This window comes from Adiantum capillus-veneris, chromosome 21 (assembly GCF_014529385.1).
Source record: "Adiantum capillus-veneris isolate H3 chromosome 21, ASM1452938v2, whole genome shotgun sequence".
Lineage (NCBI taxonomy): Eukaryota > Viridiplantae > Streptophyta > Polypodiopsida > Polypodiales > Pteridaceae > Adiantum > Adiantum capillus-veneris.
The window spans coordinates 123,342,065-123,414,153 of NC_140951.1; the positions used below are offsets into that span (position 1 = coordinate 123,342,065).

The window sequence follows — 72,089 nt, forward strand, 5'->3', positions numbered from 1 at the left end:
ACATTTCATTTACACAACGTAAAGCACACTCATACAAACAACAATACAACTTTAAGAGAGGCCTTTTTTGAAAGCATTACTGTACATTGGGGTCAGATATATAATACATAGCTATGGAAGCAACAGAATGTAATGGTACTCTTTTACATGTCGTGCCTGAAGACATCTAAATGTTGGGCCTTTCCTTTCAATCTGCACCTTTCTTTTACGACCCTCAAGCATGAGCACTAATAACATCAAGCTCATAATCACATTGGCACAATCAGGAAGAAAAGTAGCATTGTTAAGCACTCTTGTTGTGAGATGATGACAAACAAAACTTGTTATTTACCGTCCGTGAAAGAACAAGCATGCGGCTTGCGAGGGACTTATTTGTCTCATTATAGGGGCGCCAACTTGTTAGGAGGACTGCTTATGATGTGTTAGTAAGTTGTTTTCTTTTAGACCATATCTAGTGCTTTGAAACGTTTTCAGTTGCACCTATTCGGCTAGGGTCAACCTTTGTGCTGGTGGAAAGCTAGATTTATGGAGTTGCACCTAAGCCTAGGCTGATTACAGTGGGTCCTACAAAAATTGCATAATCTAGTTGTCAATTGGACATGTGCGCATGTCTTGTGACAGACATCTTAATAGCGGTTACTTTCTTGACCAGGTACAAAAAGTTGGGAGGAAGCATGTTTGCTTGCACTGCTTAGAGAAAGGCAGTGTCTCAGGGCTGCAACAAGACGAGACATTGCAATGGCCAAAAAAGAGACATTTTGCCTTGAAACCCGAACACGGCTGAAATAGAGAATTTATAGCACGCCTCGAAAGGCCAAGTTGAGAAGCTAGCATTTCCATGCAGATGATTTGGGAGCGCCGGCAACAAATCTTTTGCATCGTTTTTGCAGAACTTGCAGTCTACCAACATTTTTTGCGTCCAAATCAGTCCAAGAATTTGTAGGCCAGATCAACCCTAGTTTTTCTATTCCACGCCAACAAGTTAGCCCTAATGTTAGTCTGTACATCGGGTCAACCTCAATGTTTTCAAGTTTCAACCCTTTCAATCACTCAAGACTGGCTTAGATCTCCCTTTACGATCTCTTTTTTGTAGTCATGTACTTCAACAGCCCACTAAGCCTCTGTTTGACCATTCCCTCGCTCGTGCTCTCATCACTATCCATCGTCGACATTGTCGAGATTTGCAATTCAATATTTCATTTCTTTAACATCGGGAGTGCAGATCAGCCCTAGATCTACCTCCTGGTGTCCAAAAGAATCCAAAGGTACATCGGAGTCAGTAGAGTCTCAATTCAAGGTATTGCATGTATGTACATTCCATTCACATTGTCTGAAACAAATACTATGTTGGCAATGGTGCGAGAGGCCCTTGAGAGGGTTGGTTCAAACCCTATCGGGTCTCTCTCTCTCTCTCTCTCTCTCTCTCTCTCTCTCGTTCCTTGTCTCCAAGGAAAGAAAGAGGAATCGTTGTTCATGTTAAAAGGAATCATTAATGCAAGAAATGAAGCATACATCTGTGGAAGTGCTAAATCTAGATCTTCATTATTTCAATTCCATTGCAGTTGACACCAATGCTTGATATATCTTAAATCCACTTGAAGAGATCCACAACAAGAAAACGCCCATAGAGAGAATTTGCTTACAGATCCAATTGCATAACATAGATCCATCACAATGAGCATCCATACAAAACCACATTGAGAAGACAAAAGAACGGTTCTTCAAGAAAAAAACTTGATCTCTTTCAAGGCTATGACTATCATATTCATGAGGCACTTGACTCCAATGTACATTGTTTTATGTTATGTCTTCACTGATTTGGTCTGGAAAAAGCTTGTCACATCGAAAGGACCGACTATGGAGTCAGATCCAAAAGACACTCAGAGCCCCTTACTGAAAAGCTATCCACAGAAGAAAGACAAAAGCAGGAGAGGAACAGTTGCCGATGTATTTTAACATCGTATCACAATGTACGCCTGTCAACGCCTAGTGGATCTAGAAGACGACTTGAAATTGTTGATAGATCTCTACTATTTTTTTTGTCTGTCATATCTTTGTTCTTCCAAATCGAGAGACCGAGGTTTGTTGTTGATTTATAGCAAGGAAGCAAATGAAGGCTTGGCTGCGTTTTTGTAAGATGAAGGCATCTCGAGTGTAACAACGCATATTGAGTGCCTTCATAGATTTTCAACTAGCATGACAAGACTTTTATGTGGCGCAGAAGACCAATTCTACAGCAGCCTTAACAAAATTTAGTCTTTTCCATTATCGAAAACCAGGTTAGATCTACTTTCACAATCTCTTCTTTGTGGCTTCGTAATTTGGCAGTCCACCAAGCCTCTCTTCGACCACTCCCACGCTAGCATCAAGTGTTTTTGTTACCGTCCACCGTCAATATTGTTAAGATTTGTGTTTTCAGCCCTTCATTTCTCTAACATCGGGAGTACATATCAACCCCAGATCTACCCCTTAGCATCCAAAAGAATCTAAACACGCATCAAAACAACCTCAAAATTGTCTTGTCTTCAGAAGTCACCGTGGTGACATTCACTATAAGTCTGCTTGAGGTATTGCGTGTATGTACATTCAACTCACACAGTGTAAAGCACACTCATACTAACAACATTACAACTTTAAGGGGGGCCTTTTTTGAAGGCTTTACTGCAGCATTGTGGTCAGCTATGTTTCACATAGCTATGGAGGCAACATAACCTAATGGTACTCTTTTCCTTGCCGACATGCAAGGTGCCTAAAGACATCTAGTTGTGGGCCTTTGCTACCCCTCTTTATGCCCCCTCGAGCATGAGCGCTAATAACATCAAGCTCATATTCACCTTTGCACAATCAAGAAGAAAACTAGCGTTGTTAAGATCATCTTCTCAATCTTCTTGTGAGATGACGAGAAACAAAACTTGCTATTTGCCCTCCTTGAAAGCACAAGCGTGCAACTTGCGAGGGACTTATTTGTCCCAATATAGAGGTGCAAGCGTGTTAGGAGGATTGCTTACAATGTGTTAGTAAGTTGTTTTCTTTCAGACCATTTCTAGTTAAATAGTGTTTTTCCAACGTTTTCAGCTGCACCTATTCGTTTAGGCTCAGCCTTCGAGATGGGTCAAAAGCTAGATTTCTAAAGCTGCACCTAAGCCTGGGTTGATTACACTGGATCCAATGAGTACTGCACCTCTTTCATGTCTAGCTCTCAATCAAACACGTGCGCATGTTTTGTGAGAAGAATTTCAAAACAAACCAGGATAATCATGGAGAAGTTGCTGCCAATGATCAAGGGAGTGAGAGTCCCCTACGAAGTTATAGATCATTTGGTTTTTTTTACAAAGATCATGCTTGCAATTGCCGAAGCACTCCATATACTTATTGAAGATGAAAAACGAGACAATTTTACTCAATTCTTTCTCGAGCATTCATCGTCTTGTTCTGTTGGTTTTGCATTTAGCTAGAGTCTGGTAAAACTGTTGTACGAGTCACTTCTCGACAGTTTCTCACACACACGAAACCTTCAACAGGTAGAAATAGCTACAGATGGGCAAGAAAGAGTCTACCTACCTCACAGCGGCCTAAGAAATAGAACCCTATCATTCCTATGACGACAAACTTGATCAATTCAACGACCATTTGTCGAAAGGAAACAACAGTTCATACATCTTCACATAGTCTAACCAACAACAGTAGAATTTCCCACCAAGCCAAGCCAACAAACAAACGAACAAACAACAATTACAAAGACAACGCAAGGCGTCAACAATGCATTGGTGGCTTCACTTCCCTCTCTTTTACTTGCACAGTGCACAGTGCACAGAACCCCACCCCTAATTCTGACTAGAAAATCAAAAAAGATCTCAACAAGTTGCATCATACAATCTCAAGCTTAACCCACCAACAGAGGTCCACCCACACACCGAGACAACAAGCAGGTGGATGACCAGATTCAAGAAAAGAAACAGATTCTCCCATGAAAGACTCAAGGCAGACGAGCTTCACCAAAATAGCCTATAAGATAAATGAGCATCCCTCCCGCTCCATCTATACTCATAAAATGCATATGGGCTTCTCCCAAGAATAAGGAAGCACAATCCCTGAAAGCTTGCATCTCATGCAATGAGCACATGAAATGGATCCGAACAGCCAGCCAGATTTGTGCAGGAGCATGGAGTGGTGCATTGTACACCTTCTAAGGCAGCAGGCTTGCTGTCCCTAGCAGTTGGAATCCAGCTCCTGCAATCGCAGGCAGCCATTGGATCCCTCCCGTCGTGCTCATACTGGCAGAAAAATCAAAACACGAAAGCTTCCATACAAAACTCTGCATAGAACCACTTAGGACTTACATGAAATGAAACCCCAAGCAAAACTCTGCATGGAAACACTACTGACCACCAGCAGAAAGAAACTCGAGACATGAACACATGACACATATAAGAAAGAAGTTGACGACGAGCCTGTTGGTAGCCAGTGTCAATTTCCTACCATGAACCAGAACATTTATATACAAATGGAACCAAAGAGTAAAGACAAACTTTACACAAAGAAATAACATTCCAAAATCTGTTAATTTGCTTGCAGATGGCTTTGACCTCTCCACGCTGCTCTCTGTCTGTTGTTCTCGTCTGTCCGCCCTTGCCAACACTCTTCGCCTAACTGCTTGTCGATTTTGCTCATCACATCTTGCTTTATCTATTGAGGCCGCCTCCACTTGCTCTGACAACCGACTCCTCTATCTCATCCTCAGCGTGCTGCTCACTGGCCTTATTTTCCTTGTGGTCATTGGCGCCCCCCCCTTGTATGCAGCACGTCCCTTTACTTTTAATAACGTAGCTCACCTAAGGTGGTGGCTCATTGTATGGGCCTCGATTGGGAAAACCTCCTTAGGCTTCTCAAGTAACAAGGTTGAAGGAACGATACAACCAAGAGAACGACCAGACTAAGCCGCTTTTGCAAAAAAATTCCATAATTCATGCAAACAATACCCCCACAATTCCAAAATATCCTCCTTTAGAATCAACTCCAATTATATTGCCAAAAAACAATCCTTGTATTTAGAGCCGAGTCCCTATACCCACTGAAGTATTAAGAAAATTTAGTTGAGAGAGAGTTTGCACCATTGGTCACTCGAATCATAGGCATGCATCCAAAAATGGCATACCCCTTCAAAAACTAACTTTGGCTCTGGCGCATACTGATTATATTTACAAAGTCCTCATACATTCCAAACCTGCAAAAAAGACCATCACACATCCAAAACTTCTTTGTCCGAAGCATCCATGTGAGTCGCCCAAAGCTGACAAACACTCTGGTGTTCAAGCTATTCCCAAATGGGAAGCATGATATACTTGATGACCCAATTAAGCAATCTGCAGCTTCCAAGCTTTAATAACTTTTTAAGTGCATTGAATTTGATTCTGAGCATCCTCAGGAAGTACATCCAGAGCAAAGTTGCCCAATCGCCCTACTCTAAATAGATTAAGGAGTTTTTTGCCAACAAACTCCCAGCCTTTATCACCTAGCTCTATGGAAATCTTCAAAGCTCTCCGCAACTCATGCATTTGTATATCTACAAGAGCCTCCATATCCTTCTCGTCTTCAAGATCGCCATCAAAATTTGACAATGTGTTTAAGAGAGCTTCACGTACCAGTAGCACAACGTGATCCTGAAGGTTTAGACACAAGTTAAAAAATAACCTTTCTGTATTTTGGAACAAGTGAGAGAGGCTTTTTTTTTTTTTTGTTGGGGGGGGGGGGGAGAGAGAGAGTGAGGAAGAAGAAGAGAAGATTTAAAAATCCCAAGAGATTTCAAAGGTCTATCCGACGAGTCTAGAACTCAAGACCTGATACTCAAGAGGGAACACGCACGCACGACACACACACAAACAAACAGGTGTAAGAGCTGTATTCCTCTGCAACGTATAAATAAAGAACTGCACCTTATTGTGATCAGAGACTCTCTCTGGCTTTGGGTTATTTGCCCTTTTCTCTGCAAGGTATGCTTGCTTTTTAAGCTCCAACAGTGTTTTGGGTTTCGCTTTCTCCACCTGCTCTTTCTTCTCTTTCTCTTCTCTTTCTCTGGCTCGTGCTGCTTCTATGCTTTTCTGCCACTTGAAAGGTGCTTTGCGGCTGTTTAAAAATGCCAGCAGATAACGGCCAAGTCTCTCTTCCCCAACCACTGAATCCTTAATCGCCCCTAAAATGACAAAAAAGTCAACACCTTTGCTCTCCATTACTATTAGAGCACTCACATAGGCCATGCAAAAGAGTACCTGTTAAAGCCAGTTTTAGGCCCATATCCAGGTCACGTATATTAGGAACCAACACCCCCGGTGTATCAAGCACAAAAATGCTAGGTTTGCTGTGAATCTACCAAACAAATCTTCGATAAGCATGTCAACTGCTTCAAAGAAGTGGCAATAAATACAAATTAGGAATTTTCAGCATACCTTAAATCCTTGCAAGTTTAATGTGACACCAGGTAACGATCCTACAGCTGCCTTCTTCAATTTTTCATATTCTGAATCAAAAAGAACACATCATATCTGGCTCAAATAAAATATCATGCTTCGTTTATCAGACTAGCAAAAAACCGGCAAAGTGGAAAGCTACTCCTCACAGAGAGCTATGATACAGAACAACACAGGATCAAAGTTGACAAAAACAAGTAGTGGAAACATCAACTCCTTCCACCAAGTAAGGTGATCGTTATAGTCAGATGAAACTAAAAATTTCAGTTAAGAGAAAAGATGGTGTGCTAACGGAAAGTGACAATTGGCACCCTCCCCCAAGAATCTTATGACCTTTACACACTCCAACCTACATGATTTTTGTCGTGCTGTCCCTAAAAGGTCCTCGTGTTTCATCAAATATAAATGGTAGGAATCAAGAAGAGTTAGAGTTGTCTAATTTTCTAAAAGGATTCCAAGATGTGTTCATCGATGATATCCCTATGGACTTACCTCCAAAACGAGGGCATGATGACCATCGAATTGAGCTTCTAAGGGGAGATGTAACAAACTGCTGACGTGTCCAAGCCCTGAAGAAGGGAGCCAACTTGCAGATGTCGGTCGAGGGGCCTCAACCCTAAGAAGAACAAGTAACACAAGAAGAAGTCCTACCAACTTATGGGGACCCCGTTCGATGGGGCCCCAAGTGAAAGGATTAAAATAAAGCAGGACCTGCACACACACACACACACACACAAAAACTGATGACGTGGTAAAATTCCGAAAATTGCGCTGACATGATAACGTAGCAAGTTGTACGGATTTCCACGTTTTGCGCTGGCTGATGACGTGGCAGGCTGTACAGATTTCCGTTATTTACGCTGGCAGCTTTTTGGCTTTGCTTTTGAGCCCGATGCTTTTAAGTTTGAAGGCTTTTTATTGTAAACTGCTTTTAGGCCAAGGGCCTTTAAATATGAGGTTAGGGCTCATTCTCTGGCATGCTTCTTGGAGAAGGTGCAGAGTCTGGAGTACCGGCTTGTACTGTGTTGATGCAATATAAAGAAATGCCGAAAGGGGCGCCAAGGTTTGGGGCCAATACTCTCTGGGATGGAATTCCGCCAACTCCGTGTTGCGTGTCCTCTCTCTCTCTCTCTCTCTCTCTCTCTCTCTCTCTCTCTCTCTCTCTCTCTCTCTCTCTCTCTCTCTCTCTCTCAGTTCAGTTGTTATTAAAGTGCTAAAAGTCTAATCAGTCTATTCTTTTCTATTGGCACGTGGTGCCCGTCTTGTGACAGCACTCTCTCACTAAAGGAACGGCAGGCTCTCCCTTCCGTAAGTAAAAGAAACCCTTGAGCACAGTTCGGAGCACTCATCTTGAGCAAAGTTCAACATTCACTTCCGTTGCACCTTACATTATCATTGTCACGTCAAGGATCACATAAAAAGAACATGTCCTAAGATGACTCTAACGAATCTAAAGAACCCACAGAACCCACATCCTCTATTAATGCCATAAATGAGAACACTAAGTTTCTCATTATCCTCCCATTGATGAGTCTCTCATTAAGTGTTACGGTCATGTGAAGGGTCAACATTTTGTCATATTGTTTGCTCCAGGCAGTATGCATGATGTGATTAGTGACTCTCTTGTCGAAAGAGCCCGCTTGGAGGTTAGCAAGACATCTCCTTTCAAGGTGTCGGGCTTCGCTCCCGGTATGCTCTCTCATTACACAACAGTGCCTTGATGTGTTGTTCATTGTTCAACAAGCGTCCTTCCGCAGAAAATTTGTAGTCTCCCCTCTTTCAGGATGTGATATGCTTTTAGGCATTCGATGGTTTCGTGAGCATAACCCTCTCATTGATTGGGCGGAAAAAACTTTCACCTTCAATGCTAGAAGTGACTCTCCCATTGTCATTCGTGGGAAGGAAGTTGTTCATTCTTCATCTCTCATTTCTAATGTGCAGGCGAAGATTGAAAAGAATCAAGAGAAGGAGACTCTCTCAGTCTCTTCTCCAAAGCACGACACACATGATTTGCATGATACTGTTGGATTAAAGGCCTAAATAACCCCTTTTTGTACATTTTTATGCTTTGTCCAAGTCCATATTGAACCTGGACACATTTTTTAAAGTCACTTATAATAAAAGTGGGAAAACCCAAAACTCACTTATTAAGTTTTCCCCAAAAACGTGAGCTCCCTCTCTCCCTACTTCGATCCCTAGCGCTTCCTCTCTGCTGCACTCCGCCTCCTGCTTCTTGCCCCAATCCTGCACTACATCGCGACGCGCACCTACCGATACCTTCTGCTTCGCGCTTTCAACTGGTATCAGAGCCCTAGGGTTTCAAAACAACCCTGCGCAGTCTACTGGACAGCGAATTAAAATTGCTCTCCCGCGATCATTTCGATTTCATCGCGAAGCCCCTTGCTTCCGGAGTCGAAAAGGTCACCAAAACTGCCAAAACAGGTTGTTTTTAGGTCAAAACAGGTGATTTACAGGTTATAACAAGTCAAAACAGCAATACGCAAGTGTACCAAAGTTGTGGGATCACATGTATTGATGTTTGTCACGACAAACTCAGTGAAAAGCTGAGTACAAGCGCTTGAAATTACACTTTTCAGCTGAAATTTCAGATTTGGACAGTTTCATGTAAAGAAATTGTGGTCTATCGTATGCAAAGTCTTGTGGTTGCTCCTATTTGCTGAAATTTTCAGCCTATTACATCTCTCTTGTATACACACCTGTGGTTGAATTAAAATGTCTTCTTCCTCTTCCACATCTGACACTAAAAATTTGATGGAAATCAAACGGTTCGATGGTCAAGGCTTCAACCTGAACGCATGCAAGGTATCCTTTTCTTAAAGGATTGTGAAGATGCATTGGAAGAGAATAAGACACCAGGTTTGTCTCACGAAGAGTGGGTCAGGTTGAATAAGAAGGCTATGGCCTACATCAAAATGGCTATCAATGATGACATTTTGACAGACATCACGCGTTTGGACTCTGCTTATGCAATATGGCAAAAGCTAAAGTCCAATTATGAAAACACGACGCCTGTGAACTAGGTGCATTTGATGCGAAAGTTGGTGAATATGTAGCTTGGTGACTCGAAGTCAGCTTCTGAGCATTTGAGTGCTTTTACAGGTGTATTGAGTCAGTTGCAGGACAGTGAGCTTCAGCAATTCGATGATAAGCTGAAAGCTATTTTCTTGCTTATGACATTGCCAGATACTTGGGAAACCTTGGTTGTCTCCTTAAGCAACAGTCCCACCTCACGTATGACAGTATGAGAGGGTCTATTCTCAAATGAAGAGATTAGACGCAAGTCTAGTGGGGAAGGTGGCAGTTCTACCTACAATATAAGAGGTAGAAATCAAAAGCCTGATACAGGTAATAGGACTCAAAATAGAAGTAAGAGCAAAACAAAGGATAAGGATGTCACTTGTTATCAATGTGGCAGATAGGGTCACAAGAAACCCGATTGCAGGTATTTCAAGAAAGAGCAAGAAAGGAAGAAGGAAACACAAGATAAGAAGAAGAAAGATGAGAAGAAAGGGGAAAAATCAGCAGGTGATTCCTCCAGGGATGCTGAGAATGCAAATGTATCCTCTAGTGTGTTCATTGAGGAGTTGTCAGACGTTGAGGAAATCTTGGTTGTGACTTCATGCCCCTCAGATTTGGTGATAGCTAATGCAGAAGACATGCTTATCTTGAAGAAAGATGTCATTGATGCATTGTTCGGTGCTAATGATGGCCTATCCCAGTCATGAATAGTGTATTATTGTGCTTCATTTCATGTGACTCCATCTTTAAAGTGTTTTGCTGCATATGCTGCAAGCAATTATGGCAAGGTGTAGGTGATAATTTTGCTTGCAATATTGAGGGAATGGGTACTATGCATTTGGCTCTTAACAATGGTCAAAAGCTTGTGTTGAATGATGTCAGGTTTGTACCAGGCATTAAGAAAAGTTTGCTATCTGTTGGCCAATTAGATGCACATGGTTATACTACCATCTTTGCTGGGGGTTCATGGAAGTTGCTTAAGAGCTCTATGCTTGTTGCAAAATGGTCTAAAAGAGGTACATTGTACTATCTTTGATACAAAGCTTTGCTAGGCAAGTTTCTTGTTGTTGCTGAAGTTGCTTCACACACGGAATTGTGGCATAAGAGACTTGGCCATATGAGCCAAAAGGGTATTAATGTGCTTTCCTCTCTTAAGAGGGTTGATGTAAAAGGCAAAAACTTGGATTTTTGTAACGATTGTCTTTATGGAAAGCAAAAGAAATCTTCTTATTACTCTGGTGTCTCTCACAAAGCTAATCCTCTTGATCTTATTCACTCCGATGTATGCACTATGCCTGTTAAGTCTTTTGGTGGTGCATTGTATTTTGTTAAATTCATTAATGACTATATTAGGAAAGGATGGGTACATTTGTTGAAAAGTAAGAGTGAGACTTTTAATGCTTTTAAGAAGGTTCATGCTATTGTCACTACGCAAAAGAGTACTAAGCTTAAATGTCTTAGATCTGATAACGGAAGAGAGTATGTATCTGCTAAATATCAGCGTTTTTGTGATGAAAATGGGAGTCAAAGAGAGTTGACAACCCCTTATAATCCGTCTTCTAATGGTGTGGCTAAGAGGTAAAATCGTACTTTATGCGAGAGAGCGCGTTGCATGTTGTCCACCGCTAGCTAATCTTTCCCAAGAGTTTTGGGGGGAGGCATTGAAAACTGCAGTTCATATTTGCAATCGCTCTCCTAATAATACGTTGAAAAATGACATTCCAGAGGAGGTTTGATCTGGCAAACCTGCCTCTTATGATCATTTGAGAGTATTTGGCTGCGAAGCTTTTGTTCATGTACGGAATGACTTGAGAACAAAGCTTGATATGAAGTCCATTAAAGGAGTCTTCCTAGGTTATGGGGAAGAAAGTGAAATGGGCTATAGAGCGTGGTTACCACAGTTTAGAAAGGTAATACGTAGCCAAGATGTAGTGTTCAATGAGGCAAAATTGCTTAAGAATGCTACAAAATCTGATGCTGACAAAAAAACAGTCAGATTTCAACCTTCCGTGCCACCCATTGATGTTGAAAAAGAGCCTCATGATGCACTACCGCAAGCTGAAATTGATAATCATCCGGTTAACCTTTAGCCAGAAGAGGTAGGACATGATTTTGATGCTCCTAATGAGGATGGACAGCCACCTAAAAATGATTTTCAGCAGCATGATAGAGCTGAAAATGAGTTGCCTTAAGATGTAGAACTGTTGCCTGAGAATTGTAGATCATTGGGTACGCAGGTCAACTCGTTTGAGAAGGAAACCGCAGAGATTTAACCCCTCTTTGGATCATGTAATGTTGACAGATGAGGGTGAACCTCTTACATATAAAGAGGCCAAATCATGTGAGTCAAGCAGTAAGTGGGAGCTTGCGATGCAAGAGGAAATGAAATCCTTGTATGCAAATGATACTTGGGATCTTGTGCCATTGCCTAAAGGGAGAAAGGCTCTTCCTAACAAATGGGTATACAAGATTAAGATAGTGGATGAAAAACCCAAGTACAAGGCAAGATTGGTTGCAAAAGGATATGCACAGAAAGAAGGAATTGATTTTCAAGAAATCTTTTCTCTTGTTGTAAAGCTTACAACTTTACGTGTCCTTTTTGCTCTCGTTGCGGTGCTTGATTTTGAATTGAATCAAATGGATGTAAAGACAACGTTTTTGCATGGTGACATTGAAGAGGACATATACATGAAACAACCTGAAGGTTTTGTAGTTGCTACACGTGAGGAACTTGTATGCAAACTGAAAAGGGCTCTGTATGGTTTGAGACAATCATCACGACAGTGGTATAAGAAGTTAGACACTTTTATGCTGTCTCAAGGCTTTAAACGCAATCATGCAGATCATTGTTTGTATACGAAAAGGGATGAAGATGGTAGTCCCATCATACTTGTTCTCTATGTTGATGACATGCTGCTAGTCGAGAAACATAAGACCGGTCTTGATGCTCTGAAACGTAAGCTATTCAGCATTTGCTATGAAGGATTTGGGTGATGCAGAGCATATTCTCGGCATGCGTATTAAAAGAGATAGAAAGCTGAAATTGTTGTTTTTATCTCAAGAAAGGTACATTGCAAAAGTACTTAACAAATTTAATATGGCTGATGCTAAGTCTTGGGGTACTTTTACCTCCATACACTAAGCTTAGCAAAGTAGATTGCCCAAAGGATGAGGTGGCATTGAAACCAATGAAGGGAATCTCTTATGCATCACCTTGTGGTTCTCTTATGTATGCTATGGTTGCCACTCGTCCCAGCATTGCTTATGCAGTGGGAGTTGTTAGTCGATACATGTCGAATCCTGGCAAAGTGCATTGGGAAGCTATCAAATGCATTCTGAGATATTTGAAAGGTACACAATCAAAGTGTATCTGTTATGGCAAAAGTGACTTAAAGTTGCAGGGATATTGTGATGCAGACATGGCAGGTGGCATGGATGCCAAGAAATCTACCAGTGGATATGTATTTGCCATTGCTAGTGGTGCAGTCTCTTGGTGGTCTAGGTTACTGAAAGTTGTGGCATTGAGTGCGCTACTGAGGCTGAATATATTTCAGCCACAGAGGCTTCAAAAGAGACTATTTGGTTGGGTAGACTTGCAAAAGAACTTGGCATGCCTGCTCATACACCCGTGTTGGGTGTGATAACCAGAGTGCTGTCTATTTAGTCAAAAATTCAATGTTTCATGCACGTACCAAACACATAGATGTGCGGTACCACTTCATACGACAGGTATTGGAGGATGGTCTAGTCACCTTGACTAAAATCCACACACAAGATAACCCTGCAGATGTTCTCACCAAGAGTCTTGCTAAGGCTCAACATGAGCATTGCATACAGCTGGTGGGAGTTGGTTAACTTAAAGGCGTCATTTATGCCTTTAAGTGGGAGGTTGTTGGGTTAAAGGCCTAAATAACCCCTTTTTGTACATTTTTATACTTTGTCCAGGTTCAATATGAACTTGGACACATTTTTTAAAGTCACTTGTAATAAAAGTGGGAAAACCCAAAACTCACTTATTGAGTTTTCCCCAAAAACGTGATCTCTCTCTCTCTCTCTCTCTCTCTCTCTCTCTCTCTCTCTCTCTCTCTCTCTCTCTCTCTCTCTCTCTGCTTCGATCCCTAGCACTTCCTCTCTACTGCACTCCGCCTCCTGCTTCTTGCCCCAATCCTACACTACATCGCGACGCGCACCTACCGGTACCTTCTACTTCGCGCTTTCAGATACAAATGTGATTATCTACAAGCATGATGATTTGCAGGATAAAGATGTGATTGTTCACAAGGATGATGGTTTAGTTGATGCTTTTTCTAGTGAAGCTAACCTCATTGCAGATTCGATCAATCACGGAGAATCGATCTTGGCTCTCGAGTCGAGAACCAAGGATAGTCAGCACGCGTTGTTCGAGTGTTCGTCACCGTCTTTATGTGTTTTCTTTCCACAGGCATGCCATATTGTACGATGCACATAATTCACTCATGGATGAGTACGAATGTATGCGGATTACTCATGAAAAGATGAAATGTTTGCATTCACAATCCATGTCTCTTCCTTGGCATGACACAGTCTCAAAAAGAGCACAAGAAGGATTAAGCATCAAGCATCGGCATTTCCATTGTGATTTGCCACAGTTGATAGATTTAGATCAATAAGACAAGTTTCGATTCCAATTTTTGTGTGTATTTGGTGAACGGTTTGACACTCCGTCACTTTGTTCATCTACATTGCATGCACAATCTTTTCGAAAGACTAGAATTTTTCCAGTCGCTTTACATGGAATAGGTATGTTCATGTTTTTGTGTTGGTAGTGGTTTCAAGAATTTTCCTCCTCGGAGATTCTTGAAGGTGGTGGAATTACGTCCATAGACGCAGTTGGACCATTGAAGCAGCCTCAAATGACTCTGTCGCTTTCGGCGCGGCACAAAGACGCAAGCGTTGCAAACCTTTATGAAGTTCAAGTATCGCATGACCCACGCATCAGAGTGGGTCGACGAAGAGTCCTTCCCAGGATTTTAGACGTTGTTGGCGATCTCCCTCGACACTAGCACCTCACTTGAAAAAGGAGGGGATGTCACGTGCACATCCAACCCTATGTGCATGTGGACAAGCTACTTCATGTCTAGGGTTCAGGTCGGCTTAGGAAGTGTCCAGGCACTTAAGAGTAGTTGCATATCCTATGGTTGCACACAGCATGATCATCAGATTACAGTCAGTAGCCATCATAAGCATTTTACAGTGCATAGAACCCATTTTCCCTATTTTTTCCATTTTTCACTTATTATTAATAAGTGACTTTGTTGGGAAACTAGGTAGGGCAAAGTTGGGAAGTTAATATATAAGAAAACTAGCGCTAGCGCTTTCTCTAAAAAGAGGCAGCAGATGCACAACATCTGGCAGTGCACCTTCTCAGGAAGACCGGCATAACTCCTAGCATTTTCCAGTCATCAAGACCTCTAGCGTTTTTGAAGCAGATACAACATCAGCCCTAGAGTTTTTGGAACAGCAGATTGCCTGTGGCGTTTGCAGTTTCTTGGTGACAGAACAATCTTTTGCATCAGCGTTTTCAGTTTTCAGCAGTCCGACTCTGCACCGCAGCCTCCAAACCTTGCAGATCTCACCCTCCCGCAACAGACCCTCGCCGCACGGTCAGATCAACTAGCGTTTGCAGATTCAGCCCACTATTTGCAGATTTCAGCATCTGCGTTTTCAACGCACTGTCGTCGCGTCGTAGTCATCACCGTCGTCACCAACATAGAGTCAGAATTCAGCAGATAGAAGATTTGCAGATTTCAGCCCGTAGCATTTTCAGAATTCAGCCCGCCGTCTCGTCGTCGTCGGCAAGTCCATTGCATCTAGACCATTGTACCAGATTTGTGCAATCAATAGCGTAAACCTCTCGCCATAGAGAGTGGGGCCCTTGGAGGAGGGTTTGACAACATTCTGGTGTCGTACTCTCTCTCTCTCTCTCTCTCTCTCTCTCTCTCTCTCTCTCTCTCTCTCTCTCTCTCTCGGAAAAATCAGGGCTGTATATTACTGAGTACAATATAATCCCCAGCGGATACCAAAAAGGCCTATCACGTGGGGTGTACAAGCTGAATGTAAGGGTGATAGTCACTATAGTGACAACTCTACTAGAACAATCTCATGGTGGTCTATATGATGAGTGGAGGAGAAACCACTGAGGAGGTGCATAATGCCATGTAATCTGTCCACCTGTAAGCGTGAAGAACAGTGGAGATCGAGCCCAACGCCGAAGGAAGTCAAATCAACCAGCCTCGGCTGCTCTAGATGTACCTGAGGAAGAATCCCACTGCCAAATGAGGGTGTGAATGATGTCCAGCCAAATGGCAGTGAGGGTATCCGGAAGGAGCTGTGGAGCCGCACTGAGAATGTGAAGACAACAAGCTCTCCAAACATTCCATAGTGCAATGCTAGTGATAACTGAGAAGATTTCATCACGCGTCTGAGGATCCCCCTGCCAAGCAATCTGTGGTAACATAGCCAAAGTCCCTCGCCGATAACCAATCGAGGTAAGCATAAGAGCTGGATCTGTGTCTGAGCCCTCATAGAAAAGATGCGGTCCGGGCATCGGCATCAACCAGGAGATAGATCCTCAAGTGAGAAATCCATGCTGAACACCAGCTCTGCTAAGTAAAGAGCAAACTGCTAGCCACACTACATGAGAAGACGAGCATGAGCAAAGACAGTGTGCAGGTGACTCAGGGAGTCGCAAAGGATAGCGAGTACATAACGGATCATGACCCATAGAAGCTAGCCAAGTCCCAACTGGAAGTCCTGCATGTGCAATCATCCACATGAAAAAAGAAATACGACGAGCCACATGTAAATCCCAGATGGCTGACCAAAACTGCTGTAGATAGGCATGGGAGAGACCTGAATGCAACCAGAAACGCATACGAGTGGGCTGCTCTGGGTGCCGTCTCGGCAATGCGAATCTTCCAATTCTGACAGTGTACTCAAAGAATGATACATGTGCACCGGTGGGGTTAGGGTGAGGCCAATGCCACTCTCCTGGGTCCCAATAAAGCTAAGATAGGGCACGACCCTCCCACACCCAAAGCCTCCAAAGTGCACCATCAGCGGAAGCGAAAAGGGGGTCAACACAACGACGCTTCCCGCGAGAGCCAATTACTTGTATGGCCTCCCATCGAGCGCCGCTGTAGAGAAGGTGCAGAGAGGTGGTAGCATATGTCAATCTAGCATGCATCCCCGGAGAAAAGTCAGTCTCAACTGTGAACAGCATGGTGTCAAAACGAACTAATAAGAGAGTGCTTTGAGCAAGGAGGCCTTCCTAGCCACAATGTGGAGGCATCTGAACCGTGTCTCGCATGACTGCGTCCCAGTGTGAAGGGATAGTGGAGTCAATCTCAAGCAGTCTGTCTGTTACCCCGCGACCAATGTCATAATGTTCTGCCACCAAATCTGCATCCATCATACGTGTCTCATGAAACAACCGCATAGAGGCAACAGGGCCAGTGTCCCAAGCAGCTCAATCAATGTGGGTCCTCTCTCCAAGCTGACGGGGTGGATTAACTGAAGAATCAAGAACTGCATCATTCCAAATGAGAGGTTGGCGTTCAATCTCTTCACGGCATGAGGGAGGTGAGCGTATGATAGCTCTCCGCATGGATACCCAAATCTGAATGAGTGAGCGGATGAAGGGTGAGAGAGTGCTGGTGCACAAGGGGACATCCGTAAAGAGGAAACGAAACCCTGTTTGCCGAGTATGGCCATCTCTAGAGTGGAGGCGTGGAGTCGTGGTGGAAAGAGCTGCCTGAAGAAGCATCTTCCAAGGTTCTTGCCCGGGAAAGAGACCCCGAACAATAAGCTTGGTAAGAAGGGCACGGCTCTGTAATTCTGGATCAATAATGCCAAGGCCGCCTGCTGACCTAGGACGAATAATCGTGGACCAACGAACTCGAGCACGAGTATCAGTAGACCCATCTGTGCCACTCCATAAAAAATTCCGCATGAGTCTGCGAAGCTGAGCTATTACACCAGAATGTAGCATCCAACAGGAGGCCGTATACCATACTGTAGCCAGAATGACCTGGTTGGCGACCAAAGCACGGCCAACCAACGACAGATGACGTGAAGACCAATGACATAGCTTCCTGCGAATAGATTGTAGTACGGGTGCAAACTGCTGCTGTGAGGAAATGTCTAATCCAACCTGAAAGCCAAGATATCTGCATGTCTGACCCGGCTGCAGCGATGTGAAACCATCAGTCATCCCCCAAGTAGGTATGTCATCACTGCCAACCAGTAACCCATAGGATTTACGCCAGTTAATCGTGCACCACTGGCAATGCAAAAAACCTCCAGGGCCTCCCTCATGGCATCAAGAGCTGCTAGCAAATAGCGCAACATCAACATAGTGTCATCAGCAAACTCTTGATCGATAAGGTCCAGAGCTAAAGGTACTGGCATGGTCAAGCCACGAAATGCATGACTCTGCGCTCGAAGAAAGTCGGACATAGTCTCTCCTACAAACAGATACAGATATGCTGCTAAAAAACATCCTGGACGGACAGATCGAGAGAGCTCAAAACTGCGACTGACACGACCACCAATAGTAATTGCACTGCTGGCAGTCCTGAAGAGAGCGGAAATGCCGAAGATCCATGTCGAAGGAAAACTCATCCTGGCTAATGATCCTTTAAGAAACTCCCACTCAACACGATCATATGCTTTCTCGAAGTCAAGGATGAAAAAAGCGAGAGGTTCAGAAGATGATCTGGCCCACTCTACTGCCTCATGAAAAGTGAAGATATTATCCAGTATGCATCGATCCATGACAAAGCCTGTCTGAGAAGTATGAATAATATCTGGTAAGAACGGTCGCAAGCGATGGCTGATCAGTAACGCTAATATCTTATAGACCGAAGGGAGTAGGGTAATAGGTCTCCACTGGCGGAGCTGTGTGGTGTCGCCCCCTTTTGGAATAAGAGGTATGAGACCTGAACAAAGATCCGGATGCATATATCCTGATGCAAAGATATCCTGACAACCACGAAGCAGTGGTATTTGCAACACATCCCAATAAGTCAAAAAGAAAGCTCTAGTGAGGCCATCCTCGCATGGACAGGAAGATGGATCTAGACTCTCGATAGCAGCATAAAGCTCTGCAAGTGCGAATGGAGCCAACAAGATCTCTGCCATAGTGTCTGTACAACGACGTCGAGTGTGATGCCATATCTGCTCACGGACATCTAAAACCTCAGTAGTGCATACATCAGCAGTGAACAATGCCTCGAAATAATCTGCAGACATATCAAGAATAACATCAGGATGCATATGAAGTGTTCCCTGAGCATCGCACAAAGTCCGAAGGGTGGTGCCAAGAGGCCGCTCTTTGTGAGCAACAAAGAAGTCCTTATTCATTCGATCAGCTTTAGCTATCCAGTGAGATACTGAAGCATGATGAGTGAACTCGGACCTAGCCTCCTGTACGCGACGAATTTCTTCTGTGAGCTCTGTTTGTCGAGCAGCGAGATAAGCATCCTGAGGCCACTCTTCAAGCAAGCGCTGTGTGGAACCAAGAGGAATGTGGAGGTCAGACTCGCGTACTCTCAACTGACGATGAATAGTAGCAGTTTGATCACGGCAGTAAATACTAGACTAAGCAATGCAATGGGCAAGGAACTCTCCAGGGGGACCACTGTAAGAAGCACCCGTGGACCACAAGTCACGAATCTGCTGCTGCAAAACTTCAGTGGTGAGAACACTGTCAGGGATGCGGCAACCTCGTCTCTGTGCAGAGGATCTAGTGAAAGAGATAAATAATGAGATGGGTAAATGATCTGAGAGGCTGGTCCCTCGCCAAATAGTAGTAAATCCACCCAGAGCTGCTGCCCAAGGCCTAACGTAAAAACGATCAAGTCGCTCTAATAATCTTTCCTGTTGTCGCTGAAACCCCCACGAGTAATGAAGTGTAGCAGGGTGGTGACCAAAAGAGGGTATGTGCCAGGCGTCAACACCTTGAATAGCTAGAAGAAATTGATCCCAAGCTGGCTGCTCATCGGGAGAAATGGATGATAGAACTGGAGGAGTGATCGATCGCCAGTCAGAGTCGCTCTCGACATTATTGAAGTCGCCTCCGACAACCCAAGAGTCTACAACAGGTAGAGCAGCAACCAAGGAGGACCAAAAAGTAGCTCTCTCCCGAGGAGTAGTGGGTGCATAGACTGACATAAAACCAATGATAGAGTCCTGAATCAGGATAGAAACATAGATTGCTCTGCCAGCGACCAGGGTGCCATGCTGCTAAACTGATGCCAAGTAACGTGGCCCCACTAATATACATACACCGCAACTCTGTCCATGAATGCCCAGAGCAGGCTCCCAAAAAGTGTGAGCTCCTGAGGGCATGAGATTACCAAAGGGAGTGGCAATCTTATGCTCATGTACGAGTAATATATCCACAGTGCCTACTACTTGAGCGTGTAAATCTCTACGAAGTAAAAGCTTACGTGAACCTCTTACCCGAGAAGTCTGTAAACCATTTGCATTCCAAGAAACTACATGTAAATCCATAGTCTACATGAAAGAATTGGTAAAGCATCTGTCTAACTGCGCATCTTCTTGGAGGCAGCTGGGCCATCCAAGGGGTGAGCTTCAGGCGGGAGGAAAGCAACCCGCAAGCCCTCTCTAAAATATGGTGTCTCATTGCACCAACTGTGAACCTCAGCTTGTTTACATTGCATTACCGATGTTGCAGCTTTGACACCCCAAATGCGCATAGACATAGGAAGCACCACATCTAAGGATACATGAATGATCATAGGCAATGAATAGCATGCATATACATCACTCCATTCCATAGCACCAATACATGACGAAAAGTGTGGAGACAATACATCCGGAGCGGAAGTAGACAACCATAAATGAAGCTGAGCCATAGTTTGTGCATGCACAAAATGCAGAACCTGATCCTCGGACCATTCCTGAGCTGCATGGAATGGAAGGAAAAAGGAATGGGTAGGTTGAGAGCGACTGCCTATTAAAGAGGGAACACAACCTGGCTTGTGATGCATAAGGTAGAGATGCACCCGCAATGGTCCTTCTGAGTCACCGCACATTTCAGCCCGATGAGTTCCCCAGGAAAGAGGGCAAGAGCCGAGGAAACTGCGTGGGACGTAAGTATGAGCAGCTGAGGGAGGGGGTGGACCAGAAGGTGGAGCGGGGGGGGGGGGGAGTAAGGGCGAGAGGTAGAGGAGGAAAAGGAAGAGGTAGTAGCGGTGAATGATCCATCTGCATGGGAATAGGGACCTCGGGAAGAGGGGTAGGAACGGGCAAGGGGATGGCAAGTGAAGGAGGAGTTGGTAGCAGAGGTAAGTGATCCTGGGCTGAAGAAGAAGAAGGGCGAGGAGAAGCAGGAGGTAAGGGAGTGGCGGAAACTTGAGAGGGAGCAGGAGAGTTAACACTGGGGGCTGCATGTGGTGTGTGTTGCTGACGAGGACGGAAGGAATGGTTACGACCAACTGTCTGCCATGCAGTCTCAGTAGGACCTGAAGCAGATGGAGCATCCGGAGGCTCCAAAGGTGCTCTAGTAGTAGGAGTAGGAACCGGCTGTGGACGCTGACCACGTGGCTGAGCCTGAGTGCCACGAGCCGACTGTTGTTGTCGCCGATGGCGTGGCTGAGTGGGGCAATCGCGAGCCAAGTGTCCCATCGCGTGACAACGTAGGCACTGTCCTGGGCGGCCAGTGACTACCATTCGGCAAGAGTAGTCTCTATCACGCACAGCCACAGTAACTGTATCTGGTAACGAAGTATCCCCAAACACCAGGACCTGAATGCGAGGTGGACCAGATAAGAAGATGCAAAAACCTGGAACTACTGTGCCAAAATGAGCAGCAATCATCTGAAGGAGATGCTCATCAATAAAATGAAGAGGCATATCCAGGAAGGAGAGCGTCAAAGGGAATCTGGGAATAAGATGCCGACTGTCAAACTCCTCAGTAGTAAACTCGGGATACCACCTCGTCAAGTATATCATTCTGGATCAGAAAGTATCGGAGAGCGAGCCAGGAGAGCTGAGGCAGTGGCAGGATCTGAAAGACGTACCATGAATATGCCTCTACCAAGGAATGAAAGCTCCGAGACCCGTCCCTGAGTGGTGCCCAATGCAGTCTGACACCAATCACGTATAGAAGAGAGAGGTGGAGACTGTCCAATCATCCGGCCAACCAAGGCATGCTGTGCCAAGTGGTGAATTTTGGAGTCAATGCGTGTCAACAGGTCACCAGTACAATCCACGCGACAGGCAAGTGGTGATGGAGCACCGTGTGAAGCACTCGAGACAAGCAAAACCGCCATGAAGAATGGGGTAGACTAGCAAACTGGAAAAGCAAGACCTGAAGAGAAGCTTGGACTCTTTCTCTCTCTCGCTCTATTTCTCTTTTTCTCGCTTTCCCTTGCAGGCAGGGGAAAGATGCGCACAGTGAAGGTCTGAAACAGGGAGGGTTGAGGCTGTTAGGGTTTTCGGGGAATTAGGGTTTTCAGGGAATTAGGGTTTTCAGAGAATTAGGGTTTTCGGAGGATTAGGGTTGCTCGGAATTAGGGTTGGCAGGTGGAGCGGTTAGGATTAGGGTTTCACGGAATCAGGCTTGGCAGATGAGGCTGCAGGCAGATTGTGCGCAACGCTGGGTTGAAGGCAGCGCGCGTGTCAGCAGGCTGCAGGGAGCAGTGCGTGGCGGCAGGTTGCAGGCAACAGCGTGGCAGGCAGCAGGCTGCAGACAGCGCGCGGCAGGCGGCAGTGTGCAGGCTGGAGGGGACGCGATCGCGACAGACTACAGGCAGCAGAGTTCGCAAGAAGCAGATCGCGCAAGTCTCTCTCTCTCTCTCTCTCTCTCTCTCTCTCTCTCTCTCTCTCTCTCTCTCTCTCTCTCTCTCTCTCTCTCTCTCTCTCTCTCTCTCTCTCTCTCTCTCTCTCTCTCTCAGCACCTTCATTCACCATGTCATTCACTTGTTTGTGATCATTTGCAGTCTCTCACTAAAGGAACGGAAGGCTCTCCCTTCCGTAAGTAAAAGGAACCCTTGAGCACAATTCGGAGCACTCATCTTGAGCAAAGTTCAACATTCACTTCCGCTGCACCTTACAAAACCCTAGCAAAAGCACTACAAGAACAAGAAGCATTTACCAACTTACAAACTCTTGCCAAGTCACCCAAACTTAAAGATGTGTTAGGATAAATAATCCTGAACCCCGCAATGGCTGTTGATGTGGCATGCTATACGAAATCCCGTGTTTTGCGTCAGTTGCTGCTGACATGGCAGCGTTATACAAATAGCCGTCTGGGGCGATGGCTTTTGAACCGGTTGCTTTGAAAACTACTACTTTTTATGTAACTAGTTGCTGCTGACGTGGCAACGCTATACGAATAGCCCTCTAGGCGATGGCTTTTGGACCAATTGCTTTTAGAAACTACTGCTTTTCATGTAACTACTTTTGGATAGATAGCCAAGTGCCTTTGAATATGTACTAGGGGTCATTCTTTCGCATTCTACCCGCAGAAGATGCAGAGGAGAGCCACAAATGTTGTACCTTGTTGAAGCAATATAAAGAAATATTAAAAGTGGCACCACAACTTGGGGCCAGTGCACTCTAAGGGTGGAACTACGCCACTCCATGTCTCGTGTCAAGTCTCTCTCTTTCAATTCAAGTGTTTTGAAATGCTTAAAGTCTATTCAATCTGTTCTTTTCCGTTGGCACATGGACATGTCCAGTTACACCTTACCACCTTGTTCTGCAATATTCTGCATCGCAAATTGTGTGTCACAAATGGGAGCGCATAACAGTATGAAATACAATGGGATAAGTAGAATTTTAGCAGAATATAGAGAGAAATAGAGAGAGAAAGAGAGATGAATGAGAGAGGGAGTGAGAAGATCAACAGAGTACAGGGGACCAAAAGATGGGCTGGTCCTCCCCCCCGGTAATAGTATCGTTATTACTGAGAAGTCTTGTAACAGACTTGGACACTCCAAGTCAAGAATCTACCGCGACAGCAACAAATAACCACTTCAAAACAGTTCACAATTGATTTACACTGGCCCGGCGGAGTTCCGTGCCTAGAGATATTGGCCCCAAAGACTGGCGCCCCTTTTGGTATCTCTTTTTGTATTAATCTGAGTTCAAAGTACAAGAGTGCGGGCAGACGCTCACACTCAGACTCTGCGTCCAGATGCTCTGAGTTGTGAGAGGGCAACCCGCTTATTTAAAGTACAAGGTTTGCCAAAAGCAAAACCCCAAAAGCTTTCCAAAAACTGAAAATCAAAAGCTAAAGCAAAAACTTTCTCGTTCTCTGATACTCTCTCTCTTGAAAGGCAAATAAAGCAAACAAAGCTTTTCTTTCTCTTGCTTGTAAACATAAAGCAAAAAAGGTTCTTATTCTCTTTCAATTAGCGTAGAAAAAGCATGTCAAAAAGCTGTCGTAAATAGCCAGCGCAAATTCCGCCGCAAATTTCGGACGTCCGTACTGCTGCCACGTGTCATGCCCAAATTTGGGTTAGGGTTTCTGGCAGAATTAGGGTTTCAGCAGCTAGGGGTTTCAGCAGTTAGGGTTTCGGGCAGCCACGTCATCACTTTTGACAAGTCTATACAAGCACTTGAACCGAACGTATTACTGCGTTTGTTCTAGAAAGAGACTTGATGGTTCCTGGAAGCCTCAGCTTCCTACTCCTAGGGCAAAACCCTATTCCAAGGAACTTCCGTTCCTTATTCCGAATCCTCAAGAACCAAGGTTCTATCCTCTGGATCTTACCTTCCAAACTCACGGCATGGCATCCCTACAATTCTTTCCCGACTCGGTTTCCAAAGTCCTCTTCTTGCAGAATAACTCTGCTTTCTTGGACACGAAGTCCTTGGGAATCTCAACTTCCAGATCACAACTCGAGAGACTACATCCGTGGATCTACTCCCAAGCTCAGGGTGCGAAACCCTTGGGCTGATCTCGCTCTAGTTCCTCAGAGCGCTTGTCTCCTACAGAGGCTTATGCCTTCCTCTGCTCCTACTCCCTCGCAAAGAGGAAGTACACCTGCAAACAAATACTTGGAGATCATAACATAACAAACGTTACCTTCAAGGTCTCGACGCTCGTACGCAACTCGGTTCTCAAAAAACAACTTCCCCGGAAGAGATCAAGAGATCTCTACACAAAGAATCCTCTCTTCCAATCCTACACACAGAAGATGGGTGTTCTCGGGTTCCTTCTCGTAAATCAGCCCCGTCTACGGCATTTATGGGCTGAAAATAGAGAAAAACAGCAGCATGTCGCAATGGAAACTCTTTTGTAGGCACTTCTTAGTGTTGGAACTCGCCTACCGAGTCTTGGCGACATCCGGTACGCTCGGGCCAGCCAAGGGCATCACCCACGGAGACATCTTCATGGCTGAAATTTGCAGCAGCATGTCCTTGCTAGGTGGCTTTTTCTATGTGTTGTGAGAGAGAAGAGAGAGAGAGAGAGAGAGGGAGAGAGAGAGAGAGAGAGAGAGAGAGAGAGAAAAGAAGAAGAAGAGAGTTTTAACGTCGTAGGAAACTATCCCAAGAGACATTAAAGATCTAGCTGACGAGGAGAGTTGAACTCAAGTTTTTCTATGAGAGAGAGAGAGAGAGAGCTTTTATTACTCCTAGCAACCGGCGAGAATAGGGAGGGTCTTGCTCGTAAGGAAAGGGGAGGGGAAGGGGTTCCAAAGAAAGGGAGTGTCACAAAGTGATGACGTGGCTACCCAGAGCAGATACTGCCAAAAACCCTAATTCCTGCAAACCCTAATTTCTGCCAAAAACCCTAACCCTAACTGCTGGCTGAAACCCCTAAATGTGGTGGAAACCCTAATTTTGGCGGCTGAAATGCCATGTGGCAAGCAGTACGGATTTCCGGAAAATGCGGCAGATTTTAAGGAGCTGAAAAGCAGCCTCCTAGCGACGCAAATTACCAGCTTTTTGGCTACGCAATTTGGAGTTGTGAGAGAGAGAATGGATTTGCTTTATTTTTACTCTCTTGAGAGAGAGAGAGAGAGAGAGAGAGAGAGAGAGAGAGAGAGAGAGAGAGAGAGAGGTTTTGCTTTTGTTCTGGAAGCTTTTGGGGCTCTGCTTTTGGGCATCCCTTGTAATCTTTAAATAAGCGATGAGGGCTCACTCTGCAGAGCATCTGGACGCAAGGTCTGAGAGTGAAACCCTAACCGCTCTCTTGTACTTTGACATTGATTTAATACATAAAAAAATACAGAAAGGGGCGCCGGTCTTTGGGGCCAATATCTCTACGCACGAAACTCCGTCGGGCCAGTGCAAATCTATTGTGATATGTGAATTGTTTTGAAGTGGTTATTTGATGCTGTCGAGATTGATTCTAGACTTAGAGTGTCCAAGTCTGTTACAGTGGTATCAGAGCACGGCCGATTTCTCTTCTACAGGCAATCCGATCCCCAATTGTTTTTTTCCGCGGCACCTATGGCTTCACGCAAGGATCAGTCGACTCCCTCTGCATCTGGAGATGCGGGTGGGGATCACAAGAAAGATTATGGCAGAGTATGGCCCACCTCGGCCTACTCAGGCGGAGCGAAGAGAGATGGTCAAACCGGCCCGTAGGGCGGTAGGCGTTGGCTTTCACCCGAAATTCTTTACTTTAAACACACACACAGAGCACTTTGCAAAGAGAACCTGCGACGGGAGTTAACACTTGAATACACACACGGCTCGGAAGCTAGAATGCTCCGAGCAGACGCCGACAACCTGTAGGCCCCAAAATCGGCGCCCCTTTCGGTATTTCTTTATTCTTTAGGAGGGTAAATTACAAGGTAAGGTCCTGGGAATCCTTCACGTGTATCCACCTAGATACCATTTGATTTGGCCAAATTTCGGCAGCATAACAACCCCAAAACTTGCGCGAAACCAATTCCCCTGCTGGAACTCGCTTGCACTGTCGTATACCCTCTGATTCCTGTCCAAAAACAGTAAATTCAGCACGCTGTATTTACTGGTTTTTGCCCTGTTTTCAGCCCCAAACAGTCCCCTAACTGTCCTCTGCCAGTGGGGCACGATTCCCAATGGTCCTGGCGTCCGTACGGCTGAAAAACAGTGAATTTACAACGCATACACAGCGCTGATTTTGCACCTGAACGGTGAGGTTATCACCCTCACCAGTGCCTGCTTTGGAGCAGCAGTTAGCTACCCCTGTTCCTGCTCAAAGAGGCTCTTGCCTCAGCACAAAAGCATGAACCCACACAACTGTACATCAGTCAAATGAGGAGCCCTCTTGTGGGGCATCACATAACTGCACGTAGGGGAGAGAGAGAGCAGTGTGTAGTGTGCAGGGCATCACTCCTAGCACCACATTGTAGGCCTCTCCCAGCTTAAAAATCAGCGCCCATTTTTCTGCAAGAGGAAAGTTCACGAAAATGTGACACTTGGCGCATTTTCAAGCATTTTCTCGTTTCGGGTTCGCCATTTAAAAATATCCCAACCGACGCGTCAGTTGACTTCGCGGCAGAGTTGTAAAATGTTCCCCTAGTCATACCGGAGGTAATGACGCGAACACATTTCCCGGCCCAAAATAGCAGTTCCCTAAATTTTAGGAGATGCTTCCGTTGGGCTCCCACTGGTCTTCTGACCATCTATCCTCATTGGGACCGCATCCAAAAGTGCAATGTGGCCCAACTGTCGGATACTTTCTGTTGGTAGTCCCACCTTGACTTTACGCCTTAATTGAGTTCACTTCCTAGTATCCACCAACTTGCTAAGTGCGACGGGGGGACCTATATGATCTTGCTCTGAGCCTAGACATCCTCTTACCATACGAATTCTAGTGCCGACCACTTCCCGTCTGCGGGTGAATCTACCGTTCACATTGGCCATACAATGTCCGACCGTTTGCTACTTCAAAAAGAGGGTCTCAAAACAAATAAAATAAACCCCATTGGAAAGAAACCAACAACCAAGGTTAGCAGTTGCCACATCTCTATGACATGGTTAATAACTGCCACGTCCTCGTGACAGATGGAGCGTCGTCTATTGATCGGCGATGCAACAAAGATGATGCTCAATTTTGCGGAGGACCCAAAATTTGCAAAATATATGAGCGAGACTTCTTCTCAGGAAGTGCACGAGCAGTGGCAGAAAACCACTACACTACCCTCGAAACCCACTCTCAAGAAACCTTCTGCTCACAATAAATATTCAGAGAAGGAATTAGAAGAGGGGGTTGATGCATGGATTGCTCAGCTTTTTGACGCGCAAAAGAAAGCCAAAAAGCAGGGCAAAAAGCAGAAGAAAGGCACTGACTTCCCGGGTTATTTGGGTTGTCAGTCGACATTTGACAAAGCAAAGAAACAGAAGAAGCATGTTCACTTTGAAGGGGTACCCAGTTCTTCTTCTTCTTCTTCTTCTTCTGACAGTTCTTCTAGCTCTTCAGATTCAAGAGAAGAAGACAGAAAAGGCAAAAAGCGAAGCAAGAAACAACGCTTCGGAAAGGGTAAGAAAAAGGCAAAGAATTCTAAATCTCGCCCAGTGACTAACAGTTCCACTTTGGACTCCTCTACAGACAGTTCAGACTCCAACGACGGAAACTTTTATGCGAACAAGAAGAATTTTTATAAAGCCAACTTGTACGACTTTCTACAAGATAAAAGCAAGAGAGTCCGAGAGTTTAAGGAAGGTGGACACTCGATCAAATTTGATACTTTTTCAGGATACTCAGATGCTTCGAAGGCTGTCTTTTATAAAGCAATTTGACATCGCTTTCGCAAGAGGACACTACTCAGAGCACTCCAAGATTCGGAGAGCTGCCTCTTACTTTAAGAGGAATGCTCGCACTTGGTGGTCCACGCTTCTTTTAAACAAGACTAGGCTAGTTAAATGGCTGAAATTTAAGAAGCTTTTTATTTCTTCTTGGTTGACGCAAGAGTATGAACGCAATATACGAGCTGCTTGGAACCATCTTCGTATGACCAAGAAAGATACAATAAATGCTTACTGTGAGAGATTCTGGAGCTCTTTTCTACCCGCCTCTTCATTCAAGAAGATCTCGTTCAGAGAACAGATTGAGCAGTTCACCTTGGGTCTACCTACAAAGATCCGAGATCACTGCTTGGACCAGAAGTCCGCTTATATTCAGGAGTTGATGAGTCATGCGAAGCAGGGCTTTGCCATTCACTCTGGCAATCTGACCTACCCCACGAATGAGGACATGACACAACGAGCTGAACAAACTTCTGGGAATGAAAGTAGAAAGAAAAGGAGCAACCTAGAGAAAAAGGATGCACGACCCAAGCTTACTCCCCGGGAGCCAGCTCGATTCATCAAGGAGGGGAAGTGCACAGAATGATAAGGACGACGACAGGCCTGAGAGTTCGAGAGCAGCTGAGGAACGTGGACAAAAGGCAAGATGAAAACAGGAGTGGTTCCAGATTGTGTGGGTACCGATCCCAACACCATGGACGAGAGTACAGAACTTTGCCAGGGTTGGGGTAAAGTAAAAGATCAAGAGGCACTGATCTTCTTTGATGGAGGAGCCAAGGCAAACTTCATTTCACCAGAATTGACGACGCGGCTCGAGATCATTCCCAATCGGATGGGACCACTTGCGGAGGCAGTTCTAGCGGCACCCAGCAGGGACGTAGGCATTACACCTGTCATTGGCAAACTTCGGTTGCATTGTCAGGGGTATTCGGGGCATGAGGACTTCTTCATAATACCTTTGTAGGGTTGTGATGATCTCTTAGGGATTCCCTGGTACCACAAGAACAACGCCGTGGTCGATTATCGGGCAAGGAAAGCGACATTGACTACAGAGACGAGAGCAATCGCTACCGCCTTGTTGAGATCGATTGGATCGAGGACCTCGACATCGTACTTGATATACTCGTCCAATCCAAAGAGAAAAGCCTCTTTGCGCTCATCATCCGATTTTCGTAATTGAGTGCCTAGCTACAAAACACGATTAGAAAAATACATGACTGGCATACCATTTTGTTTGAGAGAGCGTCAATCGTCTTTCAATCGTGCAAGGTACTGAGGTGGCATAAACCGCGCCTTGAGCTTGTCTTGGAAATCACCCCAATCGAAGGAAAGGGGCGTGAATCCGTCGGCTTCCTCTAGGTGCGCGGCTAGCTGTGCCTCTTGCCATGCGTGGTACCAATTAATGGCATCACCGGCAAGGTACATAGCTGCCGTCAAAACTTTGCTATTTCCTGTCTTCTTAGTTGTCGCAATATAAGCATTAAATTGATGCAACCACGAATAAATAACCGTAGCATCCATCTTACCGTCATACTTACGAAAAATCAACTTCTCTGTGACTGGATGGTTGGAATCCGCGTCGTGGCTTGCGCCACTTGAGGAACTCCCATGACCTTTGGGTGGTTCGGTCTTCAAGGCTAGGAGTTAGGCAAGCAATTCTTGAGTGCGTAGCTCCCTAAACCGGCTCGCGTTCGAAAGCAAGGCGCTTGTCTTCTTGTTGTGCGGCAAGTCTGGCGTTTCTTTCGTTACGCTCGCGGTCCTTGGCTACTTGCTCAGGGTCCTTAGCTGCTTGTTCTTCAGCAAGTCTTGCAATTCTTTCGTCGCGTTCACGGTCCCTAGCTTCTTGTTGTTCTGCTTTGCTTGCGAGTCGTGCCAATGCAACTCGATTCGTTTCTTGTTGTTGTGCCATCATCTCCAACATCGACTTGACCATCATCTCCATAAAATGAGTGCAACTCATGGCGTAGATGGCGAAGGGGGAGGGTCGAAAAAGTTTCCTGGTGGGAAAAAATCTTCGCCGCTTCTCTCATGCTCATCACCTGTATGCAAATTATCCATTCCGCTTCGGGTGACGACCATCCACTATGATCTTTGGTTCTTAAGTTCAAGAGGAACTTGGGTTCTTGACGGTCTTGGTTCTTGGGCTCTTGAGGATCTTGAGGTTCTTGAGGTTTTCTTTCGCTCGCAAATCGCGTTGGAGAAGGATCTTCTCTTCACCCGAGTTCTACTCCTCTCCGCAGGCGCACCCCTTGGCGTCCTTGCGCTCACACGAAGGTTGCTTTTTCCCACCTCACGTCGATTGGCCGACCGCTAAGTGCACGGTCTGCTCTCAATGAGTGAAAAGAGACACAAGGGAAGGCTGAACAAGCCCTTCTTTCTTGGGATTCCTGTCACTCTTCAACAAAACACGATTAGGAATCGACACGCCCAAGCGAGCTTGGGTTCGTGCGACCTTAACAAGCAAAAAAATTCTTGTGGTTCTTTCTTTGAGTGATACAGAACACTGCCAAAACTCTGATACCAATGTTAGGTGCAACGGAATGATTGTTTGCACTTTACTCGAGATGAGTGCTCCGAACTTGACTCAAGGTTCCTTTTAGTTCTTATGGAAGGGAGAGCCTTCCGTTCTTAATGGAAAGTGCTATGGTCATGAACAAAGTGAATGGACAATGTGCGTGCAAGTGTATGAGACTGAGAGATAGAGAGAGAGGAGAGATACAACACCAGAGACGTTGTAAAATCCTCCTCCGAAGGCCCCACTCTCGTCGGCGAGAGTGGTCTACTTTTGATTGCACAAAGGTGTACAATGATGATGCATGTACTGATGCAATCGGGGACTATGCCGATGACGACGACGGTGATGACGACGATGACTTGATGGCTGAAATCTGAGATCTTCTAATTGCTGAATTTCGGGACTATTTCGGTGGCTGAAAATGACTGTTTTGGCTGCGTTTTCATGGGCTGGAATTGGGGGTTCTTCTGCTACCAATTAGGGCTGATCTGGTACTGTTTCATCTCCTGAAAATCTGCGTTTTTGGCTGCTGAATATCTGCGTTTTTAGGGCTGATGTTGCTGGCTGAAAACGCTGAGAGTTGCAGGGCTTGCTGGCGTTTTTGGGCTGAAAACGCTGAGGCCTTGCAGAGGTTGCTAGCGATCCAAAAACACTAATGGATGGGAATGGAAAACGCTAGCAAACACTGATGCATTTGCTGGCCATTTGGTAGATCTGCTACTGCTGGGGGTCTGGGAGATGAAGGCGACCATGCAAGAGGTGGAAACGCCAAGGCTGAAGTGCGGCGAGGATGGGGATCCAAAAACGCTAGGGTGCTGAGGGGGTACTGCTGAGAAGTTGCCTATTGAGCGGGAAGCTCCTGCTGCCTCTTTTGCTAGAAAGTGCTAACTTGAATTTGCTTATATATTAATTTAGCAAAATTACCCTACCTACTTATGTTGGAAAGTCACTTAAAAATAATAAGTGAAAATAACCAAAAATAGGGAAAATAGGCTAAATGCACTGGAAAATTCCCCTGACTGAATCTGATGGATTCTGAAGGGAATATTGATGATCATGTTGTGTGCAACCAGAGGATATGCATCTATGCTAAGTGGCTGGGCATGCACGGTCTACGAATAGACTCACAAAAGTGCCGGATCACTGCTAATCTAGACTTGACTGGACTGACTGAACCCTGTTATGCTATAGCTTGTCCATGGACACATAGGGTTGGGATGTGTCACGTGAAACTTCTTCGGACTGTGTTCGTACTACAGGCGGTTCATTCGAAAGTTTGCAGAGGTTGATTCCCCTTTGCATATCTTGACACAAAAGGAGTCCCTTTCTCGTGGGGATCCACAAAGGTGACTGCCTTTCAAACATACAAAGAGAAATTGACTACGGGACCAGTTTTGACTTTGCCGGATTTGCAGAAGCCATTTTGTCACAAAACGGGAGCGTCCACGAGCACTTAGAAAATCTGAAAATTATAATTCTTTGAAAACATGAGAGAAGGGAGAAGATCGACACAGTATTGGGGACCAGAAGATGGGCTGGTCCCCCCCCCCGTTAAGAGTATTCTTTTATTCAAGGAGAATTCTTATACAAGCACGAGAACCCGAGGAAACCCCTCCGTTCTGTAATCTTAGACCCGAAGGTCGTGCTTTCCCGTAAAGGGCTTGGGCACAAGGCCGTTCCTTCCCGTAAGGGACTTAGGCGCGAAGCCGTACTTTCTCGTAAGAGACTTAGGCGTGAAGCCGTACTTTCCCGTAAGGGACTTAGGCATGAAGTTGTACTTCCCGTGAAGGGCCTTCCCGTAAGACGGGAGATTCCTGCAAAACAAACCACACAAACACGCGACAACAATTCGTATGGCGAATCCACAATAGACACCTGTCGTTCTTGCGCGAGAAAAGCGACTTCCGTGCTTCGTAGTCTCGCGATCTCTTGCGGCAGAGTTTTCTCTTGCTGATGTTGGTACCTCCCGTGAGTGAGGGCATGTGGTGCTTTTATAGCTCCCTGGCCACGGCACGAATAACTGCTCGCGTAGAGATCGCGGCCTTTTTTTTTTCTTCTTTTTTTTTCTTCTTTTTTTTTTGCGCTGTTCTACCCATAATAGGGAGAGAGAATTCGCTGGCTGGTTTTGTTGCTTTATCTTCTAAGTGGCTGCCCACTTATTAAGTGGGCGGTCGGCATATTTTAAAATTGGTCTGAACCTACCCAAAAACTCAATAAAACCTTATAAGTTAAAACCAATGCATTTAACAACACTTCCCAGGCGTCCCTGGATGCAACCACATGCACGAATGCAATGCAAACATAGATTCCTCGCGGGAAAGCGTCTGCCTTCCCACGATTGTTCCTGCTTTTCATAAAAATCTTCATTGAACCCATCTTTATTCTTGTGCTTGCGTTCTTACGCGTATTTTCTTACTCAGTTCGGATTTCCTCCTTAGCCTACAGGATGCCCCCTTATTGATGCACCCGTCACCCATCATGTGACGCATCAGGGGCACTCGTAACCCGGCCCTTTCCACCGAACTTACGAAAACTCCTTCGCGATGTTTACCGTCACCCATCAAATGACACATCAGAGTTGTCCGTTCCTAATGGCAATTCCTATAGCTACAATCTTTTTAACAGTTCTTAGTGCACATAATAAAATATCCTTAAAAAAAGATTTAATCATTAAAAATAAGAAAATAGTCCAATTAGCAACACATTTGAAGTATATTGTGATGCTTGTGGTCGTAGTCTGGGTGCGGTCTTAATGCAAGAAGGCCATGTCATTGCTTACGAGAGCCGATTGTTCTCAAGGCCGGAGAGATCACAGCACAGATTTATGAGAAAGAGCGTTTGGCGGTTATCCATGCTCTTACTCAGTGGCGGCATTACCTACTCGGAGCAGATTTTACTGTCTTTACAGACCATCAGAGTTTGTGCTACTTCTTGTCACAAAAGCAGCTTTCGGAAAAGCAGATGCGGTGGGCGAACATCTTGTCACAGTTTCACTTCCAGATTGTCCATGTGCAAGGACAGAAGAATGAGGTGGGAAATGCTTTGTCTCGAAAGCCATTGGTTCTGGCTATTTCCACGATACATCATAGGAGCTTCGAGGATATGGTCGACCAGTATGCCACAGATACAAATTTTGCTGATATTTTCACACGGATGCGGGATGGGGAGACAGTAGCAGGATACTCCATTCGGGAAGGCTACTTGATGAGAAAAACATGTTGTGCGTTACACAGCCGTTGAGGGAAAAGGTTATGACTGAATGCCACTGTCCGCCTTTTATGGGTCTCCGTGGCATTGCTACCACCATGAAAGGGGTAGAGAGATACTTCTTTTGGCCGAGACTCAAGAAGGATGTGGAAGAGTTTGTGCGCAGTTGCTTAGTATGCCAGAAGGTCAAGTTTGACATGCATAAGGCACAGGGATTGTTACAGCCTTTACCCATACCCACCTGCCCTTGGGAAAGTACTGCAATGGAATTCATTTTTGATCTCCCGAGAACACAGAGTGGTCACGATGGTATCTGGACTGTTATTGACAGATTTAGCAAACAGGCTCATTTCATTCCAGTGAAGAAAACAATCAAGCCGGATCACTTAGCAAGACTGTTTGTGGCCCAGATCTTCAAATTACATGGCATGCCTAAGACGATTGTCTCCGACAGAGACCCCAAATTTACGAGTTTGTTTTGGAAGGCAATTTGGGAGAATATTGGCATGCAGTTGCAGTTCTCGTCATCGTTCCACCCGCAGACTGATGGGCAATCTGAGATTGCAAATTCAGTGGTTCTAAATTTATTGAAGTCTTATATCTCAGATCAGAAGACTCAATGGGAAAAGTACTTACCTTTGGTGGAATTTGCCTACAATAACACGATACACTCTTTGACAGGGAAGGCGCCATTTGAGATTGTTGAAGGTGCTGCAAAGGTTCCACCCTTCCTAAGCACGAAAGATAAGATTTTTGAAGCGGATGAATATACGCAAGATTTGGATACGGCTTTTGCCAAGGTTCGCGAGACTTTGCAGAAGTCTCAAGAACGACAGAAAAAGGCAGCGGATCGCCATCGTCGCGACTTGAAATTGAAGAAGGATGATTGGGTGCTCTTACGTTTTGGGAAGGCACGCCTCAGAAAGAAAAAGGGAAAGGAGAGGCTTTTTCCAAAGCTTAGTATGCGATACTACGGACCTTTCCAGATCACTGAGAGGATAAATGATGTCTCCTTCCAATTGAAACTGCCAGATACTTGGAGGATTCACAATGCATTTCATGTGAGTCTCTTCAAACCTTTTAAGGGTGATGTGCCTGATGATGGGGAGCCTAATGAGCAACCCAAAGTGGAAGAAAACGAGGAGATCCTTGTTCCTGAACGGATTTTGGCACATAAGGATACGAAGAATAAAGGTAAAGTCTGAAGGTGGTTCTTGGTTAAGTTCAAAAACTATCCTGCATTGGATGCGAAGTGGAAGGAGGAGAAGGACCTAGCAGATACTCCTCAAATTGTGAAACTTTACCTCGATGCTTTTGGTTAGCATAGTCTACTCCAAATGGAACCCAGAATTCAGCTTGGCCGGAGATCTGGTGCAATGGGATGCACAAGAGGGGAGTCACTCCGCTCCTTTGTCAACAGATGCCTTGATTTAGATACTAGAGTCACTGATGTCTCTTTGAGCTTCAGAGATACCAAAAGCTGACAGTATTCTGCTGTATGACTTTATGAAATGGAATTCCTGATTATGATACTGATTTGTTCTTGACTTCTTTTAAGTGCAGGAACTGATAGACGAAATGACTGCAGTATTTTTGTCACGTGACACATCCAACCCTATGTGTCTGTGGACAAGCTACAACATGATTAGGGTTCAATCAGTCCAATCAGTCTAGATTAGAAGTGATCTGGCACTTTTGTGAGTCTATTAGTAGATCGTGCATGCCCAGACACTTAGTATAGATGCATATCCTCTGGTTGCACACAGCATGATCATCAATATTCCCATCAGAATCCATTAGAATCAGTTAGGGGATTTTTTCAGTGCATTTAGCCTATTTTACCTATTTTTGGCATTTTTCACTTATTAATTTAAGTGACTTTCCAACAAAAGTAGGTAGGGCAATTTGGGTAAGAAAATATATAAGCAAACCAAAGTTAGCACTAAATGGCAGAAGAGGCAACAGGAGCCAAGCTCAGCAGGCAACTTCTCAACAGAACCTTGGCGGTTTCCCCCTCCAAGCAAGAACCCCCATGCTAGCGTTTTCTGCATCAGCCATTCTCTAGCGTTTTCAAGATCTACCCATCGCTAGCAAGTTCAGACATCAGCGTTTTGCATCAGCCTTAATCGCCAGAAGAATTCACAGCTTCCCTAGCGTTTTTGCAAATCCAACCTCCCTAGCGTTTTTGAGAACATCAGCCCTGGCGTTTTTGAATGATCAGCCCAGCCTTGCAAATCCCAACCTTGGCAATTCCAAGGAGTAGAAGACCCGACAGTTTCAGCCTCGAAGAGTAGCAGATTCAGCCCCGGTAAGACCATCAGTTTTCAGCCTTGAAGATCCTCAGTTTTCAGGTCTAAACCTGCAGATTTTCAACGTCAAAGACCCACAGAAAACAGCCCCAAAAACAGCGTTTTTGGACTAGTCGCATATTTCAGCCCATAGCGTTTTTTGGACAGCAGTAGAAAGATTGCAGATTTCAGCCCTTAGGTCGACTTCTTCATCCCCGTCGTCATCGTCGACATAGCCTAGACTTGCATCGATCATTTGCATTCAGTTGTACCAGTTTGTGCAATCATAAGTAGACCGCTCTCGTCGACGAGAGTGGGGCCTTCGGAGGAGGGTTTTACAATGTCTCTGGTGTCGTATCTCTCTTCTCTCTCTATCTCTCAGTCTCATACACTTGCACCCACAATGTCCATTCACTTTGTTTGTGATTATAGCATTCTCTAATTAAGAACGGAAGGCTCTACCTTCCATAAGAACAAAAGGAACCTTGAGCACAGTTCGGAGCACTCATCTTAAGCAAAGCGCAAACATTCATTCCGCTGCACCTAACAATTTTGGTCTGATTGATCTCGAACAGACATGGTTGCAATAGGGGTTACTCAATCGAACATCGATGAGGTCCCGATTGGACCTAGATGCAATTGCTAGCTACATTGCCAATAAATCATGCTCTAAGATCCGAATGAATGTTGAATGTCATGTGATGTCCTGCGATGTTTAGTGATGTCCTGTGATGTCGTGTGATGTGACTGTAGATTTGGTACATGTGCTAGATGTGTGTTCCTAGTATGTAGGTACTAACAGTCAGTGTCTGCTAAGACGGTTTATAGCTTCTTTCGGTTTTGCAGGTGTCATCGAGGGCGATTACAATGCTTTCAAGAGGGGGCTATGTCACAAAGTGATGACGTGGCTACCGAGAGCAGACACTGCCAGAAACCATGCAAAACCTAATTCCTGCCAGAAACCCTTATTTCTGGAAACCCTAACCCTAATGCTGGCTGAAACCCTAAATGTGGTGGAAACCCTAATTTTGGCGACTGAATGCCACATGGCAAGCAGTACGGATTTCCGAAAAATGCGGCGGATTTTACAGAGCTGAAAAGCAGTCTCCTAGCGACACAAATTACCACCTTTTTGGCTACGCAATTTGGAGTTGTGAGAGAGAATGGATTTGCTTTATTTTTAAGAGAGAGAGAGAGGAATTTCGCTTTTGTTCTGGAAGCTTTTGGGGCTCTGCTTATGGGCATCCCTTGTAATCTTTAAATAAGCGGTGAGGGCTCCCTCTGCAGAGCATCTGGACGCAGAGTCTGAGAGTGAAACCCAAACCTCTCTCTTGTACTTTGACATTGATTTAATACATAAAGAAATACCGAAAGGGGCGCCAGTGTTTTGGGGCCAATATCTCTAGGCACGGAACTCCGCCGGGCCAGTGCAAACCTATGGTGACCTGTGAATTGTTTTGAAGTGGTTATTTGGTGTTGTCGCATTGATTCTAGACTTGGAGTGTCCAAGTCTGTTACAGAGTGTCACGTGACACATCCCAACCCTATGTGTCCGTGGACAAGCTACAGCATAACAGGGTTCAGTCAGTCCAGTCAAGTCTAGATTAGCAGTGATCTCGCACTTTTGTGAGTCTATTCGTAGACCGTGCATGCCCAGTCACTTAGCATAGATGCATATCCTCCGGTTGCACACAGCATGATCATCAGAATTCCCATCAGAATCCATTAGCATCAGTTAGGGGAATTTTCCAGTGCATTTAGCCTATTTTCCTATTTATTGGTATTTTCACTTATTATTTTTAAGTGACTTGCCAACAAAAGTAGGTAGGGCAATTTTGCTAAGTTAATATATAAGCAAACCCAAGTTAGCACTTTCTGGCAGAAGAGGCAGCAGGAGCTTCCCGCTCACATAAAATTCTCAGCAGTACCCCCCCCTCAGCATCGGATCCATCGCCATCACCCACCCTCCCTTGGCATTTTCACAGACCATCCATCGCTTGAAGTCCTTCCCCTTCTTGGCGATAATTCCCTTGCAGAATCAGCCCCAGTACCTAGCGTTTTGGGATTTCAGCCCTCAGCAACAACGCCAGCCTCACCTCAACCCTTAGCGTTTTTGACCATCAGCAAGGCAAGAACTCAACAGATTCAGCGTTTTTTGATATTCATTGGCAGCAGTCCAAAGCAACCACTAACGCCATCATTCAGTTGCAGATCCTTGGTGGATTCAGCCCCAAAAACACTGCCAGAATTCAGCCCTTAAACCTGCAAGTAGATCAGCGTTTTAACCTCTGTTCAGCCCCTTCAAAACGCTGCAGAACATCAACGTTTTCAGCCGGCAGCAGCCTATTCAAAAACGCAGCAGAAACCCTAAGAACCAGCGTTTTATTTCAGCCTTAAAGCATCAGCAGAAAACCAGGAAATTCCAGCCACGACATCAGCCCGAATAGTCAGAATTTCAGCCACGAAGCCGTCGTCGTCATCACCGTCGTCGTCGTCGGCGGCGGCATAGTCCAATAGCATCAATCCATTGCATTTGCATTGTACTCTTTCGTGCAATCAAGTAGACCACTCTTGCCGACGAGAGTGGGGCCTTCGGAGGAGGGTTTTACAACCTCTCGGGTGTCGTATCTCTTCTCTCTCCTTCTCTCGGTCTCATTCACTTGCACGCACAATATCCACCCACTTTGTTCGTTACCACAGCACTCTACAAGACGGAAAGCTCTCTCTTTCCCTAAGAACTAAAAGGAACCTTGAGCAATAAAGATTACTAATCTTGAGAAAATATAACATTCATTCCGCTGCACCTTACATTGGTATCAGAGCTTTGGAAGTGTTCTACATTACTCAAGGAAAGAACCACAAGAACCACAAGAATTTTTTTGCTTCTTGTGATCGCACGAACCCAAGTTCGCTTGGGCATAGCAATTCCTAATCGTGTTTTGTTGAAGAGTGACAGGAATCCCAAGAAAGAAGGGCTTGTCCAGCCTCCCCTTGTGTCTCTTTTCACTCATTGAGAGCGGACCGTGCACTTAGCGGCCGGCCAATCGACGTGAGGGGGGAAAAAGCAACCTTGGTGTGAGCGCAAGGCCTCCAAGGGGTGCGCCCGCAGAAAGGAGTAGAACTCGGGTGAAGAGAAGATCCTTCTCCAACGCGATTTGCAAGCAAAAGAAAACCTCAAGAACCTCAAGAATCCCAAGACCCTCAAGACTCAAGAACCTCAAGAACCCAAGATTCTCACGAATCAAGGATCTCAAGACCCTCAAGAACCCAAGTTCCTCGCGAGCTTAAGACCCCAAGATTGTAGTGCATGGTCGTCACCCAAAGCGGCATGGATACTTCGCATTCAGGTGATGAGCATGAGAGAGGCGACGAAGGATTCTCCCCACCAGGAGATTTTTCCAACCCTCCACCTTCGCCATCTACGCCAGACCCTATGGAGGCAATGATGAAGCAGATGATGGCCACGATGGATAGACAGGAAGACAAGCACCTTGCTTTAGAACGCGAGCGGGACGCAAGAAAAGAAAGAAAAGAACTGGAAGGAGCGGCAGCAAGAAACGCAACATTGGAGGCCGATCGTGCCGCTCACAGATTGGCTATGGAGGCCGAGCGTGAAGCTCGTAGATTGGCTATGGAGATCGAACGTGAAGCTCGACGAGAGCTACGCACTCAAGAATTGCTTGCCCAAGTCCTAGCCTCGAAGACCGAACCACCCAAAGATCATGGGAGTTCGTCAAGTGGCGCAAGCCACGACGCGGATTCCAACCATCCAATTACAGAAAAGTTGATTTTCAGTAAGTATGACGGTAAGATGGATGCTACAGTTATTCATTCTTGGTTGCATCAATTTAATGCTTATTTTGCGACAACTAAGAAGATAAGCAATAGCAAAGTTTTGACGGCAGCTATGTACCTTGCCGGTGATGCCATTATTTGGTACCATGCATGGCAAGAGGCACAGCTAGCCGCGCACCTAGAGGAAGCCGACGGATTCACGCCCCTTTCCTTCGATTGGGGTGATTTCCAAGACAAGCTCAAGGCGCGGTTTATGCCACCTCAGTACCTCGCACGATTGAAGGACGATTGGCGCGCTCTCAAGCAAAATGGTATGCCAGTCATGTCTTTTTCTAATCGTGTTTTGCAGCTAGGTACCCAATTACGCATGTCGGATGATGAGCGCAAAGAGGCTTTTCTCTTTGGATTGGACGAGTATATCAAGTACGATGTCGAGGTATTCGATCCAATCGATCTCAACAAGGCGGTAGCGATTGCTCTCACACAAGAGATAAAGCACAACAAGGGAAAGCCTAAGGAGAACAAGACTTCCTCAAGTACCTCGCAGACTCCTCAGAACCCTCAAAACGGTAAGAATGGTAAGAATTATAACTCTTCTAACCAATCTACCAACAGTATCTCATCAAAGAATTCTTCCAATGAATCTAAGGGTAAGGCTAACACAATTGCTAAACCTAAGCTTACTTCGGATGAAAAGGTAGCACAAGGAATTGTAGGAGGTTACATCACTTCGGAAGAACAAAGCACGTATTCTAAGGTCGTTGTTTTCATTGTCACATTAAGGGTCACATAAAAAGAACATGTCCTAAGCTTGAAACGAATGAATCTAAAGAACCTACAGCACCCACTACATCTGTCAATGCAATGAATAATAACACGGTTGTGCCCAAAGTTTCTCAGGACCCTCCCATTGATGATTCTCTCATTGAATGTTATGGTCGCACGTCGGGGCACCGTTTTGTCATATTGTTTGACCCAGGTAGTATGCATGATGTGATCGGTTCCTCTCTTGTTGAAAGAGCCCGCCTCGAAGTTAGTCCGAGATCTCCTATCGAGGTCTCTGGCTTTCGTCTCGGTATGGACGCTCTCATCACGGAGGAGTGCCTTGATGTGTTGTTTGCAATTCAACAGACTGCCTTCACTAGAAGATTTGTTGTTTCTCCTCTCTCAGGATGTGATATGATTTTGGGCATTCGATGGTTTCGTGAGACTAACGCTCTCATTGATTTTGAGGCTAACACTTTAACTCTCAATGCCAAAAGTGATTCTCCTACTGTCTTTCATGGAGTAGACATTGCTCCTTCTCCATCTCTCATTGCTAATATGCAAGACAAGGTTGAAAGGATTCGGGATAAGGAGATTCTCTCGGTCTCTCTTTCTCCAAAGCATGATAACAGGATTTGCATGATTATGAGAAGCATGATGATTTGAAGGATAATGAGTTGCATGATGATTTGGATGACAATGACAAGCATGATGATTTGCATGATCAAGATGTGATTTCTCACAAGCAAGATGAGCTGCATGAAGATGATGTGATTAAGGATGATGTGTTAGTGGATGCTTTTTCTAGCGAAGCTATCCTCGTTGCAGATTCGATCAATCACAAGAATCGATCTTGGCTTTCGAGTCGAGGTCCACAGATCCCCCACAAGAAGATTTGCTAGATCCCGAAGAACCGATCTTGGCTCTCGAGCCTAGGCCCAAGGAACCCTCACAGGAAGTATTATGTGTTCGCATGATTGATACGCACACGTTGTTCGAGTGTTTCATTCGTGAAGGTTTCTTGTATTTTAGTCAACATCGTTATGTGATCCACCCTATGTGTCCGTGGACAAGCTACAACATAACAGGGTTCAGTCAGTCCAGTCAAGTCTAGATTAGCAATGATCTGGCACTTTTGTGAGTCTATTCGTAGACCGTGCATGCCCAGTCACTTAGCATAGATGCATATCCTCCGGTTGCACACAGCATGATCATCGGAATTCCCATCAGAATCCATTAGCATCAGTTAGGGGAATTTTCCAGTGCATTTAGCCTATTTTCCTATTTATTGGCATTTTCAATTATTATTTTTAAGTGACTTTCCAACAAAAGTAGGCAGGGCAATTTTGCTAAGTTAATATATAAGCAAACCCAAATTAGCACTTTCTGGCAGAAGAGGCAGCAGGAGCTTCCCGCTCAACAGACAACTTCTCAGCAGTACCCCCCCCCTTAGCATCAAATCCATCGCCATCACCACCCCTCCCTTAGTGTTTTCACAGACCATCCATTGCTTGAAGTCCTTCCCCTTCCTGGCGATAATTCCCTTGCAGAATCAGCCCCAGTACCTAGCGTTTTGGGATTTCAGCCCTCAGCAAAAACGCCAGCCTCACCTCAACCCTTAGCGTTTTTGACCATCAGCAAGGCAAGAACTCAACAGATTCAGCGTTTTTTGATATTCATTGGCAGCAGCCCAAAGCAACCACTAACGCCATCATTCAGTTGCAGATCCTTGGTGGATTCAGCCCCAAAAACACTGCCAGAATTCAGCCCTTAAACCTGCAAGTAGATCAGCGTTTTAACCTCTGTTCAGCCCCTTCAAAACGCTGCAGAACATCAACGTTTTCAGCCGGCAGCAGCCTATTCAAAAACGCAGCAGAAACCCTAAGAACCAGCGTTTTATTTCAGCCTTAAAGCATCAGCAGAAAACCAGGAAATTCCAGCCACGACATCAGCCCGAATAGTCACAATTTCAGCCACGAAGCCGTCGTCGTCATCACCGTGGTCGTCGTCGTCGTCATCGGCATAGTCCAATAGCATCAGTCCATTGCATTTGCATTGTACTCTTTCCTGCAATCAAGTGGACCACTCTCGCCGACGAGAGTGGGGTCTTCAGAGGAGGGTTTTACAACCTCTCGGGTGTCGTATCTCTTCTCTCTCCTTCTCTCAGTCTCATTCACTTGCACGCACAATATCCACCCACTTTGTTCGTGACCACAGCACTCTACAAGACGGAAAGCTCTCTCTTTCCCTAAGAACTAAAAGGAACCTTGAGCAATAAAGATCACTAATCTTGAGAAAATACAACATTCATTCCGCTGCACCTTACACAGAGGGAGATCGTTGAAGAGAGAGAGAGAGAGAGACCATGCGCTCAAAAAAAAAAGAAGGGCGCTGATTTTGTTCGATGTTTTTTTCAAGGGTGGCTGCCGACTTATTAAGTGGGCGGCCTGCCTATTTAAAAATGGTCTAAACCTGTTCAAAAACTCTATAAAACCTTGTAAGCTGAAAACAATGCTTGCACGGCACTTTCCAGGCGTCCCTGGATGCAACCACATACACAAATCCAATGCAAACATAGACTTCCTCGCGGGCGCGGGAAAGCATCTGCTTTCCCGGAAAGCGTTTGTTTTTCCTCAAAGTTTCCTCTGAACCCATCTTCATTCAAGTGCTTGCTCATACTTGTGCACAAATCTAGCACAGTTCGGAATTTCTTCCTAACTATGAATATTCCCTTTCCGATGCCCCTCTCACCCACCGTGTGACGCATTAGGAATACCCATCACCTAGTCCTTTCCTACCGAACTTACAATACAATCTCCTTCGTGATGCTCTATGTCACCGATCCTTTGACACATAAGATATGTCCGATCCCGGATGGTCGAATACTTCTTTCCGATGCTCCCTGTCACCCATCCGATGTGACGCACCAAACGTCCAACCTGTTCCTAGTGGCCTTACAAATATTCCCATTCACAATGCTCCCGGCATTACTCTGAATGACGCACTAGAAATATCTGTACTTGGATGTCTCCAGTGAGAAAAACCCTCTTACTTAAAATTCCAATAATTCATTTAGATTTTTTTTCCCTGGTGTCCCACGCGAAAAACAATAATTCATTTATTTTTCTGTCAAATAAAGCCAATTTAGCAACGTTACGAGCCACGTCATCCATTCAGATTTTTTGTACGATCAACCACATCACCACTCAACAATCTCAATATCTCTCACCTCTTTTTCTGGCAATTGTGCCACAACGTCACTTTGTGACAACCCGTCATTGTCGATCGCTAAGAACTGGATCTATCTTTGGGCCAGGTTCCGCAGCGGAAACACCCTCCCCTGCAAGTGTCTTGAGTTGAGCTTTCTCTCGCTCAACCTCCTAGTCCTACACTTCTTCCTCATCTTCTCTCTCGAATTCCTCTATTGCTTTACCCTCAGATTCTCTTTCTTTGTATTCGTGCTCCCTCTCCCCCTCATATTCTCTATTAGAATCCATAGCATGTGCTACAAAAAGTCAGATCAGATCCTCGGTAGAAAAGAATTGATTGCAAGCTCAAATACCATTGTAACCGGTAGGCCATTGTTGAGGGGATGAATCAGCAAACGCATGAATGAACTTGAAAACTAAACTTAAATGAGCACTAGAGCCGAGACACAAAGTTTGATTTCCACTCCCAAGATTCACTAGCCTCTGAGTTAGATGCCCCACAAGGTAGTTTTATATTGATAAGCCACAAAGTACAAAGTTAGATGCCCCACGGCATAATCTTTATATTGATAAGCCACAAAGTACAACTGCCATGGCTCTATATTGTGTAACCATACACTAATCTGCAGAATGATCCCAAAGGCCACTTATTTAAAGGCACACACGACCAAAAATAATTGGCACTAAAAGCTGGCGCCCGAAAGCTCTCCACTCGAAAACTAGAACTCCAAAAGTCGACTGCTTTCATAACTATTGAAACACGCAACGTATACGACAAAAATCTGGGGTGTACAATCGGTTCTTCTCTCTCCTCTGTCTGGATGGGTCTCGGGTCCTGCTACATCATCATTTGTGACACTGCGTTAAACAGAACGGTGCCAAGAGATCTATTAAAAAAACGCTAACATGAATGGCAAAAATCATTGACAAGCAAAGAGTGCAATTAATAACAAGTGGAAGCAAAGAATTGGGGCTAAGCATGGAGGTGAGGGGAAATGGCAGAACATAGAGACATCTAGCGCTCTAATACCATGCCAAAGAGTGCAGCCGCCAACGGAGGAGAATAGAAAGTGTGAACACACGAGAGAGAGAGGTGAAGCCAGTAACTCAATAACTCCATAGGCAAAATGATACAAGATATGGACAAAATGCTTGATGCAAACTCCCTAAATATCTAGAATCCCTAGCAGGAGAGTGAAAGGGTGGCCAAACCACAACCAAAGGCTTGCGTGTAATTGAAAGAACCCATAAGCAAGAGCAAAAGCATCTAGAGGGTGAGCATAAAGCTCTGACATACCACACATCTCAGGAGAGCATGAGTACACAAGTTGCTTGTAAGCATACAGTATACATGTCTTGATGTGTATGTCATTTGCTATTCTTTAATATTCTATTTCCTCTTGTCTTATGGCAAGAATGATTAATTTGATTTTAGAAAGCAGAAGATGACAGGTATTAGGGTTATAATTTATTTTCATTTGTGACCAGTCACAGAAACTCTCTCAAAAAAAGTCGTACCTGACAAACTTCAAGTCTGACCAGAAATCCTCCTGGTCTGCACACCAATGTTCTCTCTATATCTCTCTTTAGAGAATGCTGATTTTCTCTCCCTGTCCCTAGCACATTTTCTCTCTATAACTCTCTCTGCTTATAGAAAATGTTTTTGTCCTCTCTTGCTTGCTTCCTTAATGCAGGATGGATTAACCCTGGACCAATGAGCATAATGGCACAACATCCATTCCTCACACACTAAAATAGCACCAAAGGCAGGACATTGACTTTAAGAATGAAAGCATGTATCTATGCCAAGATTTTGCATTACAAGTAAAGTAAACTTGGAGTTGTCATGTATCTCACTACACAGGGAAGTTACACTATCTATGCTTACACATCCTCTTTGGTGATTGGGCTATTTGCAAACTACTAGAGAGGTTAAGATTACATGCCACCTAGGTAATGGAGTACACCACACCAATTTGCCAAATCTTGCAATACTTCGTAATAACCTTTGTGACAAGAGGATGGCATCTCGATTCTCACCCTATCTAAACATGTCAATGAGGTTTTCTACGAACAATATGCCAGTTTCACCTATGGCCATAGCTCCCACATCGAGACTTGGCTTGAGAAACCGCATGGCTGCGAAGAGTTTGGCTTTCTTGCTTTGGCCACCCTTTTGAAAATATAGCAATGTGCAAACAAAATACAAAATATCTTTGTTCAGAGAATTATGAACTTCTTTTCCGTGTTTAACATATACCAACCTGTGTGACTTAAAGCATGTAGGCCATTAATAATTGCCGATTTTCCAACATTTGGAATACCCACCACCATGATCAACAATGTTGGTCTATCCATGATGTTCTGGAGACCCTTCCGTATTTCTTTAAACAACTAATAAAGCAGAAACAGGTAGTTAAAAGCCACTGCCGGTGGAAATAAATAATTCTTTTTTGTTGTGTTCCTGCTAATTTCAACAATAATGTAGGCAGCTAACCTCACCAACTTTATTGATTCTTTACAATGGGCATTGACAAACACAATGGGCTCTCCCTTTGCCTCGAAATGATCCTTCCATTTCTGCAGCATGAGAATGTCAGGAAATACTATCAGCAGTTTGCGCCACATCAACTGGTTACCACCTTTAAACGTTATAGCAATTCAGTACAAAAGCAACACCTTCAACTCTACTTACAGGAACCAAGTTGGGGTTAGTTAGGTCTGATTTGTTGAAAACAATGAGACGCCTCTTCCGTGACAAGAAATCCTGAAAATCTTCATTTGCTGATGTATATGGAATCTGCAAAAGCATGGGAAGGTCATGCAAGTACGGGCAACTGGAACATAGCTTTGTTTTTTAGTGTTACGCATGACAATGTTGAAAGCACTGAAAGACATTGTGTCTGCTTCTAAAAGTAGAATCGTGGCGCTCTCTCTCTCTCTCTCTCTCTCTCTCTCTCTCTCTCTCTCTCTCTCTCTCTCTCTCTCTCTCTCTCTGTGTGTGTGTGTGTGTGTGTGTGTGTGTGTGTGTGTGTGTGTGTGTTTTGAGAGGGGGAAAGACAGTACCCGGGAGTCTCTAACTTCGACAACTAAGTCGATGAGGCGAAGGCGTTCCCGAATGGCCCGCGTGGCGGTGGCCATGTGGCCAGGAAACCAGTTGATGGGCGCTGTCCCTGTTTTGAACGCCATCTTCATCAGCACTTTCGGCACGCCGGATGCCATATTCGCTCGTTAACTTGAGCTGCGTGAGCTGGGCTCTAAATGGGGCTTTCGGTAGTAGAAAGTCCATAAGTACAACAAAAGTTTTTAAGGGTGAGATTAGACAGGCAGAAGAGAAGAATGGTGTGTTTATCCGTGTGGAAGCTATACACTGGAGAAGGGGGAAAAGGGTTGAGGCTTTCTCGGGATATCAGCCCCTCCCCTTGTTGCACCATTCATTGACTAGAAACCCTTTTACCAGTAGCTTGGCTTGTTTGAATGAATATGGGAAAAGGTAGCAAGAGCCCTCTCAATTGGCATTGCCTTTGTTTAAAACTAGATTAAACATCTTGCCTTTGTGGAGCTACAAAGAAAAGCAAACCATTAGTTTAATTTTTCATATTGTAGCAATGCTGCAACGAATTCAATTTATATCGTGCATGGACTCCTTGAGAGCCATGCTTAAGGTGGAGATTGGGCACCTTGTCTCTCCAAACTTTATAAGAAATGGGAACCGTGCCATGTTGTCCCATAAAGCAATCCACTCCACTACATAGGCAAGGAAATTTACAACCAGGTGTTGGGAGCCCATATGCTTTTACAACCAGGTGATGGGAGCCCATATGCTCTTGGTGGCTCGATGGAGCCCATATGCTTTTATTCACTTCGTCGGCAATGCTTGCCCCATCAACTAAGACTTACCTTCACTCCTATCTTATTTCAAAGCTAATTTACTAAGCAAGTCTTTCTAAACCAATGTTATCACAAAATTATTGAAAAGCCTAATAATTTGGGTATAGGCTTGTGCATCGGTATGTTTCTAATAGAGCCTTGTTATTCATTCATATTAATGGATTTGCAGCTGTGCAACCCAATGTAGGTGTGTCAAGCATGGGGTGCTCTACCTTCACGAGGTTTTTATCACGATCTTCCATCTAAGGAAGTCATATTTCTTAGTCTTATTAAAGCCTTCATCAACCTTCTAAAATCTCTTTTCTCTCAAGAGTGATGTCTATACTCTCATCCTCTTTGTAGAAGATGGGATCACGTGTTGTAGCGTACAGTGCAAGCATATATTTTGCAATATATGTTTTGTCAATGCATGCTAAGTTTTCCCTTAAGTGTGACATCCCTTGCATTTTAGAAGGAGATGTGGTCGATCTAGCAACATTTTTCACAGTGCTTTGCTACATTTCTATAGATGTTGTTTAAGTTAAAGTTAAAAAAGCAGCTACATCAATAAACCTTGTCTATCTTCAAGAGTGTGGTTGTGTCTTGATCAGTTCATAATCTTGGTTTTGATGATGCAATTGTGGCATTTGGTTTACTATACCAAGGTTTGCAAGAGCTAAATGCTCACAAAAAACATGTGGAATGTGTTTCATGTATGTTGTTTTTCATTTGCATTTTTTCATGTATGTTTTTCATTTGCATAATGTTTTGTCCATTTACATTTTCTAGTTTAGTACACATACAACACTCTCCTTTAGTGTCTTTATTGATTCTTCCTTAGGAACCATAAAAAACGTGCCTATGAAGGCTACCTTCTTGGTGGAATAGAGCATGCTCGTGTTCCTTAAGTCATGGTGTTTGTGGAAATATGTCGTGAGACTCGTGACTCATGTAGTAAAGAGATAGTTGTAGGCTCATGTATAGGTGTCCAAGGCTATAAAATGCATTTTTTGTTAGTGTTTAAGAAGCAAGGGCAACACATTAAACTAAGCATATCTTGGTCAATTAAAATATTATGTTTGTGAAAGATGTTGTGATGCATTGCTTTCATGTATGGGAGAAATGATTATCTAGGACATGTATGACATTTATTAGCTCATTCTTTATTGTTGAATAGCCACATGTAGAACAAAATTTTTACACAAAATCAACTTATCCACGTTCCTAATGTCTCCATGATAATTGGTTCTAATCTTGACAATGCTCTTTTATTAGGAGAGAATGTGAATAGCAAAGTGTAAGACGACACATAAAAATGAGTGGCTCTACATTTGTGCAAAAATGCATTAAATGTCTAGACATATTCCTTATGGTTCTCAATGTATGTATAATGCACCAATGCATTAACCATTGGTTGTTTCAACCATGTGATACTAGAAATAGATTCTATCATTGGATGATGACAAATTCTAGATAAAGTTAGCACCATAATTTTGCTATTAACAAGAATACCACATGGTATTCATGTGATTTATCACTTGGAAAAAAACACAATCAATATTAGAGTGGATTTATAAGCCCAAAGATATATAGGATGGGAGTGTGGATTGCTAAAAGCCCGAGATTTGGAGAAATTTTATGCCTAGGAAAAAGGGTATAAATGTTTATGAGAGTTTTGTTTCCACTTGCCACATGCCAGTAGTTTGTGCATAATGTTATGATTTTATCAACCCTCTAGAGTGATTGACATGGGACACCTGAAAAATCATCGCGTTGGTGTGGTTTAGCATCATTATGTAAACAGGGATAGCTAGACTTGTTTATAATTGCTTGTTGTTCTCGTGATTAGTGGGATAACATGAAATTCTGTTACTGATTTGATCTTGACCAAAGCTCTGATATCACTTTTGTTGAATTGGAGGGGAGAAACACCACTAAATTAGAACCATGGAAACTCTACACACAATCAAGCATCACTTTCAAGCTTTCCAAACCTAATGTAGAAATGCCATACGCAAATTACACACACGCGCACGCACGCACACACACAATCAATTAACTACGACAACATATTCAGGTAAAAGTAATTAGCAAGATGTTGACAAAATGAATTGATTAAACACATAGACTAAAGGGAGAAGAATAATCTACACAATAAGCGCTTAATTTTAGTCTTGAAAGTGCGTTGCACAATCATCAAAGTTTTCTTCAACTCTGTTTAACAACCCTTGAAACTAGTATGACAATCTCTTCGAGTTGTACTTGTTAATTTTGCTTGAATTCTGTGAAAGAGAAGAAGCGGCATTTGAAGAAAAAGAGTTGAAAAGGGATTCAAAATCCGAGATTGACTAGCTTGAAAGCTCTTTGAGGGGTTTCAAGGAAGAAGTCGATCGAGGCTAACAAGAAGAGAATAGATAAATTTTTAGGTTATCGAAGCAATTCCAAGAGACCTCGAAGAATTATCTGGAGAGACTTCAAAGATTTACTCAACAAGTTTTGGATTCAAACCCTCAAAGACAAATACTCAAGAGGGAGTTCGAGAACCTATCTTCAACAAGAAAAGAATTGTTGACCACAACTGTAAGAAGCTACTCATGCACACAAGGAGGCTCAAAAAACAACCTCAACCAAATCATCTCCGGCCTACGCTGAAACAGGTTGCCTATGACTTGTGAGCACTTTTCGCTTCTTTGTCACCATCCACCAACAAGCCTTCCACATCACACCACAACCCGTTTCTCTACTACAAATGGAAGTGAGAAGTCCTTGCAAATGTACAAAATAGCATAGCAAGAGAGCAAAATAATCAACGATCTTGCATACTTTATGAATCGCACATACACACTATCAAATCCTACACAATATGAAGGGGGGGGGGGGGGGAGAGAGAGAGAGAGAGAGAGAGAGAGAGAGAGAGAGAGAGAGAGCATGTGCACATTTGAGAGTGGAGTGCTATGCATCCCGCAAGGGAGAGAGTGAGAGGAGAGAAGAGAAGAGACATGGAGCATTGGGTATAATCTCCCCCCATGCAAGAGTGATCATTTCACTCTTGCACGTATTTATTTATAGATAGTAATGAATGCTAAAAAATGATTACAATTGTCTGACTACATAACATAACCCTTGTTCATAAAGAGCTATCCATAAATTATTGATCCATTGTTAAATAATCCAATGGTCCATCCTCATGTCAGAGACCTACAACAAGTATTTGTTAATGCATCATAATTAAATACTATTACATACCTCTCCATTAAAGAAGCAACGGCCTCAGTTGCTATGTTATCAATCTGCAAGTCATACTTATAAAAACTAGTGGTTAAAATTATGTGTCAAAAACATAAAAATAAATTATTGCAAACTTAGAACAATTTAATTTTCCTTATGCTTTTTGTCATCCATATATGGCATATTTTAGTGTCCCATACCACTAGAATAAGCAATATATGCTAATGTCATTGATCCCGTTTATCATTCAATATTCATGATGTATAAATACAAGGTAAAAACCCATATTAGTGTTGTCATCAACATCATAAACCAAATCCAATTCTATATCAATATAATCCCCAATCATTTCCGTCATATAGTTGACAAAATCACACTAGTAGTGGTGGTGGCTAGCCACTACAATATGATTTTGTAATCAATGTATCCTAAATTGACAAATCAACACCAATTGGGTGTGTTGCCTAAACCAACAAATCTGCACTTGTGCTGCCTTAATTGACAGATCTGCACTTAGACTGCATAAATGTACAACTAAATGATAACACAGAATCATGGCATCCTGCTGATGGTTTAAAATTCATATCATTGGTTCAAGAACAACAAATTGTGCCATCTAGATACATGCTATTAGGATCAATAAATGAATCGACAAAAGCTCTAAATGAGAATCTAAGCATCAATTATCTATAGTGCTTAGCTAAAATCAAAGACAATGTACAAGCATCACATGTATACGACACAGCTGAAGTCATAAACTTGGATCCATTTTTTTGGTGTGTACGTCAATCAAACATTATTCCTAACAATGATGTTATAGAGGGTGGAAATCAAGGGACTCAATTAACACAGGAGTTGGAGCGATTGGTGCACGGAGAGACTCGAGAAGCTTATGTCGATGCAAGAAAAACAACAAGAGAAAGAGATTTGGGAAGGGAATGTCAATGAGTTGGCTGTGGGTGTCATGATTGTTGTGTTAGCATCAGATGATGAGACTGGATGTCCATTTTGGATAGCCAAAGTCATCAAGATCTATGAAGAAAATCAATGTATTCATTCGATTGATGTTCACTGGTACAAAGCGGTTGGAGAAGATGCAATTACCAGTAGGTACTATCATGAAGTGATCAAGGTGACTAAGAAGAAGAAAAAAGAAAGTAGCGAACGACGTATCGATAATCTAAACTCGGAGGACATGAAAATTCTTGTTTATGGTTTCACCTCGAAGAAGTCTGGCCATCTTCGTCAACAAACCATAAAACATTTGATGGGGAGAAATTTCAAGGATTGTAATTGAAAGCCTTGAGTCTTCAATTGTAAGCTTTCAAGGATGTAATTGTTTTTCCATTAATTTTTTTGAAAATATTTGAACCTTTCTTGTCTCGAAAAACTTTCTTTATTGACTTTGGTACAAAAAATTGAAGTTTTTTTGGTAGTGTTCACTGTCATTTTTTTAAGTAGCTCCAAAAATTGATGTTTTTTTTAAGTTTTTTGACAACTTTTGGCCAAATTAAAGGTGGTGTAGTTTTTGCAATTTAGGTGTACTTTTTGATGACCAAGTGTTATTTGCGAATCCAAGCACAAAATGCAAAATTTTGAAATCTTGAATGCTTTCGTCTAGCTATACAAGTTGTGCTCATGAGCGTCCTCAAATGGAGCCTTGCTCCTTTCTCCAAACATGATCACATATGTTGGAACTTAGGTGTAGAAAGATGATTAACCTCGCTATGGTAATCAAGCTCGTGGTATGTTTTTGAAAAAAATTTGAAGATCAAGTTAGCTTGAAATAAAGTTGCGTACCCGCAACCTTGTCAACCAATTGGGGTTGTTAAGAGCTTGCATGAATATGCCGTGCTTTCTCTTGAATGGTCTAGGGTTTCTCATATCTACACCAGACCTGAGAGTACCTGATTCTGTGTGCAGTTATGATTGCAACATCCTTGTGTTCGTTGTACCCGGCCCATTGTTGAACCTTCCCTTGCCTCCTTTTGCATGGATAGTACCTGAATGCGATTCCACGAACACGGCCTTGCCTCATCTTTCACGGCAACGACGACCCGCGGATGAGGGCCTACCGAGACCCTGTGGGATTCCCCTTGATAGGGAAGGGTACCCAAAATAGGGTGGCCAATCTCTGTGAAAAAAAAAAATGTTTAACAAGGAGTGCTATGATGATACAGCCTCTAGCGAGCGATGAAGTGAAAGAGAGAAACGAAAGTAGCACCCTCCTTAGGCTGCTTCTACCTTGGCTGCAATAATAAAAGTTGATGCTCATGCCGAGGTGATTCTATACATGGTTCCTCGCTCAAATTGCTGCAAGCCCACCTACCCCCATACTTTGCACAAGGGAGCATGCCAATGTGGCATGTCGGCTCGTCAAGCCGCCATGGGAGTTCCCCATATAAGTCATATAAGGAAGGGGATACTCTTGTGGCTCTACCCTTTGAAGGAGTACGAGCGGAAGTGCGACGCGAGAGACAGTGCGAGAAGAAGAGCACGACGATATGGTGAACTCGCTCTACTGTAATGTGTAGAGCATAGTGAGTTCTTATTAGGTTTTTACAAAAGAATATGTGTACATACCTGGCCGCCCGCCCACTTACCTGGGCGACCACATTGGGCTTTATACCCCAACAACCTCCCACTTAAAGTCCAATGTGGTACTTTAAGTGTGAGAGAAGCTACTATACAAGCTAATATACAAGAGATGTAGAGAAGTGATGTACTACCCTACACCTAACTGCTTGCGAAAATGCGCAAAGCTCTCTGAGGGAAGTCCTTTTGTAAGTAGATCAGCAGGATTTTCTGTGGTGTGAACTTTGACAAGCTGAAGTTGCTTATCCTCGAGCATTTCCCTGATGAAATGATACTTCACATCCACATGCTTTGTCTTTGAGTGATAAACTGGATTGCGAGCCAATTGTATAGCACTTTGACTATCACAATATAACACAGGCATCTCTTCTTTGATTCCCAAATCTGTTACTAGTCGATTAAGCCAAATTGATTCTTTGCATGCCTCTGATGCTGCAACATATTCAGCCTCTGTAGTGGACTGAGTAACACAATCTTGTAATCTAGAACGCCATGATACTGCTCCACCAGCCAATGTAAAGACATACCCTGACGTAGACCTTCGGTTGTCTAAGTCACTTGCATAATCTGAGTCTGTAAAACCCTTTACACTTAGCTCCTGACTCCCATAGCATATACGCATACTCTTTGTAGCTTTCAGGTATCTCAATATTCCTTTCACTGCCTCCCAATGTTTCTTGCCTGGGTTTGACATGTATCGACTTACTACTCCCACTGCAAATGCAATGTCTGGGCGAGTAGCAATCATTGCATACATCAAACTACCCAGTGCAAACGCATATGGAATCTTATCCATTTCAACCTGTTCTTCCTCAGACACATGACAATCTTGTTTGCTAAGTTTCACATATGGTGGCAATGGAACACTCAATGCCTTTCCCTTCTCCATATTGAAACGTTGCAAAACCTTGTCAATATACTCTGTTTGAGATAACCAAATCAACTTCTTTGATCTGTCTCTCTCAATGCGCATACCAAGGATATGACTTGCCTCACCCATGTCTTTCATGTCAAACGATTTTGCCATCTTTGAATTCAAAGCTGAAATTTCTTCCAAGTGCTTGCCAACAATCAACATGTCATCCACATACAAAATAAGGATCAGCCAACTGCCATCCTTAGCCTTCTTTGTATATAGACAGTGATCGAACTCACTACGTTTGTAGCCTTGAGAAAGCATAAACTTGTGGAATTTATGGTACCATGCCCTCGGTGATTGTTTTAAGCCATAAAGACTCTTTAACAACTGGCATACCCAATCTTCCTTGCCTTTCTCAACAAACCCTTCTGGCTGCTGCATGTAAATTTCCACATCTAAATCACCATGCAAGAACGCTGTCTTGACATCCATTTGGTGCAACACCAAATCTAATATGGCAACCAATGCAAGAAAGCATCTCAATGTAGTCATCTTGACCACCGGAGAGAAGACTTCATCAAAGTCAATGCCTTGTTCTTGCTTAAAGCCCTTGGCAACAAGCCTTGCTTTGTACTTTGGCTGACTATCATGAGTGGTGATCTTATACTTGTAAACCCATTTACAAGGTAGAGCCTTTTTGCCCTGTGGTAATTTAACTAGCTTCCATGTCTTGTTTTTATGCAGAGCTGTCATCTCTGACTGCATGGCCAATTGCCAATTCCCGGAGTCCTTCATTTGCACTGCTTCCTTGTAACATGAAGGCTCATTTCAATCAGTCAACATGACATAGTTCATAGATGGAACAAACCTATCAGGAGGTCGCGTGACACGTCCAGATCTACGCACAATAGGTGGCTCAGGCTCAGCCACAACCTGTGGTTCCACTCTATCCTGTCCTTGCTCCTCTTGAGCTCTGACATTTTGTCTTGCACGTGCAGGTCCATCTTCTTGGAAGACAACTCTTCTAATCTCCTCAACCCTCTCTAGTTTAGAATGATATTTGGATTCATTAAAGTGAACATCATTGCTGCGGACAACCTTTCTGGATTCGGGATCCCAAAGTCTGTACCCCATCTCACCAGAATTACCATAGCCTAGAAAGATGCACTTTCTACTCTTTGGCTCAAGTTTGTTCCTAAATTCCTTTGGAACGTGAGTATATGCCTCACAGCCAAAGACTTTGAGATGCTTGTATGAGGGCATTTTGCCTGACCATACCATCTCTGGCACTGAATCCTTCTGCAAAACCTTGCTAGGAGATCTATTTACAAGATGAACAGCTGTTGATACAGCTTCAGCCCAAAACCCATTTGGCAGTTGTGCATTAGACAACATACATCTGACCTTCTCTTGTATGGTCCTATTCATCCTCTCAGCAACACCATTTTGAGGAGGATTGTAAGGAGCAGTAAGTTCACGTTTTATACCTTTTGACTCACAAAAGTCCTGAAAGGCCTTTGAAACATACTCTCCACCATTGTCAGTGCGTAAGCATTTAAGCTTCTTGCCACTCTGATTCTCCACAAGTGTCACAAACTTTTTGAAAACACTAAACGCTTCATCCTTGTGCTTGAGAAAGTAAACCCATACTTTTCATCTCGAGTAATCATCTATAAATGTCATAAAGTAAGAAGCTCCCCCTAGAGATAGGTTAGGCATAGGTCCACACAAATCACTATGAATAAGTGCCAACTGTGTATCTCTTCTACTGCTTCTATGCTTATGTGGCTGCTGTGTTTGCTTACCATACACACAATGTTCACAAAATTCAAAATAATTAAATGAAAAGCCAGGCAAATAACCAGAACGAGACAAGATTTCCATTCCCTTCTTGGACATATGTCCTAACCGGCTATGCCACAAAGAAACGTTCGGCTGCTCGGTTACATTGATTACATTTTTAGAGACATTTGATACATAAATCATGTAAAGTCCTCCAGACTTTACTCCACGTGCTACTGTCATAGAACCCTTGGATATGTTCCACATGTTCTGTCCAAAAGTGGTGACGTAGCCAGCATCATCAAGTAAACCTGTGCTGATCAACAAGCTCTTTGTAATTGCGGGAACATGTCTCACATTCTTCAGCGTGAAAGAAGAGCCATTCTGAAACTTCAATTGAACATCTCCAACACCTAAGATCTCACGTGTCTGCCCATTGCCTAGCCGAACATGATCTTTAGTGGTCACATAAGAAGTAAACCACTCCTTGTTTGGAGACACATGAAGTGATGCCCCTGAGTCTATAATCCAGTCACTCAGTGCATTTCCATCAGATGCTGTAAGAAGAGCTGAGTCCATTGTATTCTTCAAGAAGTAGATGTCTCCTGACACTAGACTGTCATCCTCTGCAACAGTGTTTGTCACATTTATTTCTTGAATCTTCACTGAGGACTTGTTCTTCTCACCATGGTCTTCAGCTTTCTCTTTGCCTTTTTCTGCTTTCCATTCTCTGCAGTCTCTTTTCATGTGACCCTTCTTGCCACAATGGTAGCATTCTATGTCACTCTTGCCTTTAGCACTGCGGGACTTGCTACGAGACTGATTCCTCTTTCCACCTTTGTACTTTTCTTTGGTCCTTCCCCTGACAACTAAGGCTGTTCCTTTGCCTTTGTCCATTGTCTTTCTATTGGTTTCTTCAGTAAGCAGACTTCCTTCTACACCTGCTATGTTCAAACCATCTGGAGGTGCAGAATTACTCAAAGCTGTGCGAAAAGTGTCCCAACTTTCTGGCAATGTGATCAACAGGAACATAGCTCTAACATGTTCATCAAACTTGACACCTTGAGCTGACAACTGACTGTAGATTGTGTTGAATTCATTCAGATGATTGGACATAGGTGTCCCTTCTTTCATCTTCAAGTCAACAAGCTTCTTAAGCCAGTATACCTGTGAAGCTGCACTTTGCTTCTCATAAAGATCACTCAGCTTTAACCATGCTTGATAAACCGACATCTCGTCTGCTACATTGAAGTAAACGCATTCTGCCAAAGTCAGCATAATGGTAGAAAGTGCCAATTCATCCATTTCGCTCCATTCATCTTCGTCCATATCTTCTGGTTTTATCCCCTTGAGCTTTATAGGTTTTATCTGCTTCTTTTTGTACCAACACGTGCCAAATCTGCTGCTTCCACAATGGGAAATTGGTTCCATCCAGCTTCTTGATATTGTAAAGAGCAGTGTCTTGTGATCCAGCCATAGCTACGCTTCACAGTAGTTTACTTTCCTGGGAAAAGTTCGGCAGAGTTTCCCCTGTAAACTGACCTCTGAACCAATATCAACCTGTCAAATGAACCAAGAAAGCTTTAGATTCTGTATAAATTTTGGCAGAGTCTCCTTTGTAAAATGGCTCTGGTGTACTCAAAAACAGACAAAAAAACAGCTCAAAAACACTGTCTCTTTGACACTGTAAGCTGTGGGTAAACCTGTCCTGCACCTGTACTGTCTCTGACTGTTCTGTCACTGTCCTATAAGCATAGACTGCGACAATGCCTCAACGGCAGTAAAGCAAAGATGCAATCCCAACTGTCTAACTCACAGTCAATACATCCTAGCTGCCTATCTAAGGGTGCTCGAGGGATCGCTCCAAGACCTGTATCACCGAAAGGATCTCAACATTCGAGAATCCCCCAGCTCAATAAAACCTCACTCGACCCTCAACAAAGGCTGCAGTGAATGTGACAGTACATAGACTTCCCACAAAGTCATACATCCACAAATTTCCCACTATATGTTGTAACCGCTGCGGCGGTTGTTTGCTGCGTGACTCACAGCCAGCAAACCCTCAACAAACATACATCATCTCTGACAATACATCCCATGTGGAAGTACCTGCAATGTCAGGATGAAATCTAGAATATCAAGCAGCAAACACAAGCTACCTGATGAACTAGTGGATGTCGCCTACAATCTGTGTGTAGATGCGCCCGTGTCGTATGTGACACGCCTCCAAGAACTGTGAGCCGTCCTTCGATGTGTAGACAGCCACAAATCAACACTCTGGGAGTGTCGATATCCTCAGCACCTGCAGTCGTAGGCCGAAAAACCCCAAATTTGCAGAGTCGGATCTGCACCCGCTGAGACCACGTAGTCGAAAATGGCCTGCGCAGACCTTTGTCGAAGCCGAACGGTGGCCGAGATGACCTCAGAATGAAATTCTGAGAACACCAGTACCTTCGCGCTGACCCACAGGATTTGGGGCCATGTCTTCGCCTGTCGAATTTCACTCCAATCTGAGCTGGTGACTCTAGCCTCTTGCAGTGCTTCCCCAAGCCTCGATCTGAGCTCTGATACCAGTTGAAGGAGTACGAGCGGAAGTGTGACGCGAGAGAGAGTGCGAGAAGAAGAGATTGACGATATGGTGAACTCTCTCTACTGTAATGTGTAGAGCATAGTGAGTTCTTATTAGGTTTTTACAAAAGAATATGTGTACATACCTAGCGGCCCGCCCACTTACCTGGGCGACCACATTGGGCTTTATACCCCAACACCTTTGGTTGGCCTCGCCGAGAGAGAGAGAGAGAGAGAGAGAGAGAGAGAGAGAGAGAGAGAGAGAGAGAGAGAGAGAGAGAGAGAGAGAGAGAGAGAGAGAGAGAGAGAGAGAGAGAGAGAGAGAGAGAGAGAGAGAGAGAGAGAGAGAGAGAGAGAGAGAGAGAGAGAGAGAGAGAGAGAGAGAGAGAGCAAACGAGACAGTGAGTCCACTTCTCCATTCTTCTCCCCTCCTCTATGGTTGCTCTTTACCCCTGAGCTCTGATACACAAAGGGGACTAGCACATGCAAATAACCACCCAACTGTATCCTATATAGTCCCTTGGCCATGCTATTTATCAGACCCCCTTTATTGCATTTTGTCTTGGCCCTTGGCCTGCCTAGTCTTACCTTAGGCCTGACATTATTATTTATGACACTATTATTTATAGCCTTGATATGATATTGAGTGATTAATATCTTCCTTAGGTGTTGACTCTTAGTACGATTGTAATTGCTTTCATATTTTAGTAGGAGAATTTGTTCAATTGATCCAATTTAATTAAAGGAATCATTTTTAGTTGGTGATTATATCAAATTTGGTTAACTTTGTTACCTTCGTTTTGTTGTCAAAAACTATTAGGCAATAGAAGTGTTTGCCTTGAATGACATTAATAAACTAACTCTGATACATATTATTTTCTATTCACAAAGAGCTATGTAGAGCATGAGGTGGACTACTCACCTCTTTTGATCTCACTACACGGATACCATCAACAATAAAAGTATTCGAAGAGCAAAAACTAGGTCCTCTCCTCCTTTTAGTTTTCTTTTATTTTTGCACAGTCTAACACACTAGCAACATTGTACCTGATTTTATGATAGACTTTTTACTTGTTGCCAATCAAATATCCAGATCAATCTATAGTTTGTAGTAGTCGGTTGAGCGTACTAACTCTTTAGTACAAGAGTATGTCAAAATCCTAGAAGAGCCTATTGATCCCATTCAAAGAGTACAACAGAGATACACACATTCAAGTTATATGGCTTGTTTATCGATTTGGCTACTAGCTAGATCTTTATAGAACCTCATAGTATGCAATTTATTGAGGAGTTTTACTTAGGTACATCTAAGAAAAACATTTTAAACTTTGCTAATGAGTTGGTTTTTATATGTATCTATAGGCCCAAATGCTATATATAATGTATTATTGCAGTGTTTATTTTATTTCCTTGATTGTCTTAAGATCTCTTCTTCATGAAATCTCTCTCCTAACATTTGATTATATTGCAATTTACCAATTTAATAATACTAACCTTCTACACCTTCTTGTAAGTTTTTTTCTTCATAGATGAAGCTAAGTAGATAATCCCAAGTAGTCCAACATGAGAGAATACCGTTGTATGATCTTAGATATTGGAGATCCTTTGGTGACTCATCACAACGTTATAAACCTAAGATAAAGCTAATCACATGAGCTAAAACAATAGACAACAAGCTTGTAAGCATTTCATTACTCAAACCTACTCAAAAATTGTATAAAAAAGGTGTTAAATGTATTATATCTCATGCCTGGCTTAGTCCATGGTTACAAGTACACAAATTCATTAGTTTAGGTAGCATACAAATTTCATAATGGTGTCAATTCATTGCTTTAGGCAACACCAAATTGTTTAGTACAGATCTATCGATTTAAGAAGCACCAGTGCAGATTTGTTGGATTAAGTGATTCGTTGGTTTAAACATAAATGCCGATCCATGGGTTTAGGAAACATTACTGCAGATTCATTGGTTTGGGAAGCATGACCATAAATGCAAATTCGAATATGCTTTGATTAAATTTTCCAAGTATGATGTATAAGCTTGATTGCTTTCATCCATTTTGCTCTTAAACCCTATGACAAGGCCATGTAGGAGCAAAGAATTTTGGCACAGTAGTGTACCCAATACATCTTTTCACCCTGCAGTTGTGGACCTACATGATAGGTTTTGTTTGACACATGTTGTCACAAGAGGAGCAACATGGTGTAGAAACTCATGGAGTTTGATTTAGCCAGTGTGGAGCAAGGTTTATGATGGTCCCTCTCACTCATGCCGCTGAGTGTTTACAATTACCTCCACACACAAGTACATCTCGTACTTGGTCCAAATATGTTAGCACAACTTTCACAAGATTTCGGGGAAAAGTATTTGGTTCTTTCCATGTGGGTTGTGAGGATAATGTTATCCATAAGCATGGCAAGTATGGTCATGGAGATGTAGGTTCGGATCCATTTTTGCTAAATGCATTCACATTGGGTGTTAGTGGCCCTAGTTTTTAGCAAAGCCTAATTTGGAGCGACATACAAATTCATGAAATTGATAGCTTTAAATCATTTTGCACTATATGTACAATATTTCTAAGAGATTAATTATGGGTTTGGCAATCAAAAATAGAGGCCATGGCTTGGTTTGTGTGCTTGTACACACATTGATTAAACTTTGCATAATTTATTTAGTTCACTATTCCATCCTTATAGTTAACAAAGTTGGTTGTTTATAACATTTTTGATTACTCAGCAATGTTGCAAGGAATTGTGCTCCTAGTTTACAAGTCATTTTGTGGGAAAACACTCAATGCTAGCAGTCATCCAAAGAGGATAGGCAGATTACAAGTGTTAATCTTGTGATAAAGGATATGCTAAGCATGTATGTTAGCACGAGAAGAGGTATTCTTTTAGCCACCTCTTAGTTGTGGTAACTCGTTTAGTGAGTTTACACACTTTGTTGGATATAGGTCGGTTACACAAAACGGTTGCAAAGGGACAACAATGTGGAAAATCAAGATGTTCTTCTTGATTTCATTGAATCTCTTATTGAACCGTGTTCCGATCAAATGGACAGCTGGATCCGTGAAGGATGCCACTATGGAAAACATTAGTGTTCTTATGAAGATATCCCCACTTTTTTTTTTTGGATGAAAACGCTTCTCCAAGGGGGGAGGAATGTCAGGCCTAAGGCAAGACCAAGCAAGCCAAGGGCCAAGATAGACATGCGGTAAAGGGGGTCATATAAATAGCATGGCCAAGGGCCTATATAGGGCATGGTTTGGTGGTTATTTGCATGTGCTAGTCCACTCTATCTCATAAATAATCACAAATATTTAATAATTGCTTGCAAGGCTAGTTCATAAACTAAACCTAGTCACGACAAAAAGGAATCATGACATATAAAGAGTCTCTTAGAGGGTTACTGATAGCGAAGATACAAATTATATTGTAGCAAATATCAGTGCAAACTTCAAAGTCCAAATTCAAACTACGGGTTCATGCTTAGTTAGACGAGTTCATCATGTTGATTTCATATGGAAGTGCCACAAAAGAAAGGCCTTCACAGTCTTATTTTGTTGGCAGGGTGCCTGAAAGCTATAAATTTCTAATACATACTTTCTAAGGATCAAATTCTATAAGTATATGGTTCAAAAAGCTATGAGAGATGCTTATGTGGCACCTTGATTGTGTTGGGCGAAAGGCGGTGTGCCTCTCACGCGAGGCCATTCCAGCCACCCACTCCCTTTATCCTTATTCTTTATAGCAAAGAAATAAGGAGCTCTTTTGCAATCACATTGTGAGGAGGTTGCTCCACCCACTCTCCATGTATCATCTCCAACTCACGTGCACACTCTTCAACCAGAATTAGAGCAAATGGCTCAACTTGGACACATAAAGAGACTATGAAGCTTAGTGCTCACTAAGAAATTTTAGAACTAAGTTTTGATAGAGAGAATCCTTTAGAGAGCTAATGTATGCATGCGTGGAGCTATGGAGCAGTAAAAAAAGCTCATCCTAGTAGCATGTGCATGTTTTAAAAAGGTTATGAGAGTGCTTTGTGTGCAATGAGCATGTGTTGTAAGCAACTCAAGCAGTTAAAACTTTTGCAACGCTAGAAAATGAACGCCATGTAGCTCTAAAATTTTAGAATAGGCAATGCAAGCAATAGAGAAAGGAAGCTTTAAAACTTTGCAATAATGGCATCAATCTTGCACAAAGCTTAGTGAAATACAAAAGGCATTTTTTTTGCTTTCAGATAATGTTGAAGGATTTTAATAATGGGCAGTCAACATATGGCTACCTTGTAGCACATCACAAGGGGAGAAACACCTCACCTTCGTACACTCTCTCAGAGACAAAGCTGATGGGGAGGAGCTGGGAGCACAACGGAAGAAGAATACACACGCACACATTTACACACACACCACCATAGCCACACACAGGTTGAAGGGGGAGAGCCAACGTACTGTATGCCCCCTTTATTTCTTTTGTTATCTTATGCACTAAGGCACAATACACATTGTACTTAGTGTTAGTGGCTCACACAAGTGTATAGCTGTACACTTAGGGTTAGCGGTAGTTAGTGATGGGCGGTTGGCCACATGGCCATTAAACCTAACATTCTCCCACTTGATGGCCAATGTGGGAGACTATAAAAATGGAAGAGCACTACTCTTCACCCAATGCCCATCAACTCACGACAATGTTGAAACTGATGGCTGGAGAGACTCTTAGTGAGTGCATCCGCTGTGTTCTCTGACGTAGGAATCTTCACTAAATCAAGGCTCTTGTTTGCCAGGCATTCACGACTGAAGTGATAGCGCACATCAATGTGTTTCGTTCTGGAATGAAACATTGGATTGTTAGCCAAGGCAATAGCACTTTGACTGTCACAATGAAGAACTGGTGTACATTGCTCCAATCCAAGATCTTTCACTAGGCGAGCAAGCCAAATAGATTCTTTGCATGCTTCACTCAATGCAACATACTCTACCTTTGTGGTAGAAATGGATGTACAATCTTGAAGAACAGATCTCCAAGAAATAGCAGAACCAGTAAATGTGTGAATCCAACCTGTTGTTGATTTACGACTGTCAACACAGCCTGCATAGTCACTGTCTACAAATCCCTGAATGGATGACTCTCCACGACCATAACATAACTGTCTATCTGCAGTGCCACTCAAGTATCTGAGAATCGACTTGACATCATCCCAATGCTTTTTACCAGGGTTAGACATAAATCTGCTGACAACTCCCACTGCATGTGCAATGTTAGGTCTTGTAGCCACCATGGCATACATGAGACTACCACAAGCTAAAGCATAAGGAATTTTAGCCATCGCAGCTTTTTCCTGAGCACATTTGGGACAATCGTTCTTGCTAAGTTTCAAATATGCAGGCAATGGAGTACTCAAGGCCTTCCCCTTCTGCATGATGAAACGATCAAGAACCTTGTGCACATACTCTTTTGAGAAAGGTACAACAACCTCTTCTTACGATCACGAGTAGTGCGCATACCCAAAAGGTGATTGGCTTCACCCAAATCTTTCATGTCGAATTGACTTTTCAGTTTGGTTTTCAAGTCAGCAATGTCCTTCTTAGAATGACAAGCAAAATAAGCATGTCATCTACATAAAGGATAAGCATAATAAGATGTCCATTTGGTTGTCTTTTCATGTAAATACATGGATCCTCATTATTGTGCTTATAGCCTAGGGAATGCATAAATGCATCAAACTTTTGATACCATTGTCTGGACGATTGCTTCAAGCCATAGATAGAGACTTTTCAGAAGCTTACAGACCAAATGTTCCTTGCCCTTGAGCACAAACCCTTCAGGTTGCTGCATATAAATCTCTTCCTCAAGATCACCATGTAAGAAAGCTGTAATGACATCCATTTGATCAAGCTCCATATCTTCAGTGGCAACCAAAGCAAGCAACATTCTTAGTGTCGTCATCTTGACCATTGGAGAAAAGATTTCTTGGAAATCTACACCATATTCTTGCTTGAAACCTTTGGCCACTAAATGAGCTTTGTAATTCTCAACATTGGATGCAATCTTAGTGTCATCATCTTGACCACAACATTCTTAGTGTCGTCATCTTGACCACTGGAGAAAAGATTTCCTGGAAATCTACACCATATTCTTGCTTGAAACCTTTGGCCACTAAACGAGCTTTGTAATTCTCAACATTGGATGCAATCTTCTTCTTGTAAACCCATTTACAAGGCAAAGCTTTCCTACCTTTTGGCAATGGAACAAGTTCCCATGTTTTGTTCTTTGCAATACTAGATAGCTCCCTCTTCATAGCATGTTCCCACTGAACCTTATCATTGGCTAGCATAGCCTCTTTGTAACAAGAAGGTTCACCACTATCTGTCAGCAACACAAAGTCCACGCCTGGAACAAACCGTTCTGGCGGATGTGAGACTCTTTGAGATCTCCTCGGCTGATCAGAGCTTGTACTAGCCTGTGTAGTAATTGGCTCTGGAGCTATCTGTACAGGAGGTGATTCATCGAAAAACGTCACTTTTCGGAATTCAACCCTCTTTCGTTGGCTGCCTATGCATCTTGGTCTCATTGAAGACAACATCACTGCTACGGATTACTGATCGACTTTCCGGATCCAACGATAGCCAAATTGACCATCTACACCATAGCCAATAAAGATGCATTTCCTGGACTTAGGGTCAAGCTTAGCACGCAACTCCTTGGGTACATGTGCATAAGCTTCGCAGCCAAATGTACAGAGTTTTTCATAAGACAACTTATGTCCTGACCATAACTCCAAAGGTACACGAAACTGTAATGAAGCATGTGGTGATCTATTGATAAAATACACAGCAGTGTATAATGCTTCAGTCCAAAACGCTTGTGGTAAATTAGCCTGTGTGATAGCATAGACATAATCCTCTCTTGGATGGTCCTATTCATTCGTTCGGCAACACCATTTTGTGCAGGGGTATAAGGAGCTGTAAACTCGCGCTTAATTCCCCTACTTGAACAAAAGTCTGCAAACTCTTTGGAGACATATTCTCCACCATTGTCTGAGAGTAAAGCTTTCAACTTATGTTCAGACTGAGTTTCCAAGAACTTTTTGAAACAAGAAAAAGTCTCATCTTTAGATTTCATGGCATAAACCCAAACATGTCGTGTTGCATCATCAATGAATGTAACATAATAAGACGCACAACCATGGGATTTAGAAGGCATAGGCCCACATAAATCACTATGCACAAGCTCTAAGGGCTTTCTTTCTTTGTCAAAAGACTGTGTACGATGTGCTCGTGTGTGCTTACCATATTGACAGTGTTCACAAAAGGGAAAATTAGAAAATGATAAAGACCGTAAGTAGCCCAAATGAGAAAGAGTTTCCATTCCCTTCTTTGACATATGACCTAACCGGCTATGCCACAAAGCAACAGTTGGCAGCTCGGTTACAGAAAGAACACTGTTCTTGTCAGATACATAAAGAGGATAAAGTGTACCAACTTTAGAACCATGGGCTAAAATAAGATGACCTTTCGCAATACGCCAAGATTGCCGATGAAAAGTGACTTTGTAACCCAAGTCATCAAGACGTCCAACCGAAATCAAATTTCTTGTCAAAGCTCGAACATGACGCACATTATGTACGGTAAACCTCATCCCATTTGCCATAACCATAGCAATATACCTATGCCCACAATGTCACAAGAGTAGCTGTCACCTATCATAACAGTGCCAATGGTTTCCTCATATGTAGTAAACCAATGCCTATGAGGTGTGACATGCAACGAAGCGCCCGAATCAAGAATCCATGTATGGGACACTTCACCACTAACAAGTAGCTCTGCTGGCATAGAACTCAGCAAAGATAGAGTTTCTTGTGCATCATAAAATACATCATTATTTTCAGTCAACATATTGATGTCTTGTGTATCACAATGATCTTGCACTATGTTCGTTCTTCAATCTTAACCGAACTCTTTGGTTTCTCCTCTTTATCATCATTGTCTTTGCCTTTGCCTTTACCTTTGTCACGCTTCCAAGCATAACAATCCTTCTTTATGTGACCAAACTTATCACAATAATGGCATTGAACATTGCGACGACCAGGAGACTTTGATCGACCCTTTGAAGCATCTCTATTGCCCTCTTTCTTGGATTCACGATTATAAGAACGACCTTTACGTTGTTTTCCATCCTTTTGCACATAATGAGCTTCGCCATGTTGTGAGCTATCCATAGCCTTGCGGCGCATTTCCTCTGACAAAAGAGAACTAGTGACATCAATGTACACTAGCGTACCATTAGGAGCAGAGTTACTGATAGCTGTGCAAAAGATATCCCATGAGGGTGGCAACGAACAAAGTAAGAAGATTGCTTTCATCTCGTCATCAATATTGATCCGTTGTGCACGAATCTGGGCAAATAGAGAATCCGTTGTGCACGAATCTGGGCAAATAGAGAATCAAAGTCATTAATACGACTAGCAACACTGGCTGACTCCTTCATGCGAAGGTTAAACATTTTTCGCATCATGAAAACCTTATTACTTGCCGTATCCTTTTCATAGGTGTTGCATAACTTTTGCCATAAAGCATAGGCAGATTCACATTCTAGCACTGAAAAGTACAATGACTCAGCAAGGTGCAATCTAATAGTAGCTCTGCATAGCTCATCAAGCTCCTCCCACTGAAACTGAGTCAAATTCATCTCTTCAGTCCGTGTCGCATAAATAATAGGCAATTTCTGTTTCTTTTGGACAAGCACATCTTGCATCTGATTCTTCCAAAGCTGAAAATTAGTGCCATCAAACTTCTTTATGTCATAAATGTCACGGTCTTTGCTAGTAGACATGGTGACAAAACTACCAAAAGATTTTGGGAAAATTTCGGCAGAGTCTCCTTTGTATTTGGGACCGTGTCAACCAAAATACGAGACAAAATGACCAAGTATGTCACTCACAAAGCATAAAAGAGAGCAATGCCTCTCAAAAGCACACTGTATAGAGACCAACTGAGACGCATAAACAGTCAAACTGACCATAGACCGTCAACTCCGCGTCAAAAGCACCTATACCACTCTATACATATCCTATGGCGAGGCCTCGTAAGGGATGCTCCAGCTACCTGTATCACCGAAGGTATCTCCACATTTGAGAATACCCCAGCTCAATGGAAACCTCACGCTATCGACCCTCAACAACGTAGGTTATGCAGCAAAAAACGTATAGCCAAGTCTCAGAAATGGCTATCTTCCGGACCAAGTTTCAGAAATGCCCGGGACTGCCGTACTAGCCAAAAGATGGCTCCACAAAAGCGTACAATGGCAGTATCCACAAAGACGTACAAGTCTGTCAAGACGCTCAAATAGGCGTCAAAAGCATGTGCCTGCAACTAAACATCCCTGCGGGGAGTCAATTTGCTCTCAAAAGAGCTCAAACACTGTCAAAAGTGTCAACATATGCATGTACGCATAAACAACTGCTCCCACTGGAACCATAATATCGCAAGCACTGAAACCTGTAGCCTGTACCTGTACCTGTATCTGTACTTGTACCTGTAGTCGAAGAAGACAATGCTGTCAAGCTTCCACACTATGTGTGTGTATGAGGCCACTCCGAAAGAGGCTACACACTCCCAAATGAGCCGTGGGCTCTCGTAGATGGAAGAGACTGCAACAAAGGTACCTGTAATTGGCTATGGAAGCACTGCAGCACAAATTACCACAAGAGGGCTGAAAATTTCAGCTCCTGAATCGTAGCTCGAATGGGATTTCCGATGGCTCGAATGGCTCCGAAAGGGGGGTAAAACCTCAGGACAGCTGTTGGAAACGCTCTCGGGAAGCTGAACTTGCCAATGGCGAAATTGGAATCCTGTTTGCACTCTTGAAAATGCGCGCGCGCATGGAAACGATTTTGGGAATGAAACCGCTCTGATACCAGATGATAGGGAGGAGCTGGGAGCACAACGAAAGAAGAATACGCACTCACACACTCACAAACACACCACCATAGCCACACACAGGTTGAAGGGGGAGAGACAACGTACTGTATGCCCCCTTTCTTTCTTCTCTTATCTTATGCACTAAGGCACAATACACATTGTACTTAGTGTTAGTGACTCACACAAGTGTATAGCTGTACACTTAGGGTTAGCGGCAGTTAGTGATGGGCGGTCGGCCACATGGCCATTAAACCTAACAAAAGCATGCGTTTACAACCAGAGGGAGAGCATTGGCAAAGTGGTATGCATCATAACAATAGTGCTTGAGGCCATTGGCTATGGCAAAGAGCTGCAAGGCAACATGATTGGAAGAGTTCATGTATGCTTCTTAAGGAGTGTGTATTTATAGTCGACGAACATTTTTTGATTGAGGGGTAGTTGTCTGCGTCGGCACTCTAGGAGGAGCTTATCCTACAAATTTTGTGTGCAGACCATATTTGATGCTTTGGTGAACGTGTATGCCATTGATGTTTGCATTGACTATGTAGAGATATATGCTTCTTGTGGTGTGTTTGAGAAGCACAAAAGTGCTTGTATGTATGTGAGATTATTGATTGTTTCATGCATCATTTTTTTATGATTCTCATGGTTATGTCAATTGAGGATAGATGTTGAGATTGTGTCAATGATTGTATACCATGATTTGCTACAATATGCCCTTATACGGACATGGTCCCATGGATGCCTTGTTTGATGCCAATGTGGTTTGCCATTTATGCGATTGATAGCTTGTACCTAAGCTAGTTGCATTGATTGCTCAAAGTGAGTGACTTGTTTTGGTACCAGTATGCAACGAGCTTGTGTATGAGATCCCCCACTTTTGTATACAAAGTACGACATCACTCTACTTATGCTTTTGTGATGCTAAATTTGTTCATTGTATGTAGTCTTTATGAGCATTGTTCACGCCATTGTTTGGTAGCTTTCAAGGGAAAGTCTCGCTGATTTTTTTTCCAGTTTTCTTGCCATGTTTTTATTCCATATGCATTCATATATGTATAATGTTTAGTCTACAAGGTTGACTCTTGAGAGATAGCGGTCTCGTTCTTGTCAACTTATGCGATGTTGGAATTGTGGTCAACGTGGCATATTTGATGGCATTGCTTTAGGCGTATGAGGCAAAACAAGAGACACATGTGTGATGCAAACATGGTAGTGATGCTAGTCAGTCAGGCACTCACAGAGGACGAGTATGCCAATGATGATGATGTCACCTTTGCCTCCAATTTTCATGTTATATACTTTATGCACATACTTTCTTCGTGTTGTTACAAGATGATGGTGCTACTTTCCATATCACACCATGTCATGAATCGTTTAGTAGCTTCTTTAGTAGGAGACCTGATTGTGTGCAGTTTGTTAAGGGTTCAATATATGACATTTTTGGTGTAGAACATGTTTTTTTGTCATTACCAAGTGGTGCATCTTATACGCTTCATCATGTGCATTATGTCCCTGAGATGAGATAAAGCTTCATCTCAATGAGATAGCTAAGAGGTAGTGGATGTTATGTACTACTTGGAGAGCAATCTTTTTGGATGCATTGGGGTCATTGATTTCCAAAGGTGCAAGGAGTGGCAAGCTATACCCATTGTATGTTTCTCATTTATGAGATGGTATTTTCTTGATTATGTTGCAAACATGTAGAGAGTGAGAGACAAGATGTGACTAAACACGTAGAGATGATGGATATGGAGTGCTTTGATATGTTCATGCTAGAAGCTAACATGATTATGCCAGAACATGCACATCAATTCCTTATGGATGAGGGGGAGGTGTGTTGGAATTAGGGTTGCACGAAAATACACACATCTTGGAGAAGATAAAGGAAGCTCAAGGCACACAATAGAGAGTGGAAACTTATTGTGCAATAGAAAGATCAGTTATCCCTAGAGTGATGGGCGTATATACAATGCATAGGGGAAAAAACCTCCTAGTGAGGGAAAAAATGCCATGGCGATCCTAAGTCTGTTCACACACATCACTAGCACATGTTTATGGTAACAAATTTCCCCTGGAGTGATGCGGTGAATGAGAGCTGGCACATGGAGTCCACAAAGGGGGGTAAGCCCAAAGCTTTGCGGAAAGCTTCAAACTTCTCACAAGACAATGCCTTTGTGAAAAGATCTGCAAGGTTGTCCTGTGTTGGCACATAAGCCAAGCTGATCTCTCCAGCTGAGAGCCTCTCCCTAACATAGTGGTAATGCACCTCAATGTGCTTTGTGCGAGCATGAAAAATTGGGCTCCTCACAACTGCCAATGAGCTCTGATTGTCAGTGTAGATAGTGTTGGCGGTGTCCTGTCCAACACCTAAGTCAGCCATAAGGTGTCTGAGACATACACACTCAACCATAGCTATGAAGACTGCCCTATACTCAGCCTCACAACTCAAAGTGGCCTTAGTAGATTGCTTCTTGCTCAACCATGATATACATAAATTACCAAGCATGAAACAAAAACCACTTGTGGATACTCGCATGTCAAAACAACCAACCCGTTTTCGATATGAGTCGGAAAAAGCATGTAGGTGTGGCGGCAATGATCCCCCCTTGGGATAAAACAAGCCAAGATGTAAAGTGCCACTCAAGTAGCGGAAAATCCTCTTGACAGCCTGCCAATGCTTAGACTGGGCTATGCATAAATTTGCTGACCTATGAGACTACAAACTGAATATTCGGACTCGTGTTGCATACATAAATGAGGCATCCAATAGCATTTTGGTAAAGAGTGACATTTGCAAGATCCCCAGCATCACGAAGACTCAATTTCAAACGTGTTTCCATGGGAGTGGCAATAGTTTGCAATCCTCAAGTCCAAACTTATATAGAAATGTCTCTATATAACTTTTTTGACACAAGGCAATACCACCATCACACTGCTTAAACTGTATACCCAAGTAATTATGCAACAGCCCCAAATCTTTCATCTTGAAAGTAGCATTCAAATCAGCCTTAAATTCAGCAATATGTCTCTCATTTGGCCCAGTGATCAACAAATCATCCACATAAAGAACCACAATGAGAAGTACATCACCCTCACGCTTTACATACAATGTGCTTTTGTTGGACTGTTACGAAAGCCTCGTTTGACCAAATGAGTGTCAGCCTTCTCATGCCAAGCACGAGGAAATTGCTTCAACCCATACAAAGATTTGTTACATTTGCAC

The 72,089-nt window shown here is 43.4% G+C and overlaps 1 protein-coding gene across 1 annotated transcript; it reads right to left on the reverse strand.

Annotated features, from left to right (window-relative positions):
- Positions 1-5,003: 5,003 nt before the first annotated feature.
- Positions 5,004-47,309, reverse strand: LOC147431665 (short integuments 2, mitochondrial-like). Its single transcript, XM_086494180.1, has 8 exons — positions 47,105-47,309; positions 46,734-46,838; positions 46,541-46,618; positions 46,303-46,432; positions 6,444-6,514; positions 6,267-6,363; positions 5,934-6,190; positions 5,004-5,660 (listed from the first exon to the last, which is right to left on the reverse strand). Exons 1-8 carry the CDS (start codon positions 47,258-47,260, stop codon positions 5,391-5,393), a joined length of 1,164 nt encoding a protein of 387 aa, XP_086350306.1. The 5' UTR covers positions 47,261-47,309; the 3' UTR covers positions 5,004-5,390.
- Between the last annotated feature and the right edge of the window lie 24,780 nt (positions 47,310-72,089).

Excerpts from the sequence above, each read along its gene's own strand:
- LOC147431665 (XM_086494180.1), bottom strand. The coding sequence starts at position 47,260 with ATGGCATCCGGCGTGCCGAAAGTGCTGATGAAGATGGCGTTCAAAACA. Across the intron at positions 46,619-46,733 it reads CTAACCCCAACTTGGTTCCT|AAATGGAAGGATCATTTCGA; the intron begins GTAAGTAGAGTT and ends CTCATGCTGCAG. Across the intron at positions 46,433-46,540 it reads GTAAAGAATCAATAAAGTTG|TTGTTTAAAGAAATACGGAA; the intron begins GTGAGGTTAGCT and ends CTGCTTTATTAG.